Source organism: Triturus cristatus, chromosome 7 (assembly GCF_964204655.1).
Source record: "Triturus cristatus chromosome 7, aTriCri1.1, whole genome shotgun sequence".
NCBI lineage: Eukaryota > Metazoa > Chordata > Amphibia > Caudata > Salamandridae > Triturus > Triturus cristatus.
The window spans coordinates 1208182619-1208254707 of record NC_140590.1 but is presented as its reverse complement, the minus strand read 5'-3'; the positions used below and the strand labels follow the sequence as shown (position 1 = coordinate 1208254707).

At 44.4% G+C, this 72089-nt stretch overlaps 1 pseudogene; it reads left to right on the top strand.

The window, feature by feature from the left end:
- The first annotated feature begins 16159 nt into the window (after positions 1-16159).
- On the top strand, positions 16160-58211 carry LOC146811609 (vomeronasal type-2 receptor 26-like; annotated as a pseudogene).
- Positions 58212-72089: the final 13878 nt, after the last annotated feature.

Here is a 72089-nt window from a genome sequence, read left to right as displayed (position 1 = left end):
ATGGTCTGTTACCCAGAATCCCTTGCAAACGTAAAAAATTGACAAAAAAAACACATTTTCCCCACATTTCTGTGATGGAAAGTTCTGGAATCTGCGTGGATCCACAAATTTCCACCCACCCCGCGTTCCCCAAAGTCCTACGAGAAAAATGGTACCTCACTTGTGCGGGTCGGCCTAGTGCCCGCAACAGGAAACGGCGCAAAACGCAACGTGGTTTTGCAGTGAAAAATGACCCTTTTTTTGGCAAATTGACTAGCTGTAGATTTTGAACCCTAGCCCTGCCGGCACCTAGGGAAACCTAGCAAACCTATACATTTTTGAAAACTATACACGCAGGGGAATCCAGGATGGGGTGACTTGACTGCCTCCCACCATGGTCTGTTACCCAGAATCCCTTGCAAACGTAAAAAATTGACAAAAAAAACACATTTTCCCCACATTTCTGTGATGGAAAGTTCTGGAATCTGCGTGGATCCACAAATTTTCACCCACCCCGCGTTCCCCAAAGTCCTACGAGAAAATGGTACCTCACTTGTGCGGGTCGGCCTAGTGCCCGCGACAGGAAACGGTGCAAAACGCAACGTGGTTTTGCAGTGAAAAATGACCCTTTTTTTGGCAAAGTGACTAGCTGTAGATTTTGAACCCTAGCCCTGCCGGCACCTAGGGAAACCTAGCAAACCTATACATTTTTGAAAACTAGACACCCAGGGGAATCCAGGATGGGGTGACTTGACTGCCTCCCACCATGGTCTGTTACCCAGAATCCCTTGGAAACGTAAAAAATTGACAAAAAAAACACATTTTCCCCACATTTCTGTGATGGAAAGTTCTGGAATCTGCGTGGATCCACAAATTTCCACCCACCCAGCGTTCCCCAAAGTCCTACGAGAAAAATGGTACCTCACTTGTGCGGGTCGGCCTAGTGCCTGCGACAGGAAACGGCGCAAAACGCAACGTGGTTTTGCAGCGAAAAATGACCCTTTTTTTGGCAAAGTGACTAGCTGTAGATTTTGAACCCTAGCCCTGCCGGCACCTAGGGAAACCTAGCAAACCTATACATTTTTGAAAACTAGACACCCAGGGGAATCCAGGATGGGGTGACTTGACTGCCTCCCACCATGGTCTGTTACCCAGAATCCCTTGCAAACGTAAAAAATTGACAAAAAAAACACATTTTCCCCACATTTCTGTGATGGAAAGTTCTGGAATCTGCGTGGATCCACAAATTTACACCCACCCCGCGTTCCCCAAAGTCCTACGAGAAAAATGGTACCTCACTTGTGCGGTTCGGCCTAGTGCCCGCGACAGGAAACGGCGCAAAACGCAACGTGGTTTTGCAGCGAAAAATGACCCTTTTTTTGGCAAAGTGACTAGCTGTAGATTTTGAACCCTAGCCCTGCCGGCACCTAGGGAAACCTAGCAAACCTATACATTTTTGAAAACTAGACACCCAGAGGAATCCAGGATGGGGTGACTTGACTGCCTCCCACCATGGTCTGTTACCCAGAATCCCTTGCAAACGTAAAAATTTGACAAAAAAAACACATTTTCCCCACATTTCTGTGATGGAAAGTTCTGGAATCTGCGTGGATCCACAAATTTCCACCCACCCCGCGTTCCCCAAAGTCCTACGAGAAAAATGGTACCTCACTTGTGCGGGTCGGCCTAGTGCCCGCGACAAGAAACGGCGCAAAACGCAACGTGGTTTTGCAGTGAAAAATGACCCTTTTTTTGGCAAAGTGACTAGCTGTAGATTTTGAACCCTAGCCCTGCCGGCACCTAGGGAAACCTAGCAAACCTATACATTTTTGAAACATAGACACCCAGGGGAATCCAGGATGGGGTGACTTGACTGCCTCCCACCATGGTCTGTTACCCAGAATCCCATGCAAACGTAAAAAATTGACAAAAAAACACATTTTCCCCACATTTCTGTGATGGAAAGTTCTGGAATCTGCGTGGATCCACAAATTTCCACCCACCCCGCGTTCCCCGAAGTCCTACGAGAAAAATGGTACCTCACTTGTGCGGGTCGGCCTAGTGCCCGCAACAGGAAACGGCGCAAAACGCAACGTGGTTTTTCAGTGAAAAATGACCCTTTTTTTGGCAAAGTGACTAGCTGTAGATTTTGAACCCTAGCCCTGCCGGCACCTAGGGAAACCTAGCAAACCTATACATTTTTGAAAACTAGACACCCAGGGGAATCTAGGATGGGGTGACTTGACTGCCTCCCACCATGGTCTGTTACCCAGAATCCCTTGCAAACGTAAAAAATTGACAAAAAAAACACATTTTCCCCACATTTCTGTGATGGAAAGTTCTGGAATCTGCGTGGATCCACAAATTTCCACCCACCCTGCGTTCCCCAAAGTCCTACGAGAAAAATGGTACCTCACTTGTGCGGGTCGGCCTAGTGCCCGCGACAGGAAACGGCACAAAACGCAACGTGGTTTTGCAGTGAAAAATGACCCTTTTTTTGGCAAAGTGACTAGCTGTAGATTTTGAACCCTAGCCCTGCCGGCACCTAGGGAAACCTAGCAAACCTATACATTTTTGAAAACTAGACACCCAGGGGAATCCAGGATGGGGTGACTTGACTGCCTCCCACCATGGTCTGTTACCCGGAATCCCTTGCAAACGTAAATAAATGACAAAAAAAACACATTTTCCCCACATTTCTGTGATGGAAAGTTCTGGAATCTGCGTGGATCCACAAATTTCCACCCACCCCGCGTTCCCCAAAGTCCTACGAGAAAAATGGTACCTCACTTGTGCGGGTCGGCCTAGTGCCCCCGACAGGAAACGGAGCAAAACGCAACGTGGTTTTGCAGTGAAAAATGACCCTTTTTTTGGCAAAGTGACTAGCTGTAGATTTTGAACCCAAGCCCAGCCGGCACCTGGGGAAACCTAGCAAACCTATACATTTTTTAAAACTAGACACCCAGGGGAATCCAGGATGGGGTGACTTGACTGCCTCCCACCATGGTCTGTTACCCAGAATCCCTTGCAAACGTAAAACATTGACAAAAAAAACACATTTTCCCCACATTTCTGTGATGGAAAGTTCTGGAATCTGCGTGGATCCACAAATTTCCACCCACCCCGCGTTCCCCAAAGTCCTACGAGAAAAATGGTGCCTCACTTGTGCGGGTCGGCCTAGTGCCCGCGACAGGAAACGGCGCAAAACGCAACGTGGTTCTGCAGTGAAAAATGACCCTTTTTTTGGCAAAGTGACTAGCTGTAGATTTTGAACCCTAGCCCTGCCGGCACCTAGGGAAACCTACCAAACCCACACATTTCTGAAAACTAGACACCCGGCGGCTTCCAGGGAGGTATGGCTTGCGTGGATCCCCCAACGTTTCCTTACCCAGAATCCCCTGCAAACCTCAGTTTTTGCTCAAAAAATCACTGTTTTCACACATTTTGGGGTGGGAAAGTAGTGGCATCACCGGGCTCACACAAATTTACCACCACCCAGCGTTCCCCCAGGTCTCCCGGTAAAAATGGTGCCTCACTTGTGTGGGAGGCCCAAGTACCCGCGGCAGGCAAGGGCCCAAAACGTAGTGAGGCGACATCAAAATGGCCTTTCGCTAAACCACCTGGTTTTGCAAGGGGGGTCACTTTGGTTTTTGGCCCGGTGCTCGGCGGCCATCTAGGGAAACCTACCAAACCCATGCATTTCTGAAAACTAGACACCCGGCGGCTTCCAGGGAGGTATGGCTTGTGTGGATCCCCCAACGTTTCCTTACCCAGAATCGCCTGCAAACCTCAATTTTTGCTCAAAAAATCACTTTTTTCACACATTTTGGGGTGGGAAAGTAGTGGCATCACCGAGCTCACACAAATTTACCACCACCCAGCGTTCCCCCAGGTCTCCCGGTAAAAATGGTGCCTCACTTGTGTGGGAGGCCCAAGTGCCCGCGGCAGGCAAGGGCCCAAAAAGTAGTGAGGCGACATCAAAATGGCCTATCGCTAAACCACCTGGTTTTGCAAGGGGGGTCACTTTGGTTTTTGGCCCGGTGCTCGGCGGCCATCTAGGGAAACCTACCAAACCCATGAATTTCTGAAAACTAGACACCCGGCGGCTTCCAGGGAGGTATGGCTTGCGTGGATCTCCCAAAGTTTCCTTACCCAGAATCCCCTGCAAACCTCAATTTTTGCTCAAAAAATCACTTTTTTCACCCATTTTGGGGTGGGAAAGTAGTGGCATCACTGGACTCACACAAATTTACCACCACCCAGCGTTCCCCCAGGTCTCCCGGTAAAAATGGAGCCTCACTTGTGTGGGAGGCCCAAGTACCCGCGGCAGGCAAGGGCCCAAAACGTAGTGAGGCGACATCAAAATGGCCTATCGCTAAACCACCTGGTTTTGCAAGGGGGGTCACTTTGGTTTTTGGCCCGGTGCTCGGCGGCCATCTAGGGAAACCTACCAAACCCACGCATTTCTGAAAACTAGACACCCGGCGGCTTCCAGGGAGGTATGGCTTGCGTGGATCCCCCAATGTTTCCTTACCCAGAATCCCCTGCAAACCTCAATTTTTGCTCAAAAAATTACTTTTTTCACACATTTTGGGGTGGGAAAGTAGTGGCATCACCGGGCTCACACAAATTTACCACCACCCAGCGTTCCCCCAGGTCTCCCGGTAAAAATGGTGCCTCACTTGTGTGGGAGGCCCAAGTACCCGCGGCAGGCAAGGGCCCAAAACGTAGTGAGGCGACATCAAAATGGCCTATCGCTAAACCACCTGGTTTTGCAAGGGGGGTCACTTTGGTTTTTGGCCCGGTGCTCGGCGGCCATCTAGGGAAACCTACCAAACCCATGCATTTCTGAAAACTAGACACCCGGCGGCTTCCAGGGAGGTGTGGCTTGCGTGGATCCCCCAACGTTTCCTTACCCAGAATCCCCTGCAAACCTCAATTTTTGCTCAAAAAATCACTTTTTTCACACATTTTGGGGTGGGAAAGTAGTGGCATCACCGGGCTCACACAAATTTACCACCACCCAGCGTTCCCCCAGGTCTCCCGGTAAAAATGGTGCCTCACTTGTGTGGGAGGCCCAAGTACCCGCGGCAGGCAAGGGCCCAAAACGTAGTGAGGCGACATCAAAATGGCCTATCGCTAAACCACCTGGTTTTGCAAGGGGGGTCACTTTGGTTTTTGGCCCGGTGCTCGGCGGCCATCTAGGGAAACCTACCAAACCCACACATTTCTGAAAACTAGACACCCGGCGGCTTCCAGGGAGGTATGGCTTGCGTGGATCCCCCAACGTTTCCTTACCCAGAATCCCCTGCAAACCTCAGTTTTTGCTCAAAAAATCACTTTTTTCACACATTTTGGGGTGGGAAAGTAGTGGCATCACCGGGCTCACACAAATTTACCACCACCCAGCGTTCCCCCAGGTCTCCCGGTAAAAATGGTGCCTCACTTGTGTGGGAGGCCCAAGTACCCGCGGCAGGCAAGGGCCCAAAACGTAGTGAGGCGACATCAAAATGGCCTATCGCTAAACCACCTGGTTTTGCAAGGGGGTCACTTTGGTTTTTGGCCCGGTGCTCGGCGGCCATCTAGGGAAACCTACCAAACCCACGCATTTCTGAAAACTAGACACCCGGCGGCTTCCAGGGAGGTATGGCTTCCGTGGATCCCCCAATGTTTCCTTACCCAGAATCCCCTGCAAACCTCAATTTTTGCTCAAAAAATCACTTTTTTCACACATTTTGGGGTGGGAAAGTAGTGGCATCACCGGGCTCACACAAATTTACCACCACCCAGCATTCCCCCAGGTCTCCCGGTAAAAATGGTGCCTCACTTGTGTGGGAGGCCCAAGTACCCGCGGCAGGCAAGGGCCCAAAACGTAGTGAGGCGACATCAACACTGCCTATCCCAAATGTCGCCTCACTACGTTTTGGGCCCTTGCCTGCCGCGGGTACTTGGGCCTCCCACACAAGTGAGGCACCATTTTTACCGAGAGACCTGGGGGAACGCTGGGTGGTGGTAAATTTGTGTGAGCCCGGTGATGCCACTACTTTCCCACCCCAAAATGTGTGAAAAAAGTGATTTTTTGAGCAAAAACTGAGGTTTGCAGGGGATTCTGGGTAAGGAAACGTTGGGGGATCCACGCAAGCCATACCTCCCTGGAAGCCGCCGGGTGTCTAGTTTTCAGAAATGCGTGGGTTTGGTAGGTTTCCTTAGATGGCCGCCGAGCACCGGGCCAAAAACCAAAGTGACCCCCTTGCAAAACCAGGTGGTTTTGCGATAGGCCATTTTGATGTCGCCTCACTACGTTTTGGGCCCTTGCCTGCCGCGGGTACTTGGGCCTCCCACACAAGTGAGGCACCATTTTTACCGGGAGACCTGGGGGAACGCTGGGTGGTGGTAAATTTGTGTGAGCCCGGTGATGCCACTACTATCCCACCCCAAAATGTGTGAAAAAAGCAATTTTTTCAGCAAAAATTGAGGTTTGCAGGGGATTCTGGGTAAGGAAACGTTGGGGGATCCACGCAAGCCATACCTCCCTGGAAGCCGCCGGGTGTCTAGTTTTCAGAAATGCATGGGTTTGGTAGGTTTACCTAGATGGCCGCCGAGCACCGGGCCAAAAACCAAAGTGACCCCCCTTGCAAAACCAGGTGGTTTAGCGATAGGCCATTTTGATGTCGCCTCACTACGTTTTGGGCCCTTGCCTGCCGCGGGTACTTGGGCCTCCCACACAAGTGAGGCACCATTTTTACCGGGAGACCTGGGGGAACGCTGGGTGGTGGTAAATTTGTGTGAGCCCGGTGATGCCACTACTTTCCCACCCCAAAATGTGTGAAAAAAGTGATTTTTTGAGCAAAAACTGAGGTTTGCAGGGGATTCTGGGTAAGGAAACGTTGGGGGATCCACGCAAGCCATACCTCCCTGGAAGCCGCCGGGTGTCTAGTTTTCAGAAATGCATGGGTTTGGTAGGTTTCCCTAGATGGCCGCCGAGCACCGGGCCAAAAACCAAAGTGACCCCCCTTGCAAAACCAGGTGGTTTTGCGATAGGCCATTTTGATGTCGCCTCACTACGTTTTGGGCCCTTGCCTGCCGCGGGTGCTTGGGCCTCCCACACAAAGTGAGGCACCATTTTTACCGGGAGACCTGGGGGAACGCTGGGTGGTGGTAAATTTGTGTGAGCCCGGTGATGCCACTACTTTCCCACCCCAAAATGTGTGAAAAAAGTGATTTTTTGAGCAAAAACTGAGGTTTGCAGGGGATTCTGGGTAAGGAAACGTTGGGGGATCCACGCAAGCCATACCTCCCTGGAAGCCACCGGGTGTCTAGTTTTCAGAAATGCGTGGGTTTGGTAGGTTTCCCTAGATGGCCGCCGAACACCGGGCCAAAAACCAAAGTGACCCCCCTTGGAAAACCAGGTGGTTTTGCGATAGGCCATTTTGATGTCGCCTCACTACGTTTTGGGCCCTTGCCTGCCGCGGGTACTTTGGCCTCCCACACAAGTGAGGCACCATTTTTACCGGGAGACCTGGGGGAAGGCTGGGTGGTGGTAAATTTGTGTGAGCCCGGTGATGCCACTACTTTCCCACCCCAAAATGTGTGAAAAAAGTGATTTTTTTGAGCAAACACTGAGGTTTGCAGGGGATTCTGGGTAAGGAAACGTTGGGGGATCCACGCAAGCCATACCTCCCTGGAAGCCGCTGGGTGTCTAGTTTTCAGAAATGCATGGGTTTGGTAGGTTTCCCTAGATGGCCGCCGAGCACCGGGCCAAAAACCAAAGTGACCCCCCTTGCAAAACCAGGTGGTTTTGCGATAGGCCATTTTGATGTCGCCTCACTACGTTTTGGGCCCTTGCCTGCCGCGGGTACTTGGGCCTCCCACACAAGTGAGGCACCATTTTTACCGGGAGACCTGGGGGAACGCTGGGTGGTGGTAAATTTGTGTGAGCCCGGTGATGCCACTACTTTCCCACCCCAAAATGTGTGAAAAAAGTGATTTTTTGAGCAAAAATTTAGGTTTGCAGGGGATTCTGGGTAAGGAAACGTTGGGGAATCCACACAAGCCATACCTCCCTGGAAGCCGCCGGGTGTCTAGTTTTCAGAAATGTGTGGGTTTGGTAGGTTTCCGTAGATGGACGCCGAGCACCGGGCCAAAAACCAAAGTGACCCCCCTTGCAAAACCAGGTGGTTTTGCGATAGGCCATTTTGATGTCGCCTCACTACGTTTTGGGCCCTTGCCTGCCGTGGGTTCTTGGGCCTCCCACACAAGTGAGGCACCATTTTTACCGGGAGACCTGGGGGAACGCTGGGTGGTGGTAAATTTGTGTGAGCCCGGTGATGCCACTACTTTCCCACCCCAAAATATGTGAAAAAAATGATTTTTTGAGCAAAAATTGAGGTTTGCAGGGGATTCTGGGTAAGGAAACGTTGGGGGATCCACGCAAGCCATACCTCCCTGGAAGCCGCCGGGTGTCTAGTTTTCAGAAATGCATGGGTTTGGTAGGTTTCCCTAGATGGCCGCCGAGCACCGGGCCAAAAACCAACGTGACCCCCCTTGCAAAACCAGGTGGTTTAGCGATAGGCCATTTTGATGTCGCCTCACTACGTTTTGGGCCCTTGCCTGCCGCGGGTACTTGAGCCTCCCACACAAGTAAGGCACCATTTTTACCGGGAGACCTGGGGGAACGCTGGGTGGTGGTAAATTTGTGTGAGCCCGGTGATGCCACTACTTTCCCACCCCAAAATGTGTGAAAAAAGTGATTTTTTGAACAAAAACTGAGGTTTGCAGGGGATTCTGGGTAAGGAAACGTTGGGGGATCCACGCAAGCCATACCTCCCTGGAAGCCGCCGGGTGTCTAGTTTTCAGAAATGTGTGGGTTTGGTAGGTTTCCCTAGATGGCCGCCGAGCACAGGGCAAAAAACCAAAGTAACCCCCCTTGCAACCAGATTAACTATTGTTACTACAGCATGAGAATTTTGGAATAATACTGCAAAGAAAATGTGGCAGACAGTTTGAGGTTTACAGGACAATGGGGATAAAAAATATTTTTCAATTCACTAGAGAGACATCACCATGAACTCCCAAGGGTTTTCGACAATATCTACAGTTGGTGGGTTATTCTTGCATGGAAAGTGTACCTTGCCAGAGAAACTAAAGACAAAGATTCCTGCACAACCATCTATTCCTCAAACACACACACATACTGGTTGGATTTGGCACAAGGGCGAGTCATGGTTCAGTGTATTAAATTTTATTAACAAGAGATTTCACAAAAATGAAATGCACTGTCAATAATTAAATTCTCAAAAAACCAAACCAATGACTCGCAGCTCGTGAGCTGTAAAGCCACGTCAAGGCACCAACCACTTTACAGGCCATTCACACACCTTTCATACGTGATACAAACAAGACCATTCGCACCACCAGGCACAAAAGCAACACATTACAAAATTCACCAAAAAGGGACAAGGTACACCCTGCTTCAGAAAGACAAATATTACTGCACAGCCATCTAATCCGCAAGCACACACACATACTGGTTGGATTTGGCACGAGGGTGAGTGATGGTTCAGTAGATACAATTGTATTAGCAAGTGATTTCACAGAAATGAAATGCACTGGTAATAATTGAAAGGGCGAGAAACTGAACCATTGACTCACAGCTCGTGAGCTGTAAAGCCACGACAAGGCACCAACCTCTTTACAGGCCATTCACACACCTTTCATACGTGTGAGACATACAAAACCATTCACACCGCCAGCGCGGGCCCATCACATAACAAAACTCACACCAGCACACAGCGCCATTCAAGGGCCCATCACTTTCACACGCCCACAATCCAGACACAGCAACTACACAGGCTGATGGATTGCGTGGAGTGGCACTCAGCTAGCAGTGTGTGTAGTGACCAGCAGAAAGTCAATACTCACACACAGCCAGCAGAGCACCAGTCCACACACACCGCTAGCCAAACACCAGTCCACGCACACCGCTAGCCAAGCGCCAGTCCACGGACACCACCAGCCAAGCACCAGTCCACAAACACCACCAGTCCACGCACACCGCCAGCCAAGTACCAGTCCACGCACACCGCCTGCCAAGCACCATTCGACGTACACTGCCAGCCAAGCTCCAGTCCACGCACACCACCAGCCAAGCACCAGTCCGCACACACCACCAGTCCACGCACACCGCCAGCCAAGTACCAGTCCACGCACACCGCCTGCAAAGCACCATTCCACGCACACCACCAGCCACGCACCAGTCCACGCACACCGCCAGTCCATGCACACCGCCAGCCAAGCACCATTCCACGCACACCACCAACCAAGTGCCACTCCACACACACCAACAGCCAAGCGCAAGCCAACACACACCGCCATCACATTTAGGATTTTTTTTTTTTTAAACACAAACAAATTGCAAATAGATACAAATCTTCTAACAGAAAATCAGCAACTAAATACATTGCACTAACACCAACCTTGAAACAGAATCAAATTATCCAAAGAATACAGACCAGGCAGTTCACTTTACCACTCAAGAATCCTCCCAAAAAAAATTTCGGGTGTGGTACGCTCTAAAACAAGCAGAGAGACACAGTGCAGGATGAGAAGGACAGTCGGGGCAGTACATACGACTCTCCTTCCGCAAACCTTTTCGCCAACAGACTCTACATCTCCTACTGGGAAAATCTTTTGCGGGTGTGGGAGGAATGTGATCTGGAAAGTGGCGTTCTTTCAATCTAGCAACATCCTCCACCAGTCCAACTCTAGGAACACTTGCCTGTTCCACTACAACAAGGCTGCCTATTACAGACTCCTGAAACTTAGCAAAAGTCATCTTTGACTCAGGGCAAGAATCCTGGAACACAACAAAAGCATTAAACATTGCCATGTGGAAAAGATGGATAGCCAACTTCTTGTACCAAATGTAAGCCTTACGAAGAGCAGTGTAAGGTTCCAACCTCTGATCTACTCTGTCAACACCACCCATGTGCCTATTATAGTCTAAAATGCACACAGGTTTGCGCGCTTCAGCGACCTGACCCCAAACAGTCACAGGTGCAGTGCTTTCATCATGGATGGTAGTCAGCATGTAGACATCTCTCCTGTCTGTAAACTTCACAGCAAGAAGTTCCTGGCAACGCACTGCACTGTCCCCGCACAAGCTTTTGACACACAAGTTCTTTCGGGAAACCTTTACGGTTAGAGCGGATTGTGCCACAAGCAAGAGTGTCCACTTTGGCCAATTCCCTGAACAACCGCACACCAGTGTAGAAGTTGTCTACATATAAATGGTGGCCTTTGTTAAAAAATCCTCTTCCAAGTTCCCAAACAATTTTCTCAGTCACTCCAAAAGTGGACGGACAACCAGGGAGATTAAACCTAGATTCCTTACCGGTGTACACCCTGAAATTAGAGACATATCCAGTCCTACTGTCACACAGCATATACAGCTTTATTCCATAGCGTGCCCTCTTACTAGGAATGTATTGCCTAAAAACCAAGCGGCCCTTGAACAACACCAAAGACTCATCCACTGCAATTTGTTTCCCAGGAGCATAGATCTCAGGAAATCGATCAACAAAGTGATCAAGGACAGGCCTAATCTTAAAAAGACGGTCACAGTCAGGGTGATCTCGTGGCAACGCTAAACCATTATCAACAAAATGCATCATCCGAAGCAGTAGCAAATACCTGTCACGACTCATGACTGCCGGAAAAATATACGTTGCCATCAAGGGACTGCTAGACCAATATGAAGACATTGATGGCTTCCTTAGCAAGCCCGTCAAAAAAGTTAAACCCAAGAACTTCTTCATCTCTTCAACATTTGTGGGAGTCCACCAGGTAGCTCTAGAGTGTGGCTTAAGACTGGCACAGTTGTCCCTCAAAAACTGTTCGGCATACAAATTAGTCTGCTCAACAATCTCTGCAAAAAACACATCATCCATAAACAACTGAAAAAAATTGACCGGCAAAAAGTTTTCAGTATTCACTCTAGACCCTGGAACACCAGTAAACTCTAGCAATGCCGGCTGCACCATGCCAGGGGCAACCCAGAGGTCATCACTTTCAAAGGGAAGCCTAGCAGCCCCAGCCTGCAGCCCAGAAGCCTCTTGCCGCACTACACCAACGGGAAGCCTTGCAGCCCCAGCCTGCAACCCAGATGCCTCTTGCCGCACTAGCGGCACATCAGTCTCCTCCTCTAACACAGGCACTTCATCCGCACTAAGAGTATCTTCATCATCCGATGACTCCATACGGAGAGACAACTCACTGCCAGAATCGTCCCCTGCCTCCTCTCCCTCAGATGCAGAGTCAGTCTCTGAACCAATATCAGAGGAAGACTCAAACAGCAAACCAACAACCTGCTGAGCAGTCATCCTGCGGCTAGCCATTATACTTACTAAGATAGAAGACTGCACAAACCAGTCAACAACAACCAACAATGTGCAAACCAAGTAAGTAAAGAAATGTGTACCTTTATCACAGAGATCAATGTACTCAAAAACTATACAATCCAATTACAAGAGACAGCTGCACTCACCAGAAACTAACTCTGCAGTGACACAGCAAAAACCAACGATATCAAACTAGAAAGAAGAAAAAAAAAACACATTACTCACAAGACAACAAAATACACATCGAGCACCAATGCAAAAAGTTTTTGACACTCAAAAAACAAACATACTGCTATTATTACACCATTTGCAAAAAAAATTCATGCAGAGAAATCAAACACATTTACATTGTACAAAAAAGAGTCTCTTACCAAACTACACAAACAGCAGAACCGCCAGAAACACGGCAAACTGAAAAGAGCAAAAGCCTTCACCTAGAACAAAAAAGTAAAAAAAAAAAACATTACTATTGCAATTCACAAAAAAAAAACAATAAACATAACAACATTCTATGTTACTACCCAAATGGTCAATCGTTATGTTCCAGGTGGGGCAGAAAACAGCAGGAAAAAAAAGGCTACTCTGTCCCGGGGCGGGTGGGCCAAATACATATTATAAAAATTGCCCCCTGGAAGCGACACTTGCCAAAGGGGTCACTTCCATTTTTATTTACACTAATTCCCTGGTGTCCAGTGGGCTTTTCTGCCCCCCCCCCTGGGGCCAGACACGGAGTGAAAGTGGACCGATCTGCCCCCAGGGGGGGCAGAAAAGTCTGTGCAAAAATGATTCCCCAAGGGAAGCGACCCTTGCCCAAGGGGTCGCTTCCCATAACAAAATTGCGAAATTCCCTGGTGTCTAGTGGGCTTTTTTGCCCCCCCTGGGGGCAGAAACGGACCGGAAGTGGACCGATCTGCCCCTAGGGGGGGCAGAAAAGTCTGTGCACAAATTCTCCCAAATTCAGCCCCAGGGAAGCGACCCTTGCCCAAGGGGTCACTTCCCATATCAATATATCGAAATTCCCTGGTGTCTAGTGGGCTTTTCTGCCCCCCCTGGGGGCAGAAACGGACCGGAAGTGGACCGATCTGCCCCCAGGGGGGGCAGAAGAGTCTTTGCAAAAATTCTCCCCCAGGGAAGCGACTCTTGCCCAAGGGGTCGCTTCCCATATCATCATTACGACATCCCTGGTGTCTAGTGGGCTTTTCTGCCCCCCCTGGGGGCAGAAACGGACCGGAAGTGGACCGATCTGCCCCTAGGGGGGGCAGAAGAGTCTTTGCAAAAATTCACCCCCAGGGAAGCGACCCTTGCCCAAGGGGTCGCTTCCCATATCAATATATCGAAATTCCCTGGTGTCTAGTGGGCTTTTCTGCCCCCCCGGGGGCAGAAACGGACCGGAAGTGGACCGATCTGCCCCCAGGGGGGGCAGAAGAGTCTTTGCCAAATTTCTCCCCCAGGGAAGCGACCCTTGCCCAAGGGGTCGCTTCCCAATTCACCATTACGACATCCCTGGTGTCTAGTGGGCTTTTCTGCCCCCCCTGGGGGCAGAAACAGACCGAAAGTGGACCGATCTGCCCCAGGGGGGGCAGAAAAGTCTGTCAAAATATTGTCCCCCAGGGAAGCGACCCTTGCCCAAGGGGTTGCTTCCCAAATGGCCGAAAACAACATCCCTGGGGTCTAGTGGGGGCATTCCTGTCCCACGATCGCGACGCTGTGCGCGATCGTGGAACAGGAATGCCCAGCATTGAGACATCAGGGGAGAGGAAATACTCTTTCCTCTCCCCCGATGCCTCAAGGCCCTGGAATTCCGCCCCCCCCCCCCGCCACACCGCAGCAAAACACCTACCTGATCCGTTGGACGCGCTGGAAGAAATGAATTCCAGCGCGTCCAACGCTTCCTGATGACGCCAGCGCGCGCTGTGCGCGCTGACGTCACCAGGAAGCGTGGGGGGGCTCGGGGGTGGCAGCGGAAACTCTTCCGCTGCCATCCCCATCTGTGGGGGCACGATCGATGCCCCAGGGGGGGAGCGCCAGCGCTTCCCCCAGGGGCTGTGCTCATGACGGAGCGGTTCCGTCATGAGCACAGCTCAACCGATGCTCATGACGGAACCGTTCCGTCATGAGCATCGAAGGGGTTAAAGAAATTTAGGTGGACAAAGACATGCTGCAGGCTGCCACCGTGGAAGGTAATCAAGGCAATGAAGGAAAGATGTTACTGTCACTGTTAATAATCAATGTATATCTCAATGCTAACAGAGCCGACAAAGCTGGAGACAACCAGAAGAGTGATAGCTGCCCTGGAAGAGGTATTGTGTGCACATCCATCCATGGTCACAGTAATCAAAAGGGACTTTAATCTTCAAAACCTGGTGGTAATCAAGACTAACAAGGGGAGAAGCACACCAGCAGAAGGAACATTCAATATCTTCCTACAAGCCTTCAAATTTACATCTGCAGAGGCCCTGGCCAAGGAATCCCAGCCCAACGCACCTAGCACTTTTTATTTCAATAATAGAACAGCAATTGATTACACATTTGTAAGCAATAACCTCAAACCATTTATGAGAATAAAAAACAAAATGTGGCTGACCACGGTTCAGCACCTCAGTTCCTTGAATGGAAATAACAATTAAAGAGTCTATGCAACAGCTTCCGGAGATCGCCGCACTTCCACTCCACTGGAAACCAAATAAGTAAGTTCGTAAAGGGAAGGAAGGTGTACCAGAAAGAAGTCAGCGAGCTTCAAATATATCCAAAAAAGTATACTTTTGAAAGTCCGGATGAGGGATCGGTTTTGTTGGCGTCTACACTGACCAGGACTATTGGCCGCTACACTGGCCTTCGGAATTCTGAAATATTGAAAGTGTTTGTCCTTTGCGACTTAGCTTTGTTGTGGATATGGAGGATTTGGGCTAACATCTTCCAGGCTTTTATCTACCTTGACTGAATTTTGGGAAATATTGACCGACATACACAGATTAATCAGACTGAGATTAAGATATTTGAGCCCTGATGAAGATCCATTTGGAACGAAACGCATTGGCTGATGTCCTATTTTAAACTACTGCTACAATAAAGGATACTTTTTGGGATGTATTTGAAGCTCACTGGCTTGTTTCTGGTTCACCTTCCTTCCCTTTACGAACTCAAACCATTTATGTCAGACTTTTCAATGATCTGTTATGGAATAAGAGACCACACGATGCTCAAAGTGGAAATTGAGCTGAAGGTCACCCAACAAGAACAAACTGAGACCATCCGCCAGCCAAAGAGAGCAGAGGACGAGATGTTGCTGAGAAGGATCAGATGGAATGAATCCAATGCAGCCAAGCTGGGGGAGTGGAAGAACATGGAAGAAATAATGAAAAATATACACCTACAATACACAATTGGGGCAAATGGGTCATGGATCTATGCACCGCCCTCCTGGGTGAAGGCTGGAGAAACATATATACAAGGAACTGTTAAATACAATGAAAGCTTAAGGAATTCCACTCGCAAGTCAAGCTGGGCAGAAAGCAGCTACACTTCATTACGGGAGAATGTGGAAAGAACTTAACCTGGATTGCAAACCCCTAACATGTAAATTAAAACAAAAGCACATCGAGGAGGAATGGATTAAAGTCTACGAGCCATCCAAGGGCAATAAACAGAAACAATTCTGGAAATACATTGCCCATCTTAAAAACAATAAAACTGACAGGTGAAATTCTGTGACTGTGGAAGTATGGTTAACCCACAAAGCAAATATATATATAAAAAAATCTGGTGTGAAACTACAAGTTGATATGAACGGACAATGCATTGAAAGAGCAAACAATGATAATGGTCTCCCATGGAAAAAGGGTGCAAAGCACAGGGTAAGCTGTCAGTCATGAAAATCATGAAAACGATAAGAAGAGATAGGCCCTCCGGCCCCAGTGGTCTCCTGGGTGGTATGTTTCAGCAGGAGCCTGAATACTGGGCAGAAACTTTAACCATCCTGTATGCAGAATACAGGCTACAAGCAGCTGTCACGGACTCATGGCGAGACTCTTTGCAGCAGAAAATATTCAAAAAGGAGAAAACAGAGACAAAAACAAAAATGGTTTCATTGCCCTGCTGGATATAGAAGGAAAAGTGTATGCCACTTCTCTACTAATAGAACTATCCAGATGGATTGAGGAAGAAGAGGATATATTATCTTCTACCGAAGCGGGTTCTGCAAAGGCAGATCACCAATTGACAACATAGCTGCTCTATCCTGCATAGCACAGTAAGCAGACATTAAAAAAAAGTGACGGTATTTGCATGCTTTGTGCATTACTCCATCGCATTTGATGGGGTCTCCTGTGATAAGTTATGAAAGAAATGTAAAACCTGGAAGATCCCTGACGACCTCTTGAAAGCCGTCGTCTCACTATATAGCAGAACCTGGGTAAGAGTAAATTTGGTCGGGGACACGGCCTCCGAAAAACTCTACACTGACCAGGGACAAAATCAGGGTTGCGTCCTATCCCCAACGCTTTTAAACTTATATATGGCTGATTTAGGCTAGGCCCTGCAAAAAGCAAACTTAGCCACCCCGAAAATAGGGCCACAAAAGGAGCATTTATTGCAGTATACGGATGATCTGGTAATATTCCCTCATACAAAAACAGATCTATAAAAGGGGGTAGAAACCCTTAATGTTTACAATAAATGCAATGATTTAGAGGCCAACCCATATAAATCCAAAATGGTGGTTTTTGGCCACTATGCATAAAAGGCCTTACACATATGGATGTTGGGAGCCCAGATCGCAGCAACTGCAAAAAGGTACAATTACCTCGGGCATGGCTCAGCGACACAGGGAAGTGATCTATTCACCAACTTAAGATGAAGCTTAAAGGGCAAGCAACAATATATGCTCAGTGTAAACTCCATGGGAAGCTATGTCATCCAACCATGGTACCAATCAGGAGGGTCACAAAAGCCAAACAACTGGCGACAGCAGGGTACGCATATCAAGCATTCCCACGCCAAATGGATGCTGTGCTGGATTCATTTCAGTGCCAGGGCTACAAGTGTATCTTCAGGCTACTAAAATATATGCATAGCAGTCTTATTCACCTGGAGTTTGGCCTTGCACAGCAAAAATACAAATGGTTGGGTATTCAGGTGAAATATTATTATTAGGTCTTTAAAGCTCCAGCAGGATCCATGAAGGCAGTGCTCAAACCAATCTACAAAGGAAAGATCAACCCCTGGAACAGCAATATTCAAAAGGTCATGAATTGTGCAACTGAAAATTGGACATGTGATGGTATAAATTGCACTATCATATGTAAACGGGTTGCACACCTTGTGGTTAGCTGGAATTCCTCTTGTATTAAAGATCAACAATTCATTCTTTGCGTGCTTTATCACTGGTGAAGTGCCTAGCCCACACTGAACGTATTAACTAAACATCATCAATTTCGGGGTTGTCTTTTTGAAGAAGAGGTTCGGATGGCCCACTTAAACATGAGAAAATCCAGGAAATTGAATTTCCTTGCATGTGGATTTGAATGATTTACAGCGTAAGAGTGGAGGAAATATGGAGTAAAAAGGAGTAAAAATGTTAAAGAAATAAGGACACTTGCAAATGCAGCACTGCTGTGCCACTGGTTTTGGATATTAAAGATAACCCCGAAATTGATGATGTTTGGTATAAATTGCACTGCCAAAAAGAACACCGTAAACAAACAAATCCACCAGCTATCACTAGAAGCGGATATGGCCAAATACAAGGGCAATAAAGGGCAGCCAGGACTCATTGCATCCTATGAGGCCCATAATACACAGCAGTATCTGAACCAGATCCTGGGAAGGAAATCAAAGAGATCAAGTGGACCAGGTTGGTGCCCCTGTTTACAAAAGAGCTAAAGCCATGGTGGAAATCCTTATCACACATCATCAAATGCAGACTTTGCAAGAGAGAAGAGTCCCTGTTCCACCTGGTATGCTGCTTCCAATCATTGCTACAACAACGATGGAGGCTACTAAAACTGATCTTCCTGTCCAAGGGGGGTTGGACATGCACAGAAGCAGTACCAGCCCTTTTTTCCAACTCCTCTCCCCCTGATTTGGCCAAATTCAAAAAATGTATGTCACAAGTAAGAACTCCGCTGAGCCAATCCTAGTAACCCTGCAACAATTAAAATAAGGGAAGAGGAACTTGCCCCAGACAGCTGGCAGAGGCTGACAATTACGCCCTGATGTTCCAAGCAGACTGTTTTTGGACTGAATCATTTAGCATCTTACACTGCCATTGTTCCCATTTCTCAATCACACAAATGAGCAAGGACTGACAGCAACACCGCAAGGAGCGTACGAGGGACACTAAGCACTTTACTTTGCTATTTCTGCACACTTCTCCAGGGAGGGTATCTCAGGGTCCATAAATACATTTAGCAAATCTTAGTCATACTTCACAAGGACTTAGCACCTTAAAAGCCGGCAAGTTGCATAACTGTAACAACTGAGGACGCATCTTGAGTAATGCTTAACCAGGCGAGTGTGTCTGGGCGATACAACATGGTTTTAAAATCTTTTGGGCGACAAACATAGGCTTTTTAAATAGCTCTAACACACATTTTGAACACCGTCCCTTAAGAGGATAGGCACTACAAGCTAGGATCGTATGCAGCTTCATAACAATTTATAATATAATTACTTATGCACAGAAAAAGGGCAAACCGCATGGAAATGTATTGTCATTGTGCCTTTATTTAAACCTCTCATTCTTAACACTGTGAAGGTATTGAGTGCAATTGGCATAGGATAGCTATTATATGTATGTAATAGTATGTTTTTACACTCTATTTTATTTTTCTCATTGCGATTGTACTACTTGGGAAATTGTAATGATTTTAAGTAATCGCCCAATTAAAATGTTCATTTATTTCATTCATTACTTTATCAAACTGTTAATTGTTAAAAGATTATGGGGTTGTGCAATTTTATCAGAAACGGCAAATATTAAGTGCTAGTTCATAAGAGATTGCTTATTTATTTTTTTATAATTTGGCCAATACTACATACAAAATATATAAAACAGGGATATCACTTCCTTCAATGCTAGTGAGCATGATTTAATATTTAGAAGCCTAAAGGATGGAAATAAAAATTAAGATCGTTCTCTTAAAAGCCATGACAGCAACAAATGACATGTGTCAGCGACTCATTAAAAGATGGGGAGATTTAGGGCTGATATATAGAGTTTGATGGTGAGGTTTCTCCGTCACAAATATGACGGCTAGCCTGTCCTCAGTATTACAAGTACATTCTATCCAATGGCAGTTATATTATGACTGATGGGATATTCAACACATTTGTGATGAAGTAAACTGTGTCTCGAAATCTAAATCAGGCCCTTACTCATATAATCCAGGTGAGTTTATTTTATTTGGCTTGAGGTCCTAACTACAGACCATATTCTAGACCTAAATAAGCCTTCTAGGGCAATCTTTGCAATTATGCCCAAATTTAAAATGCAGGTATTTTTGTGAGTATCGCAATTTAACAGGCACCAGTACCCAGGCCCTTAATTTGCCAAGTACTGCACTGCTTTGCTGGCAAACATTCTTGCCTCATTTTGCCATAAGACAGCGGTCATGTGACGCAAGAAGATGGAAGATGTTTTAAATGGTTATTCCAGACATGGCACCCAAGTAGGTGGCTGCATAACTTTGGTGATATTCGAGAAGTTCCCCCATTGAATGCTGCTGGAGCCCCTTGCAAGACTGGACAGTCAAGCCTGGAACTGAAAACTGCCATGAGGAGTGGAAAGGCCATTTTCTTGCAATCTTTCAGATGATTAGACATCTATCAATCCCCTTTAGCTAGGCCTCAAGGTCGACAGAGATATGTGATGTACTAGACTTTCGATTAGGTCATCTACCTGGAGCAGAGGGTAGAAGTCCAACTAGGATATATTATTTAACATCTGGCCATTTTTTTTCAGAATTGGATGCTGCACGTCTCAGAAATCAAATTTACATCCGAAATCCTCTATTATGTGGTCTTTTTCCAATTTTCTCTCTCTGCCTTGTGGCTGGTAATATAGTCGCTGCCTCACACATTTTCTTTTGATGCATGTAGGTAATGACAAATCTTAGCCATTCAACATGGGTTTTCAAAATAAAAGGGAAAATATTTCTGTGCCTAAGGGCCAGTCAGTGAGGTCAATGATCGTGTCAGAGGACTTCTATTGATGTCTCGAGTGGGACATGGTGTTATATCACTTTTTGCTATCCTTATTATGTAGGTGAAAAGGAGCCCCAGAAAAAAACTGCAACGAATGCCAGTGGATCGCTCCCTGGGAGCAGGCATGTCATTTGAGGTTTTGTTTTTGTGGGGGGGGGAGTTAAAAGCACCAGGTGGGGCCGATTGGTCTAGTGTGCAGTGTTTAATTTGCAAACCAATGAGTGCCTGTGGCCAAAGCTCTGCTCCGGCACTTCTATTAACCATCAGAGTGCTGAATACTGGTGTAGCGCTTTTCACCCTTCGCGATCATCAATCGCTCACTGAGGCCGAATGGATCTTTTGACCCACTAATAGAGTGTGGTAGAACCATAATCCAAAACCCACCCACAACTAAAAATGTAAACAGTATGACGCATTAGGCCATACAAGAAAGCTCCAGTTAGGAATACATTTAGGGAGTTTTATTAAGCTTAAAGTCATAAAGACTGTTCGCAATGCCAAATTATAATTTTTTTTTTCTGCGCGCCTAGACCCGGTGTTGGGTATCAGAGCGCTTTACATAGAACCAGTTGCGTTACATGAGGACACATTAATTTTTGTTAGTCACTGGGAGATTAAGTGATTTGCCCAGAGTCATAGGATGTTCAGCGCCATTGCGGAGATTCGAACCTGGTTCCCCAGATTCAAGGTCGACCTGCCCTAGCAGTTAGGTCAACTCCTCTCCCCCATATATTCGCTAGGGGTTATCCAAACTGACAGAATACGTTCAGACAGGCTAACATTAACAAAATAAACATGCAAGGAAAATAATGTTGAGATACAGAAATCAATCGCTGCTCAGGATTAGCAATCATCAGGCAATTCAAATTCAGCACAGTCATAATTTAGGCTCGGCAGTGGAAAACCCTACAACTAACTAAATAAGGAAAATACGTATGTAGGGCGAGACACATGCAGGCAAAATATGAAAATCACATAAGGAAAAAAAATTTGGGAAAAAAGATAATCTCGGAATGTGAACTACTAACTAAGGTGAGGACAAATATACATAAAAAGGAGAAGCTAGATCAAGAATCTTCTGAAGGGGGTTAGGTAAAGAATTCTAAGTTTCAAAAGGGAATCTCAAGCGCAAAAGAAGAGAGGATAATAGCTCCCTAATGGGTGCAGCATTCAGGGACTCTTCATCTGCAAAGTGTCTGGGTCAGAAATGTAAACATTACCTTTCTAAAGTCCAACCGAGCACTGTCATATCAAAAACATAAAACATTCTGATTCCCCAAAAGTATCAGTCCATGTCACATTGACGGGGCATCATCCAATACAATTAATCACATGACACATTCTCCTCCTTTCCCAAGATTTCCACGAGAATATTTTCCATCTGTGAGAGTCATGGCAGGGGTGAAACATTAACAAAACGAATTACATTGAAGGCCAAAGCGTACATCCCCACACTTTTGAACAATGAGATCTGTCACAAGACGTTTGCTTCTCATGGGAATGAAATCTGCAAGAAGACTTGAAATAATGTTTCATCATTTTCAAGTGACAGCGAATACAGCTCTGCAGTCCTCACTTATACCAACGCAAGAGAATTATAGCAATACATTTAATTAACACATTTTAATAAAGCACAAATAATATGCAAACGTATGAATTCAGCAGTGAAATATTTTATTAATATGAGCAATACTTTTGATTACAAATGGAAAAAGTTTTGTTAGTGTATTTCATTATATAAAACAGAGAAGTGCATTTCTCACAGTTTTGAAAGCATTTTAATTCATTAATCATTAGAAATTCAATATGGTTTCAACATATTCTGTTGGTCTGGGAGCTACATAACAATTTGAAACTACGTTATTCTTGTAAACATCCATTTTAATTCAAATACCACCTAAGTAGAGCTTTGAAATACAAGCAAGTGCACATTTGAAATCCGTGTCAGTGCAGCTTCTATGTCTAGTTGTTAATACTTTGATCTTCAGTATGCATACATGTCATGTACTGAAAGCCTTTGTTACATAAGGCACGTAACTGAAATTACATGTTCACAATACCAAGGCTGCGTAGTGTTGAATTCACCTCAGGTCTCTGTAATCCACTACCAGATGCTCCCTCCCTGCTTGTGTATCTCACTCCTGCCGCACTCTGCTTTCTCCCCTTGTGCTCATTTTCTCGTCTTTCTTTCTCTTTCCCGTTTGTGTGTTTTTCTCTTTCTTATTCGCGGTCAAAAACAAGTGCCGTCCCCGCAAATGAGCGCCAGTAGGCAGGCCGGCCTTCCACTTGACCACATGAGTTTTTTGTTACTATCTCATTGAATCAGCTGGGCTAAGCGGTACAAGTAAATTAGGAAAAAAGTACAGTACTGAGCATCATCAGAACATTTACTCCATCATCAGAACATGCCAACACATGTGGGGCATGCTGAGGTCTCACTGGGGCCACTAGTCTACCATGGAGCGGTCTTATAAAGAACAGATTTCCACACTTAACGCAGAAACCACGCCAGTTCACAATCCACTATACAGCCAAGGATGTGGCTTCGTAAAATAAACTCTGAGTGGCACAAGGAGGGAAGAGAGGAGGAGGTGGTGAGACAGCGGGGAGTGGGAGATGTATTAAGGCCTCTATTGGATGCTAATAAAAAAAGCACAGTGAGCAAACCAACAAATGACAATGGCACAACTGCAGGAGGTGGCATTTTGAGATAGAAACCTATGCTAATCCTGTTTTTGTGAACCTGTCAGCAATTAATGACTTTTCAGCACAGAAGTCCCTCTTATTACATTTTTTTTTTAATCTGTCCCTAAAATGTCTAAGTAATGATGCGTTTTGGCACTAGCGAAATATGTCTGTGTCATATAAATGATATTTCTTTTCTTCAATTGTTTTCATGTCCTTGTCCTGTAGGTTCCTGTCTCCATTTGCAGTGAATCCTGTCTACCAGGTTATAGAAAATCAGCCATTGAAGGGAAGCCCAGATGTTGCTTTGAATGTATCAGATGTTCAGAAGGGAGCATTACCAACCAAACAGGTGTGTCATTTTAAGATATTTAAGATATTTGAGGAATGATGAACCCAGTTAATTGAATTATGCAAGGCATTAGTGCAAAAGGACTGATCAGATTTGGATCCACTGCCTCTCTCTTTGGCATGTGGGATCACTTGGTATCCCAATTTTGCCTCATTTGCTTGCTGCCTGAGGAAGTGCAAAAATCTGCTCTTATGCTACCTCTACTTCTTGGCTGGTGTTGGTGAAAGTCTGCTGTTCAGGGTGTCTGATGTTGATCTATTCTTTGTGAGTGAATGCTGATTCCATCGTCAGTGTAGTTCTATGGTGGTCTCCATTTTTGTTGCTGTGTGCTTGTAGTTGTGGGAGGGTTTCCTTCCTTGAGCCTAAGATACTGCTACTTGAAGAACTGCTTGCACTTCCTTTGTCCCTTCATTAGTACATTTTCTCTTCTCAGCAGACAATTGATTTGATTTGATCAGTTCCTATCACGGGCACACAAGTGGATTAGTGTTTATGGGGACAAGTTGGAGAATGAGGGGCGGTAAGAATTTAGTCTAGCCCTGCAGATTTCCAGATGTTTACATGACAGATATAGAAGAAAATTGTGTGATTTTAGGCACAGTCTGAGCTTTGCAGGGCAGTGTGGGTAAGAAACCGTCATGGGAGACATACAAGGCACACTACCCTGAACTCCACCGGGTATCTAGTTTTCAGATATATCTGAGTTAGCAGGTTTCCCTTGGTGGCTGTCCAGCCCAGGTCCAAATACTGCAGCTACCCCTATTGCCGATTTCTCCATATTGCTTTTTTGGGGATTTTTGTGTTTTGAGTGTTTGGGTCAGCCGCACACGTGGGGTACCATTTTTATCAGGGCAAGTGGGGAAATGGTTGGTAGTAGGAATTTGTGATTCCCCACAGGTTCTAGAACCTTCCTTCATAGAACTATCAGGAAAATGCATGACTTTAGGCAACATTTGAGGTGTGCATGGTTTGTGGATAAGAAAACATTGTGGGATCCATGCAAGGCACACCACCCTGGAGTAGACTGAGTGTCTAGTTTTTTTTTTCAAATGGCTTGGTTTAATTGGTTTCCCTGGATGGCAGAGCACGAACCCGAATAGTGCAACCATTTACCATGGCAAGTTGCCTGCCATGGGGATGGGGCTCTTCACCCAGGTGTGCGGAAAGACTGTTGGTTTTTTAGGGCTGGAGGATAGGTTCAACACCGAGGTGTTCCATCAACTCCCCATTTTTTTCTACAACAAATAAACACATCCCTGCTGACTAGTGGGCTTTATGTCTCCCACAGGGCAGATTTGAGGTCATCTACCTCAATCTACCTCAGGGGGAGGGATGACTGATGCTTGTTCAGGTAGGCCCCTTACCCCTTATTCTTTTGGAACCATAGTTAATGATGGTCTAGTGGACTTTTTCACCACTGTGAGGGCTGATTGGGTATGAACCCCCATCAGCTCCTGGAGGAGGGGGTGGCAGCACAATTAAGTGGGCCCAGGGCAAGAGGAGTGGGGCACAGGCCAATGACACTGCGGCCACCCTCCAAAAAAAACCAATTATACTGCGGGACAAGTTTGCTCTATATAAAACTATGAAAAAAAAGATATGCAACACGATCGTAATGTCACAATAATTGACGTTGAAGTTCCATAATAACTGCATGGTAAGTATAAAAGCATAAAACAGACGAACATCTATTTTAGATACCACTTACATTATGGCGCTGACTTGATATAATGAAATATATAAATTGTTTTATCACGTGCCAAGCCAATGAATCCTGCTGTTCCCCAATAGTTGACCTCATTTTTTTAATGTGGTGAGAGTGCCCTATATGTCACATTTACCTACATTATGCCAGGGTCAGCATTTTATCACGGGTGCTCCCATGTTCAGTGGTTGTCCCCTTATATCAAAGTATGGCATAAAATATGCCAGTAGAGGAATTCTGCAATTTATCCCATCCATATACCACAGATAAACCCTATTGCAAAAATTACCTCAGTGACAGCAAATTTGTAATGGTTGTCACCCTTCCAAATGCCACGTTTTCCACATTTATTCCAAGAAAGAACTCAATTGAGCTAACATCAGCATTCTGCCACTTGTGTCCACATGCTTTTCTCAAGTATGACAGTATTTTTCTACGGGTGTCATGTATGCCTTGAATTACCTCTAATGTGCCAGTTCCAGCATTTTACCATTGATGCCCTTCATGTCTAGAATTACTTCCAGTGTGCCAGTATTTTATCACAAGTGTCTGTCATGCTAAGAATTGTTTACCAGCACTAATATTTTGCCCTGGTATTTCTGTAAAACAACAATTACCTCCAATATGTCAGGGTCAATGAAAAAAATTGCAAGATTCACATCACATTCTTGCTCATACTCACACTCATGTTCATTCACTCACACTCATTCTCTCACTCACTCTCACTGATTCTTTCACACTCACACTCTCTCACACCCATTCTTATTCATTCTACCTCAATCGCTTTCATTCACTCTAAATCTTGCTCATTCCCACTCACTCATACGTGCACTCAGGCCAAGGATTTCTAATGCTTTGATCCAGGTTTGCATCACATTTGTAAAGCAAACCAGACACAAAGTTTTATGGTGGGATTTACTATATAGCGCAAATCAGGATTTGTGTTGTATAGTATCCCAAAGTAATGCAATTATTGGCCACAGCAACCTAGATACAATGATTACTTGCATTAGCAGTTAGTTACTTACTTATTAACTTAATTAGTTCACTTCACTCCATAGTTGCCTTACCTGAATATAGATGAAGCAATAACAGAGAAGGCATCACAACTTCACAAGAGAGGTCCCACTCCCATCCAGGTGAGCAAAACTGTAGGATTAATCGAAAGGATTATCCCTCGCAGGCAACTAAATGGAAATAAAAAACACTGAGTTAGTGGGTTATAAATTATATCAAAGCTTAACAAAGAATTGAGACCAGACTACCACATGGCACAACAAAAATTCCTGATAGTGATAAAATAACAAAACATAGAAATAGTAACTTCTGAGCAATGGGGAGCTACTATTTAATTAAAACTAAAGTTACGAAATCCTCGAGTCATGAAAATTGGACTCATAGTCTGGAGTGGACAAGGTTAGATGTTTACAGTTATGCAACACAATGCCTGAATGATGATGACGACTGATGTTCTGTGTTCTATATATAAAATATGGATCACTTTTATGTGCGGGTGGGTAAATGGAGCCAGTGTGGGCTATTGCTTAGAAGATAGAATATCCTGCAGTGAAGTGGTGTTGCTTTCATCACGACCGCCCTACCAAGTGTGTGATCCATTGATGGTGAAAATTAAACCACACCTCAATAAATCACACAGCCCAGGGGAAGAGGCTTAGTGGTTTGATGATTGGATGGGAAAGGGGATTTGGGGAAAGGTTTGACAACAACAAACACTACACAAGGATAACTTTCATTTGGGCAATGAGCAACACATCATCGTCATCAATCTGTTTTGGAAGGAAAGGAAGAAATGATTAGACACAGTACAGTTAAATGCATTGCAAACACTTCTTCTGCCCCGGAGACCCGAGTTATCAGATATCCAAATGTTCTGTCTTCTAGGTTGAAAACAATAAATTATTGCAGAGTGAACCCATCCAACCAGTTCTCTTAATATGATTAATAACAGAAAAATTACCCTGGATTACAAAATTAGGTGGTACATTTGCATTCTCCTCAGGAATGTCCATCACTCTTGGGTGCCTGTCTGGACTGGTCTGGTAGGTAAGAAAGAGTGTTGACTTCAGCTTTCGCCTTTTGTTTGAGCAGGAGATGGGAAGGCCTGCGGATTGTAAAACAGAAGCTGTATTTTAGAGTTACTAAGAAGGACAGAAGAAAGGTCAGTTTCATGAGGAGTGTACCAAGAAGACTCAAAGGCAGAGCAAAAAAACAAGCCACCAGTGCAACACACACACTCAGCAGCATTTCACAAATCGATGTACCTCTCTCCATTCCACATACCTGAGTACTGGGTGTCAGAGTCATGGGTTTCCTTTGAGGTAAATAACTTCTTGCTTTTAGCTGTTGATGAGGTAGTACTGCCCTGGGTTCTTCTATCCTATTTTTGCCTCCGAGGAACTCTGTCCTAGTCATGACCCAAGCAAGATAGGCATGTAGGGCACTGTTGTTGAGGAACAAGTAGAGAAACAGAGCTGCAGTATTTTGTATCGGTTTTTGTTTGTTAACTGGTCTGACTGTTTTGGTCTGTGAAGAACTAGAAAAAAGGAGTGGACCTTGTAAGTGAATCTGGTTAGTAAGAAAGGGTCAATCACCTCTAGGAAAAAATGATCACCCATCATTCAGACCCCAAACATTGCAAATCATCAAGTTCACAAATTACAGTTGAACACCCTCCCTCACTGTCAGCCCCCACATGAATCATCAATCATCACTCACAAGCAATCACTCAATAGTCACTCGCTAGTGCAATGATTTCCTGTTCCAATCCAAGCACATTGGTAGGTACACTATCTCCTCTACGATGCAAGCAACAGATTGGAATTGGCAGTCTTGTAAATCAAATGATCATCTGAGACAGCCCTCCTAGGTGATGAAAAAACAGAAAGGATCATAGGAGTGGACAGTAAAGGTTAACTTTCACTAAGTAACTTTGTAAAGGCCAACCACCGCCAGGAAAAAAATAATCACCCATCATTCAGGCCCCAAACATTGCACATCATCTCAAGCAAGTTCCCAAATTACAATTGAACATCTTCCCTCACTGTCTGCCACTACATGGCTCATCAATCATCCCTAATCACTCACTCACCGTTGCAATGGTGCTTACTTTTTCCAATCCAAACATGAAATGGTTAGTTAATAGGTACACAATTGCATCTGTGATGCAGGCAACACATTTGAATTTTGTCTTGGCACTCTTGTAAATCAATGATTTTCTGGGATAGTCCTGCTAAGTGATGCAAAAAAGGAATAGGCATGCGAAGGAGGCAGGCATTGTGTCCAATGTAATGAAGCAATTGTGGAGTCTTCTTCATTTCACACTGGTCCAACTGTAATCTGGCAATATATGTCACTAAACAATGGTGGGCAGCATATAAATCTGACACAGTCATAATGTTCCAATAGCTTTTTTCTGTACAAAGAAAGAATTTTAACGAGAAATAATTAAAAAGTTCTATAGTGGAACGTGCATACTGAATGGGTGAAGTAGAGTTTGTCCTCAAAGTCAGGTGGTTCACCCAGAAGTTGGCCAGCTAACACACTTGATTCTGATCAGTTACCCTCCTCCTCTTGTGCTGTTTCTGGAATGGTGTAATTGTGTAGTATGAAATGTTGGTTCCTTTTTGTCACATTCAATCTCTCAACATGAGAGGTGAGAGACTGGTCCTTCTTACTATAACAACTTCACCAGCTGCACTGAACACATACTCAGCAGAAAAGTGGCTACAGGACAAGCCAGATACTTTAATGCCAGCCTGCTGAGCTCTGGCCATTGGCGCATCTTCCAATACCACTATAACAATGGGTTTGATCCATTTAGACCTCTTTTTGGATCATCCATATACTCCTGGGACATTCTGTGGATTGTCATTGGTGCTCCCACTTGCTTGACCTCTTTGCCATTGCCTCTGTACTGGACTTAATCCCTGCCAATTGAAATCATTACAACGCAGAGGTTGGGTCTGGTCCTTCTGTTGCTATTGTTGCTGGTATTCTGGTTGATGGTGTTGTTGGATGCTGTGAAAAAATTCTGCCCTCTCTGGAAATTGAAGGCGGCACCCTAGAACTGCAGGGTGGGACTCTAGGTTACAGCCATTGTTCTACCAGGTCTCTGGCAGTCAACAATTCACCTCTGTATTTTGAAACATCCCCTTAAGAAAAAGTAATGAAAGTGGGCAGAATGTCTTTCACCATGGATCAATTAGTGTGGCACAGATGTACTCTCTGGATGAGATGATGATCTCTTGCAGCCACGCATTGAAAGCAAATAAAAAGAGTAAGCTCTCAACCGAGGCGTGCGCTTCTCTGTTTTTGTTCACACCTGTAGGGGCGAATCTTTCAGACACCTTCTTTAGCTTGTCCTGTAGCTGATACAACAAAGGGATTGCTTGAACCATTGTACTGTTCTCCTTGCTAACTTCCTGTGTGAAAACTTCAAAAGGGAGTAGCATCTGTGTCAGGCATTTGACTGATCCCCATTTCTCCACATCTACTGTCATAGCTTTCCCAACTGCATCTCATCTTCTTTGAATGGCATAGTCATTTATCTGTTTGTACTTCTCAAACAGACATTGCAACATCTTATAGGTCAAGTTCCATCATGTTGGCACCTCCTATATCAGGGTTTGAACTGGTACTCTATTAGCACGCTGAATAATCTGCCACTGCTTATGGGCTTTAAACGAATGGCTGAAATTATTGCGGATTCTTCTGCAGGTGGTCAGTATGTTGCTGATTATGTCTTTTTTGAGAAAGTCTTGCACCAACAGGTTTTTAAAAAAGATATATTTTATTCGGTTTTCAGAATAATGCATTGCATAGCCATCATTTATATGACACCTCACACAAGAAGTGTCCAAATTAGATTAATATTGCTTAATGCAAACAACATTCCCAAATACCCCCACCCCCACATATGGCACAGGTAGAGTGTAGAAGATAGAAAAAATGCAGTCTAAAAGATTGTAGTGATGTGACGGTGTCAGGGTCTTATTACATATCATATTGTTAACTTGGTAACGAGTATCGCAGGGTCCATCGCTGCCAGACCTCCAATGGTAGCAGCCGAGATTTCCAGGCATTGACAGAGAGACCTACGCAAACTCTGACAAGGCCGCCACTAAAACCGGCCTGACCCCTGCCTGGTCACGCAGATATACTAGCGCATCATCAGCGTATAATGAGAGTTTGTGTATGGTGTCTAGTACCAGGATCCCCCAGAGCTCTAATCTCTGCCGTAATGTCACCGCCTGTGGTTCCATTGATGACTCAAATAGCAGCGGGTACAGAGGGCAGCCCTGTCTCGTGCCCCAATGTAAAGTAAAGGCCACCTAAATGAAGCCACCCGTCTGGACCCTAGCTCTTGGTTCAGCATAGAGTAACTTGAGCCATGGGTCCAAATCCCATAGTGATTAAAATCTGCCAGGTATACTCCCACAAGACAGCGTCAAACATCTGCTCTATGTCAAAGAATGCAAACATGTATGGACCATCTTGTATGCCAGGGGCGTGAAGGACATGAAATAGTCTGCGTAGATTATACATGGCATTCCTCTTCAGGATGAACCCACACTGAACCTTCTGGACAAGGGTAGGCAGGCAAGGAAGTAGTTGAGAGGCCAGCAGGCTACTCAGTATCTTGATATCTACATTTAACATGGAAAGCATTCTATAGGACGTAGCTTCCTCCACTGGTTTACCTGATTTCAGCATCATCACCACGAGCGCCTCCTGCATAGTGTCTGTAAGGCATCATAATTGATTCGCCTAATGGTATACCTCCAGTAATTTATCCACCACTAGATCAGCATTCTTGTGCTAGAATTCTGCCGAGAATACGTCAGCCCCCCAGTGTTTTTGCCGTTTTCTTTAGCCTCAAAGACGCAAGGATCTCCTCTTTGGTCAGATCAGCCTCAAGTGCCTAATTTTCATCCTTTCGGAGTCAGGGGAGGTCCACCTCTGCTAAGAAGTCCCACACAGCCCCTTGAGGCGGTGTATCTTTCATCATGTACAACCGTTCAAGGTGACCCCGCAACACATCATTTACAGTCACTTGTGAGGTGACCAATTTAGCCCCTGAGTCTTTCAGGGCCAATATGAGTTTTCGAGATTCCTGCTGTTTAGCCAGCCCGGACAACATTACCCCTGTCCCATCCCCCTCAGTGTGTAGTCTTTGTCTTTAGGTTGTGCATGTATATATTTCCATTCCTCGCCAGTCTCTAGGCCTGTGATGGTAGAGTTTTTTCTCTATCTGAGAGCTTGTCTATGTTCTGTTCTAAGTCACACATCAGTTGTTGTTTCACTCCATTCATAGTGTGTAAGCACACCCCTTGAAGCACCTCCTTCATGGTATCCCAGTTGTGGGACCTAATGCCTGAACTGCCCCAGTTTTCCAGAAAGTAGTGATCAAGGGCCTCCCTGACCATAGCAGCAATTGGAGGATCTGTCAGCACCTCTGCCCGCAAACGCCAAAGTGGCACTGCAGGATGTACACATACCATTGCCAGAGATAACAACAATGGGGAGTGGTTAGAAATGTATCTCGCATAGTAAGTAATTATGTGGGTCTGTAATGCGAGTGTGAGAAGGCAGTAGTCTAGCCTGCTATATGTACCCGCTGCAGGCGTATAACAAGAGAATATTCAAAAGATTGGGTGTCTTTTACTCCACACATCTAATAGGCCAAAGCTCTGCATCAATGTTCGTAGCTGGGGGGGTCATATGAGGCTTCGTATGGGCCTTGGGGGGCTCACAATCCAACATTTCATCCATCACACAATTATAATCACCAGCAAAACATTATGTTAGTGGCAAGAAATGGGGTGGCAGCTGTTGCCACATCCATGAAGAAATGCAGGCAGTCAAAATTAGGAGCGTATATATTCACGAAACAGATCTCTCGCCCATCCAAAACTCCAGACTACGGGTCCACCATATGTCCCCCATGCCAAAATGGCACCCCTGGCTCAACCCAGACCATGACTCCCTGTGCAAAGCCAGAATATGACGTGGCATAGAGCTGCGTCTACTTAAACTGGGTACACAGTCTCCCCATAAATGCATCTCCTGTAAGAAGGTGATCAAAACATGAAGTATGCATATACTCTGTGACGTTTCTGTGGTTGGGCCAGTCCCCTGACATTTAATGTCAGGAATTTAAGTATCAACTCAGACATCCTAGGAATTAGTCAGGGTCAGCTCGGCCTCCGGGCACCACAGCAGACATTGCCCTACCACATCCCCTACCACATCCATCAACATCCACTCACTTGAGCTATCATTTGCCCCGCAAAAGTGAAATAGTTACGGAACTCCCTTATCTCTGAACTCTTCCACCTCTTGGGCAGCATTGCAAACCAGTTCCATTTTATAACAAGCGGGACATAAACCTGCAGATTATACCCCATGCCCAATACAGTCAACCAAAAAGCAAAATGAAAAAACAACTTGAATTCTATGCTAGGGATCTGTTCTCACACAGGGAATTAAAAGTAAAGCACTCGCAGCACAGTTGCAGCCCAATGACCCTTGGTCTCTACATTCTTGGCTGTCCATCCAACCCCATCCTGTCTGGAAGGATAATGAAAGAACACTTATAAAGTACAATACCCCTTTCGTGTCGCTCTAGCATAGAAATCAACATACAGATATCAAGATTGCTGCCTGTAAGCACTTAAGCAACACTGTCTGTGGCATGCATCACAAGAGTTCAGAGGCCGGGCTCCCCGCAGGACGAATACGACAGTTTAAAGTCCCCTACAGAGTTTCATCAAGTGTCGCTTCTCCTTTGTTCTCACTCTGCCCACGTCAGGAGAAAGTCATGGCAGACCTTTGTCCGTGCTGTCTGTGCCATAATCCGGGCCATTATGTCTGTTTGTGTAGGATTTCTTTGTTACTGACATAGTCTCTGAATCCTGCAGTGTACCGTTCCGAGTACACCACTATGCGTCCTGATCTGGTCTGGTCTGGGAACCAGCCTGTGTACATCTCCTGCACTGTCTCTGCTACTGTGATGAATTTCTTTTCACCATCGGTGTCAGTGACATAGTTCCGTCCAATTTCTGTGAAGGAGCACCCAGCTAGGTGTCTACCCATTCAGAAGCTTTGGATGCCATAAAAAAGGAAGTGCACCTTTCCCCGGTAGACCACCCGGGCTTTTGCTGGGAACATCAGGCTATACCACAGATCAAGTTCACGGAGACTCCTATTAACCACCAAAAAGTTTTGCCGCTGCTCCTGGACTTTTACATTGTAGTCTGGGGAAATAAATATGGGGTAGTGCTCAAAGTTCGGCAGGCCCTTCACTTGCACATGCTTCAAGATTGTGTCTCTGTCCTTATAATCAAATAGATGAGCAGTAATGGCTCTTGGTGGTGCACCCGGGCACAGTGTCCGGGTCAGGGCCTTGTGCCCCGCTCTATCGTGAAAACTTGGATGATGGTTGCAGGCTCATCATTTTACCAATCCAATCCTGATTGAACAGTTCCGCCGATTGTCCTTCGAACTTTTCAGGAAAGCCTACATATCGTAGGTAAGCCTCTGGGACTGGCCCTCTGCATCTTCAGGTAGATCTTCCAGATGGATCACTGACATAATATCGACTACCAAAATATAGACATACAAAAATATCGATGCCAAAATATAGAATGCCAAAATATCGAATCCCTATCTCCAAACAGGTAAGTACAAAAATATAGAATCCAAAATATCGTTGTTAAAAATATAGTTAGTCAAAATATCGAATTTTTTAAATGTCCTAAAAGTAATGTAAAATGAATGAAATAATACATATAATTAACTGACACATACTTAAAAATACTTAAATAACATTAAAATTAATAAATAATTAATGTAAGTAAAAAACAAATTTATACATATATTAACGTAATATTCATTAAAAATATTCAATATTTTCTGCGTAGGATAGCGGGCGGGTAAAATGTACTATTACCACTGCAGTAAGTGCAATAGTAGGGAAAGCGTTGGATAGCGGGAGGGTCAAAATTACTATTCCCACTCCAGAGAATGCAACAGTAGGGAAAGCGTTGGATAGCGGGAGGGTAAAAATTACTATTCCCACTCCAGAGAGTGCAATAATAGGGAAAGCATTGGATAGCGTAGGGGTAAAAATTACTATTCCCACTCCAGAGAGTGCAACAGTAGGGAAAGCGTTGGATAGCGGGAGGGTAAAATTTACTATTCCCACTCCAGTGAGTGCAAAAGTAGGGAAAGCGTTGTATAGCGTAGGGGTAAAAATTACTATTCCCACTCCGGTGAGTGCAACAGTAGGGAAAGCATTGGATAGCGTAGGGGTAAAAATTACTATTCCCACTCCAGAGAGTGCAACAGTAGGGAAAGCGTTGGATAGCGGGATGGTAAAATTTACTATTCCCACTCCAGTGAGTGCAACAGTAGGGAAAGCGTTGGATAGCGTAGGGGTAAAAATTACTATTCCCACGCCAAAGAGTGCAACAGTAGGGAAAGCATTGGATAGAGTAGGGCTAAAAATTACTAATCCCACTCCAGAGAGTGCAACAGTAGGGAAAGCGTTGGATAGCGTAGGGGTAAAAATTACTATTCCCACTCCAGAGAGTGCAACAGTAGGGAAAGCGTTGGATAGCGGGAGGGTCAAAATTACTATTCCCACTCCAGAGAATGCAACAGTAGGGAAAGCGTTGGATAGCGGGAGGGTAAAATTTACTATTCCCACTCCAGTGAGTGCAAAAGTAGGGAAAGCGTTGTATAGCGTAGGGGTAAAAATTACTATTCCCACTCCAGTGAGTGCAACAGTAGGGAAAGCATTGGATAGCGTAGGGGTAAAAATTACTATTCCCACTCCAGAGAGTGCAACAGTAGGGAAAGCGTTGGATAGCGGGAGGGTAAAATTTACTATTCCCACTCCAGTGAGTGCAACAGTAGAGAAAACTTCAGATGGTGTAGGGGTAAACATTACTATTCCCACTACAAAGAGTGCAACAGTAGGGAAACCGTTGGATAGAGTAGGGATAAAAATTACTATTCCCACTCCCGAGAGTGCAACAGTAGGGAAAGCGTTGGATAGCGTAGGGGCAAAAATTATTATTCCCACTCCAGTGAGTGCAATAGTAGGGAATACGTTGGATAGCGTAGGGGTAAAAATTACTATTCCCACTCCAGTGAGTGCAATAGTAGGGAAAATAATAAATTAATATTTTATTAAAAATAAATGAATTATTAATACCAAAAAAAGTATTAAAATTAATTATAAATCACACAATATTTAATAATTAATTAATTATAAATACCAATTATTTTTTCATTAATTAATTACCTATTAATAATTAATTAACAACCAATTATGTTTCTATAACAAACATTAATAAATGCAAATAATACCAATTAATAATTCATTAATAATATATTAATTATCAATATACACAAATTATTTAAATAATTAATTTTTTAGAATTATATTACTTCCCACCATATTCCCCTATAAACCCACTACCCGCTACAAATATTAAATGAATACAATTAACATAATTATCAATTAAACAATTAATACAAATTAATTACCAATTAATTCAAATTATTTACTAATTAAAAATTAATCAACAACCAATTAATTTTCAATACTAATTAATAATTAACTAATAACAATTAAATTACTTCCCACCCTATTCCCCTATAAACCCACAACCCGCTACAGAAGTAAAACGCAAAATTAAATTAAAAATAATTAATAATTCCTATAAATTATTATTTAATGTACTATAATTAAATTACTTCCTACCCTACTCCCCTATAAACCCACAACCCGCTACGGAATTATATTACACAAAAAAGAAATAACATAAAATTCATTACTTTAAAAATATTCTAACATACATTCCAATATTAATACATACTTTTAACACATATACTAACACTTAAAACACTATAAAAAAATTCGATATTTTTAACTACTATATTATGACTGTCGATATTACTTACTTCTATATTATTTAAATCGATATTTCTTACCTGATTTTCGATATTCTTCACCACTATATTTTGGCAATTCGATATTCTGTCCATTCTATATTAAAAACTCGATATTCTGTCCAGTCGGTATTTTTTTTTCGATATCTGTCTATTTACCCTTTCAGATGGGTGGTAACTTCTGTGAAGAGGACACCGTCTTGCGTAGAGTTGTTATTTCAGTTTGTAGGACTACCACATTCCCATTCGTCATGGTTACACGTTCTGCCACTCTGCGAAGATCTGCTCTAACAAATTGACGTCAATGGCAAAAGAGTCTATTTTGGTGACCAATTTTGTTTGTGTACCCTGGATGGGTGCTCACCCACCTGGGTGTCTGTGGGTTGCTGCTCAGCAGTCTCTGTCTGGGCTCCAGTGGCATTCCCCGCCTGAGTAACCATATGCGTATAGTTTTCTATTTTGTTAGACTGTGTCAGTTTGGTGGTTTTATCCTTCCCCATGGTGTGTAGGTCCAGGGGGGCTGCACCCCCGGGTCTACCCAGGGCCCACTTGTGAGTGCTTGGGATCTGCTCACGAGTACCACAGCACGAGCAGCCAGTGACAGTCCATGGATGACTGAATTTTGGGAGAATGGCGGGTGTCGTAATGGTGTAGTCAGGGCACTCTCAAAGATGTAGCACTCACATTCAGAGGGGGCTCCAGTCACAATCTCTCAACAAGGTGTGCCACTAAACGGCAGTGAGGATTTGTGCCCCCATTGTGGTTACAACCAGTTTGCTGTCAAAGTGTCTAAGGGATACACTGAGGCCCTGACCCGGGGCCAGCCCCCAAGACTCCCACTCAGCTGGCACAATGTTAAAGAGGAGACGGGGGGAGGCCCCCAGCATGATCAAATAGAGATCAGGCCTCACGCTTGCATCCAGATCTGGGCAGCGTATAGAGCCATTACAGGATTGCGTCCTGTCCTATGCAGCAGCCCCACCTGCTGGGCCTCGAGGTTCTGAAGGCGGAGACACCGCACCATGCCTCCACAGGCCCCCACTCCTAGGCAGGGCCTTGCCAATCGCTCAGAGCGCCCGCAGCTTCTCCGGGGCCAGCCGACCAGCACGTCTCACCGCAGAGATGTCATCATGTATCGAGTCCGTACCTCCGGTCTCTCCGATGAGGGAGTCCTGACTCACCGCAATGGGTCACCGAGGCATCAGGCTCCTTTACACTCCTCAGCCTCATCGCCGCACCCAGGACAGCACTCCAGTCAAGAGCTTAGAAGCAACAGCCACCGGTGCACCCGCAGGTCCTCTGGGCAGGTCAGCAACCAGCTTGCAGTTTCCTCCAATCTGGGGTCCAGGACGTCCAGACCAGGCTACAGTGCCCTATGCAATGAGAGGGCTAAGCCGACCCCATTCGACCCCAGTCCACAGTGGCAACCTCCAGGGCTGGGAATGGCGCCCCCAACATGCCGTAGTGTCAGGCGTCAGCCGGGGGGTCCAATTACTGCAGATGGGCTATGGACAGTAGGATAGTAAGTGGATTTGCGGGGTGGTCGACGGAGCCACGCTAGAGGGCATCCACCATCTTGGCTGATCAAGCCCTTGCACCACCAGGTTGATGCACTTGGCCAAACCCCGGACCCTGAAATAGTCACCGTCTGCCATGGCCTTGACTATGTTACTGCCATTGTCCGTAGCAACAAACCCAATTCTGAGATCACTGGGCCACAGCCCTTCAGACACCTTGGTGTCAAAATCCTCTATGATGTTTACAGCTGTATGTGATTTCTCCATGGCGAACATGGTCACTGTTGCACGCCACCGAACACTCTTAAAACGTTCTTCAGGGCCAAAACCTGTAGAAATCTTTTGCTTTATCCCTAAAAAAGATCCAGTGTGCAGTGATGCACATGTAATCAGTCGTTTGAGAACTGGTCCACATGTCTGTCATCAGGTAGATAGTGTGAACAATACTTTGCTGCAAAGCTTGTCCCCCCACTTGCAGCACATCGTGATGAAGCACTGGAACAGCAACTCTGGCACAATAGGTCTGACTTGGAACCGTCCATTTCGGGCAGATGGCTGCTACAAATTTTAAAAATCCCACTCCTTTCACAAAAGAAAAAGGGAGGAAGTCCAGTGCTAACAATTTTGCCAGCTTCCCATTGTACAAACGTGTTGTGGGGTATTTGCGTTCATAGAGCCCCTCCTGCCTAAACATGCCCATAATAGATTTTCTTCTTTTCGGGAGCCACTGACCCAAGCGACGTTTAAGAAGTAGGTGGTGGTAGATTCAATGTGCATTGTGGTGGGGCAGTCACTGTATGCTGTAGTGTCTCCATCTCACTCTGAGTCTTTTTGTGCCATTGTGAAGTCGCTGACATGGGTGATTCTGCTTGCGCACTGCTGGGGACAGGGCTGCTTTGTGTTAGGATGTCACCCTCTTCTTCCTTATCATCACCTCCCACCGTAAATTGGACTTGTAGCTTATGTTCCTAGGCTCTCCTCACCACCGCAACTACGTTCAGCAATTATTTAAGGTGCTCCTCCCACTTGATTGCATGGTGTTTTTTCATATATGGTCATATGGCCTCTTGTACCATAATGTGAACCAGGTTTACCTCAATATACATTTGTGTGGCAAATGCTGCATATTGCAATGTGCTCCCCCTCTCTGCTAACCATAAAAAAGTCCCAAACTGGGGAGAAGTACCTTTTTGCTGTGCCTCTGCTACTGCCTGAAGAAGAACTAGAGGTAGGTGGGTGTTTTGTCAATTTGCCTCTCTGCAGTGAATACTTCTACTGAGGTGGGGATTGGTTCAGGTCTCAGCTGTGCTTTGTAAATATGGGAGTTGGCAGTGCTACATGTGCCACATCTATCTGAGCAGGTTTGATAGCAAAGTCGAACTTCTCTGTTCCCCTTCCACAAGGACTAGCTCATCATCATCATCCTCCTCTTCATCCCCTTTCATATTTCTAAGGCTTTCAGAAACATTTATTTTCCCTTGCCTCTCATGATGTCTCCCGGACTCTGCCGGGGTCCACTCCAAGTCTTTATCACCATCATCAGAAATGGTGCTTGGAGAAGATGGTGGAGTAGTTGCCTTTCTTTCTTTGTTGGAGATCTGGAAATCAATGATTCTACAAGAGGAAGTTCTTGGTCAGCAGTAATCTATCTCCCTCTACTACTCCAACTTCAGGAAGATCTACTGTTACTGGCTGCAGCTGTTATCCAATTCGCTCTGTTTCCTGAAACGATCGGGTACTACTTTGTAAAAGGGACAAATCCAATTTAACGTCACAGCTTGTTGGCGTCGCCATGACTGCAGTGGCTGCCTCATTGACAGACATGATCTTTGAATTAGGTTGGGGTGATGCTGTTTATGCAGAAGTGCTTTTCTTCGCTTGCTCCCCGGAGGCCCATGCTGAAAGCACAAAACGTTGACCGAAAATGGTTTGGCCGACATCCCACTGGTGGAAGGCTGCTTCTTCTCACTGACCACTTTCTTTTTAGCAACTTTCTTTGGGACCATCTTAAAGCTCTCAGTTGGCAGGGGCACTAAGTTGCACAAGTGGAAGAGATTGATGGATTGACGTGTGACGTCACTATACAGGCCTTCTGTTTGGCAGTACTGCGGGTGATGTCTCTTCTCTTGTGCACCTAAAAGCAAACAAGCAAGAAAAACATTTAGTGAAACGTGACATTGTTGCAGTTTGGATTCGTACAGACAACTTTAAAGTCAAACCACAACACTATACCATAAAATGTAATTTCCCCATCAGGATAACACATACAATAGACAGATAGAGCTCTTACCATCATGCCCATAAAGGAGACACCTGTGGCACTTAGAGCTGCATGGGTAAATTAAATCATAATCTTTTAAAAAATGCAGGTAAGTTTGTGTGAAAAATGGCAGGCAATGTTGTCCAGGGGGTAATTGGATAATCATTAAAAAAATGCATGATCTGATGTCCAGGAGAAAATGGAGTTATACATAAAACAAAACTGAATGCAATTGTGTGGCTGTGCACCTCTGTTGGATGGATGGATTGCTGGATGGATAAATGGATCAATCGAGACAAAATGAAAAATAAATGTAAAATGTTTTTAAAAGTTATACAATTAAAAAAAACTAAAATTTTTAAAAATGTTAAAAAAGTAAAAATAATCCTTTTTTAAATTTAAAAATTAAATAAAAAATTACCTTTTTTTATGAAAATTTGCATTTTTGAAAAATAAATTAAAAAATGTTTTTAAACAATAACTTAAAAAATTAAAACAAAAAATCATTGAAGTACAACAAATAAAAAAGATAAAATGAAAAATGTTGATAAAAAAACTATTAATAATTGTCAATGTTTGCAGAAGAACCCTATAATGAGGCAAAGAGGTTCAAAATAAAATAATATTCCAAGAATGCATGTAATATATAAGCAGTGTTAATCAAAAACATATCCTTAGTATACATACTAGAATGATCCTCAAGAATATTATTAAACTGATATCACATCTATCCATGCAAGCCTATGGCATAGCCACACTGACTGGATGCACAAAATGGCTGCCAGCCAGTTCCACATGACCAAACAACAACACTGAGGAAGGAAGCTTGGAGAATAAAGAACACATTCAAGCCTATTGCAGAAGCACACTGGCTGGATGCACAGAATGGCTGCCCGTCAGTGCCACATGGTCAAACAACAACACTGAGAAATGAGGCATGGGGAACAAAGAACGCGTGCAAACCTATGTCAAAAGAGCACTTTCACAAAATGGCTGCCAGCCACATGACCAAACACAACAGCAAGCACAGAGGCAAGGGGAACAAAGAAAACACACTTAGGCCTATGGACACAGACTCCACAAAATGGCCCCACATGGCATTGATAACAAAGACAAATCAATGCTGGCCAACACACACACACAGGATAGACAAAGGAGGAATGGCAACACTGAAGAAAACACAACCATTAATTCAGTAAAGCCAAAAATTAAAATTAACTCAGCTATATAATTTGAACCACAGCACACATCCTCCCAAGGCATCAAATATTACCCCACATATACACTTTTTGTACACAAAAAAAGTGAAATACAAAAAAAAACCAGGCAGACTGGGGCACATAGTAAAATAAATAAATATCACAAATTTAACAAACATGGAGAAAATGTACTGAACTGTGCAAAATTGTTACTTTACAAAAAGAAAAATCAAATGTAAAAATGTAATTAGGCCCCTACTGAAAAATTGCTGGCCACCCATCACAATAACTTTGAAAAATTGAATAAAAGTACAAACATATACTGGTACATGATCTTTATCAAATAAACAACACCCTTATGCAAGAGTTTTTGAACTTGTGAAATGTCAAATACAAAGTTCCTAAATCAAATGGTATATATGCAGTAGACAAGGAGGGTGATCCTTCCAGCTCAAAATCCAAATTAAATGTGACCAGGAGATGGACATAGCATTGGGAGGAGCCTGCTGGACAGGAATACGTTTGTGCTGTCTGGGCTGAAAAGGCATGTGAGTGAAAACGAAGTCTCATTGGAGCTTGTGAGAGTGAGAACAAAGTCTTGCTCATGCTAACCAGTGGCCTGAGAGTATCATAGTGCTCGCGAGTGAGCACCAAAACAAATCTTGAGCCTGTGAACGGAAACAAAACTATGCTTCTTGCCCTGAAGGTGAAATTCAGGAACTCTGCGCTCTTTGCGAAGTGCCTGAATTTTGCAAACTCTGCAAGCAGAGCAGAGTTTGCCGTCCAGGCCTAAAATTAAGGAACCCTGAATGGAGTTTGCGTAGCCGCGTTACGCGAGGCTACGCAAAGCGGTAAAAAACCACTGCAATGCTACGTGGAGTTACACAAGCATGCAGAGTTGCTTGTTCCGCATGCTCGCGTTTGCTTGCGAGATGTTTTTGACGTTCGACAACGCTGATTGCGTGATCAGGTGGAAATATCACGCGAACTTCACCACGGGGTCACCAATGGGCGTGGCCATCTTGTTTCTTCTAGTCTTTGCATGGTTCTGGACCCCTGTTTTTCAATCCCTCGCTACTCTTTTCAATCCTTTGTTTTTTACACTGTTTTTCTGATCTTTTCTATTTATTATCTATCCCTCTCTCTCCCTAAGTGTATACTTTGCATTTTATTTCTACTTTTACCGTGTTTTTTTTACTTTTTCTACAGTTTTATATCACTTGCTGTTTTTTCTGTCCTACTTCTTCTCCTGACTTTCCTACATTTCCTTTTCCGCTCCCGCCCACCCAGAACTATGGCTAAGTCAACCTCTGGCGGCTCTAAGGGGAAAGGGAAAGCGCCTGCACCCAGGAGCTGCCTTCCTTGTGGCAGACGGCGCACGGAAGGTGAGAAATCCCGGGCCCTTTTACTGAGGCGGAGGTGGCCGCCCTTGTTTTTTGTATACAGCGCTACCTCCCCTTAATCTTGGCAGCAGGCGGCAGTCCTGGCTCTAGTTACGCTAGCCAGAAGTGTCACCACCGGTGGGCGAAGGTGTGCCGAGCAGTGTTTCAATGCTCTGGGGGCCGGCGCACCCATGACCAGCTGGCTCATCGGTGGTCAGACATCTCGGACTGGAAGCAGAACCTGCTGGACCGCTAGGTGTTGAGGTCGTGGGGCTTGGTGAGTAGCTAATTATAGTAGTATTGTGTTTTCTGTTCTGTCTTATTATGAATATTATTTTTTTCCCAAAAAGCAAGAATGCTGCTGCTTACATGCAGGTAAATTACATTTAAAAATCTTATGTGATTGTTATTCTAGACACTAGACAGGTGCTTGGCGCTACTAATCTTACTTGTTTACAACCTTGTGCTCGCTTGGGCTGAACATTATGTAAGAGAATTTAGAGAACATAAGTATGGTAATGCTAGAGATACTCCAGTCCTTTCCTTTCTCCTTCTGTCACTAAGATAGTGGTGGATTGATAGGTAGTTTAGTTACTTAATATTAGTTTGTAACTTTTTAGCGGTCTGCATGACGCGTCCTCTGTCACGTCACTCATGTGCTGCTAAGTGCTGACTCCAGTCCTTAGTAGAACCTTTTGTAGTTTGTTAGTGAGTGAGTAATATAGCAACTAAGTCATCAGCATGTCATCAGCATCAACCAACCAACAATTTGATGTATGCAAATGTATGCATGTGTCCATCTATGCCATTTTTGAGGACAATATGGAAATGCAGACTTAGTGAACAATTGTCCCGCCAAAGGGGCTTGATTCATTGATGATTTCGAATCAGATTGAAACTTAGAGGAAGCAAATATATTTTTGGCAATTCATTTCCACTGTCTTTGGAATAGGTGGGCTAGGTCAGGCGGTACTTAGGTTTAGGATTCTGGAATCAGAATGGAACACTGGATTAATAAATGATAACTAGACGGTCCGCGAATCACGCGATACTACTAGTCGATCAGATTAGATAGGTCAATGTGTTACTGCAATTGTTGTTTAGAGCCTTTTTTTAAATATTTTATTTGTTTCACACCAATCATCAATGTTTGTCCCTTTCTTTATTATATCCTACATGATCAGCACCCAGGGGCAAGAAGACGGAGTCTGAGGCGAGAGCTGGAGATGCCTCCGAGGGCCAGCACCGCTCCTCTACCGACGGCTCTGCTGCTGGTCCCAGTAAGTCCTCCTGTTGTTAATATTGATAATTAAATTTCCCTAACTTTTACTGCACCTTATTTTTTCTGAACTAATATTTCCGTTTCCTAATACTATTTTTTAACAAATCTTCTTCGATCTATCTGTTTCTAAATTCTTGTTATCCCTGCCTCTAACTGCCTCTGACTTTGTACTACTACTATTAGTCTGTCTGTAGCTTGCATTGTTGGCCACTCTTTATTTTTAAAAATCTTTAAAACTCAGATTCACCAATAGTTCTAGCCAGTGAGTCCAGTCCTTTGGGTTGTCCTCTTCTTAATCTTGAGAGGCTTTCGAAAATTGCCACCCAAAAAATGCCCAACCAGATATTTTACTACTTTTGATAGGATAGGACAAAAGACTACTGTCTACTTTACTCTAGTACCTGATTTGTACTAGTGATGTATGTGGTGTATGTATGTATTGTATTAACTATTTTCAATCTTGCTAGTGAAAAAGAATAATAGGGGGAGGCATATATGGCATCTAAAAAATGTGTAATGTTTTTTTCTAGGTGTACCGACCACCAGTGCCAAGAAGAAGACTTGTCCACTCCATAGTGCCCAGTAGTAATACCTGAAACTCCTGCAAATATTAGTGCCCGAGGAAGTGGGAGGATATCACAAATGTTATGTACTGTGCTTGCTAGTGCTCCTGTGCCACTATGTATAGAATTAATTTTGTGTTGCTGTTTTGCTAAGAGTATTGGTTACAATTCTATTTTTTCTTTCTCGATATAGCTACTCCTTCCCAACCAAAAGCCAAGAACCAAACAGGAAGAAGTTGGCAGTCATGGCCAGGTGCCGGAAACTGAAGGCCATCTGCAAGGAATATCGTCGGCTGTTGGTTCTGGCGGAGGAGGAGGCGGTAGCAGCTGCAACCTTCTCTAATGCCCCTGGCCCCAGCCAGGCCCCCTCAGTGGTATGGCGCCACAGTCTGGCAGCTGCCCCCCACAGTTCATTTAACACTGCTGCCCCCCCGTGGATGCAATTGCAAAGCATTCCAGTGCTGCGTGCTCCAACGGATGGTGCGCCTAGAGGGGCAGATAAAGGTCCTGGAGGGTAACAAGCGAGCCCGCCATTAGAGAACTCCATCGCATTGCCCCTTTCTTAATCTTTTTTTTGGTGGTGAGAATTGGGCGTTGGGAAAAGTTGGGGGTTATATTTTTTATTATGGATAGTGGACTTTGGAGCAACATTGGTTCTTGGTTGGACTTTTCATTCTTTGGACATTGGTTGGGGTTAGGGAGAGGGGTGGGTCAGGTGTTGTGGGATTTTTACAATAGTTTATTTTTGTTAGGTTAATAAATTATTTATACTTAAAGTTTACATAGGATGTAAATGCAACTGAACTTGGAATGGAAGGGTGTGGGTGTGTGAATTAATGAATTAATTTGCATGTTATTAATTATGCCTTCCCCAAACATCTTCTCTTACCTGTGATTGATGTTTATTTAAACTTAGGCAAAGCGATGTCTGCATGGTGATGATGGTTTGGTTTCCCAAGATGCCATGGTGGTGGTGGTAGTCTTAGTAGACACTGGCAGTAGGATTTGCAAAAAGAATAATGAGACAGTCAGTCGCATGAGGGAGACTCGGGAAGGAGTAGTAGAATTAAGTACAGTAAGCACACAAGAAGACTGCCAAACAAGAAACCATCATGTTAAGCAATGGTAAAGTAAAATAAAACATAATGGTGGCGGGGATAGCCTAGTACAAGTTACAAACTGTAGTTGACTCGACCTATAAAGTGGGCAAGTGTAACCTTTAGTGCAGTAAGGATGATGATTTGATGCTGGCAATTAAATATTATGATGGTTTATGTTCCTCTGTAAAAAAAAATTAACTTGCAAATACTGAGCATGGGCGGGCGAGCAGAAAGAGAAGATCCTCGCCCAGCTTTGAGTTAGTGTTGCTTTCACCACATCCGCCCCAGCAAGTGTGTGATCAATTATTGGTGTAAATTAATTTAATTTAGTCACACCTCAATAAATCACACAGCCCTGGGGAAGAGGGTTAGAGTTTGATGAATGGTTGGGAAGGGGTTTTTAAGAGGAAGGTTTGACAAAGACAAACACTACACATGGACAACACACAATCTTGGCAGACGACCACCATCATAAATCTGTTAAGGAAGAAAAAGGAAATGCATGCATGATGATGACTTGATGGTTAATGATGAGTAGTACTAGGTACAGGCCAGGCCACCAGTATATTATTAATTATTATTTATTGCCTTGCCTGTCTGCCCCCAGACATTATACGTTCTGTTGTACCGGGCTTCCTTTTAAAGCTAGCAAAGAAAAATCAAAAATAGCTGAAGGGGTCAAATATAAAAGCAAACATAATAAACAACAACACACACAGTCATAAAATGATATTGAAGAGAAAAAATGATTTGAATCAAATGAAATAAAAGAAGACAATACTATAAAAGATACTATGTTATGGTCAAATTGGGAGTTGCATCTAGGCATTCCCCTAGGTCCTTCCTTCAATGGACGCTCCGCCCGTCAATTTTGGGTGCCACTGCCTGCCTGGCGGATGTGGATTGATAAGGTAAGTGTGAGTTGCTTTTCCCAGTATAGCACAGGGTAAAGGCCAGCCTGTAAGTGTAGATGGAAAAAGAAAAGGGATATTGAAAAATCAAGGAGAAAGGTAAAGTTAGAAAATGCATAAATTATGCAGGAGTGCAACAAGGTCACTTTCAGAGGTGGCATGGCTAAATCAGGTCTACTCTGTTTCCAGTATTAATCTACAACAACAACAGGACAGAGCAGGCCCACGGCGCCCACCCAACCTCAACTTAGCTTAGATTTTTTTGAGCCAGGCAGAGCACACATATACAGCAACATAGCATTTTCCAAATTAAGTAACTGAATCAATGCAATGCTGTCAGTCATACCACTATACTCACCTCCACCACTACACAGACATGTAGGTCTGCTGTGGTTATTGTTTACCTTTTTAGGCCACTTCATGAAACGCCCCGAGTTGTTCCATCAATCAGCTCCGATCCTACTGACTGACTGTGACGAGTATAGTATGGTCATCATCATGGAGGTGTCCAACTCTGTAGTGTACCTAGTGAGTCCAGATTCTAACCATATTCAAAAACGCAATGGAGCGGCCTGCAATAGAAGTACAATTTTGTTATTAAACAACAAGAAGGGAAACATTGACTTGAGTCCCTTTCTTGTGTGTAGAAGGTTAAATACTAGTAAACTTCATGAACAACAACAACAACAGAAACACCAATCACAGAGTCAGCGTCCAATGCATGCCATCATCATTACCTGTTCTTAAGGGGCAGTCCCTCTTGGCTCGGAAAGGATGATAGCTATAGTCATGTTCTTTCTTTGGAGGGACTAGACGATGCAGGCACACATTTTTTGTACTACTATTCTCCATCCATTGTCTGGCTTGAGGTAAATGGATTTAGGGCGAGTCAGGATGGAGCAGGACTCGGAGGAGTGGACTTAATTCTTTACTGACTGCACACAGTTGCAACTCCAATCCGGCAATAAAAGAGTTAGACGGTGGTGATGGCTTTGTTGTGATTCAAACCAGAAAGACAGAGACACACACAAATATAAGGAAGAAACTAAAGAAGGTAACAAGTTGAAAGCCTAGTTTTTAGGGTAGTAAAGCTTGTCCTCAAACTCTGGTGGTTCACCCAGAAGTAGGTCATCTAACACACTACTAGTACTTCTATGACTTAAGTCGTTGTGATCATCTTTCTGCTGTGCTACTTCAGGTGTGGTGGAATCCGGTGGTATGAAGTGCTGATTCATTTTGATCATGGTTAACCGCTCCACATTTTCGGGCAAGAGACTGTTCCTTTTTGCTGTTACAGGGGCACCAGCAGCACTGAAAACAGGTTCAGAAGAGACACTTGCGACACGGCAAGCCAGATAGTTTATCGCCAGCCTGCTGAGCACTGGCCATTTGCCCCTTTTGCCATACCAGTGCAGCAATGGGTTTTAATCAATGTAGACCTCTGTTGGGTCATCCAGATAGGCCTGGACCATTTGCTTAATGCTCTGGGGTGCTCCGCTTTGCTCGGCCTCTTTTGCCTTAGCACTGGACCGACCAAGCCCTTGCCATACATACCATTCCTGTGCCGATTTTACTGGGGCTGATGATCCTGTTCTTGCTGTTGTTGATGTTGTTCTTGGTGTTGTTGGCGGTTTTGACAATTGTGAGCCAAACGCACTGCTCTCAGACTCTGAAGTTGAACTTGACGCCCTCTGCCCAGCAGTACTTGTTGTGGGCTGGAGTTGCGGGCCTCTAATTCCCAGCCATTCTTTTTCTAGGTGACTTGCTTCCGCAGCTTTTCAAGTTTTGTACTTGGCAACATCCACCTCTGAAAAAGGAATCAATGTGTTAGTGGTCAGTACTGCTTTGTACCGTGGATCCAGAATTGTGGCAGAAATTTAATGGTTGGATGACACAATGCCTCTTTGCACCCTTGTATTTTCATATAAGCAAAGGTTTAAGCTCTACACCAACTCATATGCTTCTTTTTTTATCCTCCACACCTGCGTACATTGCAGACACCCCCTTATAGTGTGAACAGCACTCTGCTGCAACGCTTGTCCAAGCAATTCCAGCACGTCGTGATGTAGTGCTGGAACAGCAACTCTGGCAAAATAGGACCGGCTGGGAACCTTCCATTTTGGGCAGATGGTTGTCACAAATTCTAGAAAACCTACCCCTTCCACAAAAGAAAAAGGGAGAAGGTCCAGCGCTAATATTTTAGCCAGATTCGCATTGTACTGCCCCTCTGACCTAAACATGCTGACATTGGTAGCCTGGATTTTTTTGTTTTCTGGTGCCACTGATGCGGGTGACATCTTATTGATGTTAGGCTCAACACACATTTTGTTGCCGTACTCTCTTGCCAGGGACCCCTTAGTGTCTCAGCCTTACTCTTGTACCACTGCGATGTTGCTGATGCAGATCTGGATGGTACCACTGTACTGCTGGGGACAGGGATACATTGTGTGCCAGAGAAAATGTCTCCCTCTTGTTCACCTTCCACCATGATCAGATCTTCTACTTCTTCATCCCACTAACAACAATGGGTGCCATTTTTTGTCCGCTAAAGTGTGCCTCCCACTGGATCGAGTGGTGCTTTTTCAGATGCGTTGTTTGGCCTCTGGTACCATAGTTTGTGCCAAGCTTACCCCATCTAACACCTTGTCCACAAATGGAGCATATCGCAATGTTCATCTCCTTCCTGCTAACCAAAAAGAAGTCCCAAACTGGGGAGCTGACCTTCTGGAGCTGCTGGTCCTACTTTCAATGCCAGATGAACTGGTAGGTGGGCGTGGAGTTTGATTCTTTGCAGTACCTACTTCTACTGCAGTGATTGTGCTGGATGTAGGTCACTGCTGGGCCTTTGCAAATGCAAATATGGAAGCTGGAGTTGGTGTTATCTGTGTTGGTGGTATCCTTGCCACATCCCTCACAGCAATTTGAGATGGGGTAATGTCGGTCTCCACTGGGGCGGGACTAACGTTCATGATGACTGGCTCGTCATCATCATCTTCCTCTTCTACTTCTACCTCCATAACTGTAATTCTTTCTGCAACCTTCCTTTTCCCTAGCCTTGTCTTGTGGCATGTCTCACTCTCAAACTGAGGTGGCTTCCAAGTGGCGTCTAGATCATCAGAAGGGGGGCTTGTAGAAGAAGGAAGTTGATGGACTAACCCTCCTTTTCCTTGCTGGGGATCGGGAAGGCAATGGATCTTCTGAAAGAGTGACTTGCTCTTCTTATTCCTCTGCAGGAAGCTTGATCTCCCGAACTGCCCCTACTTTGAGAGGAACAACTACTATTGGGGTTGGTTGCGGCTGTTGTTGCCCACTTATCTGAGTTTCCTGCATTGATTAGGTACTACTTTGCGATAAGTCATTTTCAACGTCACTGCTCGTCGTCGTGTGACCTGTGATTAGACTGGCTGCCTCTGCGACAGACAAGGGCTCGGGCCAAGGTTGGTGGGGTGGGTCCACTAATGCGGGGGTGCTGCTCCCAGCTTGCTCCCTGGACACCGCTGCTGCAGGTGCAATTTTTGGTTTCCCAAAAAAGGTCTTGGGTGAAATACCGGTCATGGTAAGTGGCAGTGCCTTCTTTTCACAGTCAACTTTCATAATATTGGACCTGCTACCTTCCTTTGGAGCCATCTTGAAGATGTCAGCAGCACACAGTGGCACAAGTTGAAGAGATGTCTGTGGTCACACATCATGTGATGTCGTGCGCAGCAGGACTTCTGTCTGGCAGTACAATGGGTGATGTCGTCTTTTCCCCTTTTGTGCACGTTAAAGCAAAGAAGCAAGAAGAACATCAGTGAAACGTGACATTCATTGTTGTGGTTAGCACAAACAAACAAATATGATATATAACTTAGTGTGTGGTCACACTTGTTAGTGTTATTAATATTATTAAATGTATTACCTCAGTTATCAAAAAAACATAACAATACAGTGTAGTCATTTGTGAAGGATAGGAAAGAAGAAGAACAACAACAACAAAAATACAAACGGGCCCGGTTTGGCATTGTGCATCACGTGGAATTCAGCATTCAGGGAGCTGCAGCTGACAATGGATAGAAGCAATAAGCCAAGAGGAACAAAGGAGATGCAGGCCTAATGCAGAAGCACACTGGCTGCCCCTTCACAAAATGACCGCCAGCCACATGGCCAGGCCACAACAACAAGAAAGGGAAGACAGACAATGCAGGCCTATGGCAAAGCGCACTGGCTGCTTTCACAAAATAGCCGCCAGCCTAATGGCCAGGCTACCACAACAAGAAGCAATAAGCCAAGAGGAACAAAGGAAAGAAGACATGCAGGTATATGGCAAAAGCAAGCACACTAACTACCACCACCACAAAATTTCCACCAGCCACATGGTCACTCACAACAACAACAATCAGGAAGCCTGGAAAACAATGAACTCAAGCAGGCCTATATGGACACAGACTTTACAAAATGGCCCCTGGCCACATGGGGAGGCTGAATGACGTGTTCGCGATCGCAAACTCTCACGGGACCATGCGGCCACCAAGCAAATCTTGTGACATTTGCGAATGGATGGGAAAACTTATCGGCAATCGCATGCACCCATTAAGTTGCTTCTGCATTCGCGAAAACTCATTTTAGGCATGCAAACGCAAAACAACTCTGCTCTGTTGCGGAGTGCGGAGTTTCCTGCAACTCAGCATTCTACGTGGAGCGCGGAGTTGCCAAAAAATCTGCAAACTTCACGAGCAGAGCGGAGTTTTATGCCCAGAGTTAATAATATGGAGGGTGTGTGCACATGTGATATAAGCTGCATGACTGTGTAATTGTTTTTGTGCGGTCATAGGATGGTTTTTGTGTGAGTGCGTGATGGTGAGTGTTTGATGGTCAGTCTAGGGATGCATGACGCTGTGTGCAACTCTTTGTTCATGTGTGCCTATTGTCTGATGGTGGCAGACTGGTCATTTGATGAAGGGTGTGGGCATATATTGTTGACTATGAAGGTCTATAAGCTAGTGAATTGTGACTTTCTGATGCTTAGCTTGTGGGTGTATAACTATGGCTCTGAGGCCATATAATGGTGGAGAGTGATAGTCTGAAGATGGGTGCCTAATGGTGGGTGTGCAGGCATTTAAAGGAGAGTGTTTTGGCATATTTATGATTTTGTCATGTATATGGTAGAAGCAGTGTGGCTGTCTTTTGATGGTGACCAAATATGTATTTTTGCCACTGTTTGAATTTTACGTATGATGGTAGTCATCCATGCATATGATGGTGGGTATCTTGGCACACCAAGTTAGTTGTGGCAGAAGTGCTTTAATAAAATACCTTATTTCTCAATACCTCTCTATCTTTTCTTTTAATTCTTTTTTCCATAGTTTTTCATACTTACTTTTCTTTACTGGGCACATTTGAGTTTGTGCTTATTTATCCATGAGTAGTGATTTTTCTTCACTTCTTTTTTGGTTCTGTGGCATGATATAATGTTCAGTGGATTGGAATATGAAGTTGCTTGAGTGAATACCTGGTGATGGGTGTGCTTGCACAGGATGGTGGGTGATTTAAGGGGAGAGCAGGTAGTGGAAGTAGAGGGCATGGGAGTAGAAGGACTTGGAACGATAAGAAAATCTATTTCAATCTCTTCATTAACAAATCAGATCTTATTAAAAATTCAACCTCACACGTTTTGTGCTTCCAAAATCAACCAACAAGATACGCAAACGTTTTAACACTTCAAAGCCCACCAAACACCTTTATCAAAACAATATATTCCAGAAATTACTGTATAGATTGCTACTCAAGAACAATTTCTTAGCGCAAAATGCATTCTTGTGCCTATTTTAGAAGCAATGGGGCTTTTTTGCTTAACGAAATGTCATTAAATGCTGGGAGTACAATCACCCTTCTCAATTATGTGTAATCTTGCTGAGTTTCCAAGTAATTCTGCATGATTCTGCTACACTGAATTATGTGAGTTACGCCCACCCCTAGTATATATGCCACTGTTTAGATTTTTTTCCATTATTATTTTTCAGATTTTATTTGTATTATATTTTGTGCATTCTAAGGGGCTTATTGTGATGTCGGTCGGAGTTGCCTCCAACCTACACCATCTCGAACTCGGGACCGACCTACCTCAGGTCGGGGGTTCAGACTGCCTGATTATGATGTGACCGAAGACTGTTTGGTCGCATACTCACTTTTCTCTATGAGAGCTTGTGTCACGGCTGTAAACTGGCTATAAAACAGGCTCCTATAGAGAAATGTGTGTGTGTGTAAAACCCTGCACCCTGTGGCAGGGACCCCATGGTGCCCACCACACAGTGCAGGGTTTTACAGGGGGGTACCCTGGGTACTACCTCAACCACCAACTGTAGGCCGCAGGATGAAGGGGCCCTGCTAGGGGCACCCAAGCCGCTTTATGACATCTGTCCATGTTGGAAAGGCCTGCACGGAAAGGCTGTGGGATATTGTAATCCCGACAGTGGAAACGCTGTCCATAGGGGTTTACAGTGTGGTTCCGACTGGCTGGAAGACTCCGTGAGCCAGTCAGAACTGAGTCGGAATGACCGGCCGGTTTATGTTCCGATTGCCAACATCGTAATCAGGTGGTCGGACCACAAACCAACCGTGCGGGTCGGAATGCCTCCGACCGCGATCGGAAAGCTTCTGACTAGCGGACAGAGGTTTTCCGACCCACATCGTAATTGGACCCTTAGTGTTGTGACTGAAGTCATGGATCCTGCCTAGGTCCATCTTAAGGCATCAGAAGCTCAAACTAGTGTTATGTCCGCAACTACTGTTGCTCCTTCTGCTGGAACCTCCTCTACCATCTGGAATTTGCGATCCTTGTGACAGTCTAACCTCAACAGCAGTAAACAAGGTGGAAGCTGATAGTAGGTTTGACAAAGAGGAACCTGGTCCCATCATGAGTCTTGAGGCTGTGGCAAACACCTACCAGATTCCTTATAGTAGGCCTATTGTATGTTTCTATCTTAGCCACATGGGTCTTGGGAATATACATTTGCTAAGTGTAGTCTCTGCAAGGCTATTTTGAGACATAGCAAGCCAAGGCTGTATTCTTACACACAACAAACCCGGCTAATCACCTCATACAAATCCACTTCTACATCATCAATATGATGTGCATTCGCCTGACACAGGTAAAAGAAGATCAGAACTGGAGTTACAGTCTTACACACTTGTGATATAGGTAAATGGTGGCATGCACTAAGACACCCACCATTTTTCCGATTAGTCGTGTGTAGGTCAGGTTTTTAAGCTCACTTTGATAATACCGTTGGGATTTGTTGTTTTGGTCTGTCTTGGTTTTATTGTTTTGCTTTTTAGGTGACCCCCTTCTCATTCACTCCTCACTACCAACTGCTTGCTTTACTTTATCACATCCAACTTTTCTGTAATCCATACTTTTCAGTTTGTGTTTTATACTCGTAACTGTGTTTTTCTGTTCCTGTATCATTTCCTTTCATTGTTTTACTTCTTTTTTGTGTGTGTGACTGCATATTAGTGAGTGCACATATGTGTTGCATGTTGCTTGTGCAGACGTCTGATGATGGTTGAGTTTCTGGGCCAACAAGTTGGCTGTGGGAGAAGTACTTTAATTTAAAAAAACGTCTTTTTCTATACGTTTTCTAAATTTTCTTTAGCTTCTATTTCACCCGTACTCTTTCACATACTTCTTTCTCTGTCATACACTTTTGAGTTTGTCTTTATTTATCCTTGAGCAGTTATTTTCTTCACGTATATTTTGGTTCTGTGGCAAGATAGGATGCACAGTGTATTGGCATGTGAAGTTGATTGAATGAACGCCTGGTGGTAAGTGTGTTTGTGCATGATGGTAGATGTTTTGATGGGAGAACAGGTAGGTGAGACAGGAGAAGGCCTGAAAAGAAAAAGGAGTGGGAAGGACGAGAAAAAAAGTCTCGCTAAAAATTCAGACTCGCCAAATTCAGACTCGCCAATTTCATGTTGGCAAAACTAACTAAAAATACACAAAGGTTTTAATACTTTGAAGCCCACCAACCACCTTTATCAAACACACATGTCTCAGAAATTATGGACATATTGACACCCAATAATAAAGTCTTGCTTTTATCCTATGTTCGGTGTTATTCAATTCGGCACCTTTTTGCTGCAAAAAAGGCAGCATTTTGTATGCTGGGTAAAATGTTGTAATATCAAAACACGATGGATAAACTGAGTGAGTGCCACATTGCATGCAGATTCTCCAAACGATGCCAACATTTTTAGTAAACCAAAGGAATTCCTGTGAATTTCTAATAACCTTAATGCTATAACTACTTGAGCTTTATATGCGCATGGTCTTCCACATTACACCCACATTCACCACATGTCGCCCTGAGCCCTCACCCACTCAGCTCAGAGGTTGCTGTGGTGGGCCGTAGGCCCAGCACAGTTGGATTGGTGGGACATAGGCCACGCCCTGAATCTAAAGCCCACTATGCGAAGGAAAAAGAAGTGTGCAGCAGGATCCATGCTTCAGTACCTCATAAGGGGCCCTGCTGCAGAAAGGCCCTGTGGTTGGTGATTGCTGTTCATGTCTGAAGGACATTTGTAGTTGGGACAAAGACTGGTGCAGGGCCTCGTCCCAGAGCCTGCTGCAGATGCCCGATGGCTGAGGACACAGGACCCCATGATGGGATCATGGCGTAGGTCTGGGCAGAGGTCAGGCCCACTCCACACAGCAAAAGGCCATGCACAGAGTGCCTGGTGGTATTTGGGCTGGCAATGACCTGTGCCCACTGTGCATGTCAGGAGGTTGTGTGCATTGGGACAAGTGGTGCAAGGGTAACACAGATCCTGCTGCGCATATAGAAGGCTGTGGGCAGTGGGCACTGTGACGCAGGCGTGAAGAAGAGCATGGCTGCGGGTCAGACAGACCCTGCACACGGAGCCCAAAGTACTTAGGTGAAGGATATACCAAATGAGAGACATGGAAAGGGGACTGTTGCAGGGACTGGCTGTACATGGATGAAGGCTCTGAATGCTATATCAGACCAGCATGGGTGCTGGATGCAGCATAGCATAAACATCTTTAATAATTAATTGAAAAAACTTTGGTAACGGTGCATTTTAGTTACCTTTGCTCAGAAGGAATTATTATATGTATAAAAAAAACACTGAAATTCACTAATATAAACTTAATGTAATTGGTCAGATTCACAAAAGTAACTTATGCTTTTTAGTAAATTTACTATTTTTCGATAGTCACAAACTGCACTTTTGTAGTAAGTCCAGCACTACACATGACCACCCAGTGGTACTAAAAGACCCTCCCATAGAAAATAATGAAGGTAGGGTCTTAAAATAAACCTAGTACAAAATAATGTTAAATTAAATTAAATCTTGCAAATAGTTAAATATATAAATAAATATTAAATGAGTATTAAAAAATTTAAAAATAGCACATATTGATTATTTAATTGTAACATTTTAATTACTTATTTTGCATTAAAAATCAAATAGGTTATTACATATTTTATATGCCCATAATGAAAATATACTATTTTAAAATATTTTTAATATTAATGTATATTTGTTTAATAATGTAATTTAATGTAACATTATTTCTTATGAGGTTTGATTTCAAATCCCAACCTCCATTACTTTCTAAAGGAGAGTGTTTCAGTACCATTGGTTGTCCATGCGTGGTCCTTGACTTCCTATAAAAGTGTAAGTTACTACAAAAGAGCAGTTTTTGAATACCGAAAAAGTACCAAATGTACTCAAAAGTTTAAATCAGGACTACTGTTTCCCAACAAAATATAAAAAGCCCTGAAATTTGCCAGTTAGGTTATGCTTTGCAAACCACAACTTTCCCCAAAATGCATTGCTCGTGGCCTTATATATGACATAATTAGTGACATTCCAAATGACATTGGCAATGACATCTGAAAAGTAAGTTTTATGACATTCCTTATTACATCACAACATATATGAAATAAATGTTTGATATGAAAACACATATTTCAATTGAAATATAGAAAATGTTTAAGGAGTATAGGCCAGTATTTCACTTACTGTTTGGTTGCTGTTTGAAAAAAACCTTTCAGGAGATAACTGCCAGAAAATAAATATGGAAAACTAGGGTTCTGGTGAAAATTACATTCTACTTGGACTTCAACATTGTGGTCTATCATGAATAGAATGAGTGAACCTGCATAGGGCAACATGGATATATTTTCTTTTATCCAAACAAATTCCTAGATTTGTCAATTTCATTGACTTGCTTGGCAGATCCATCATGGCTCCCCAACTGTCCCGATATTCTTATATTTTCTGACATAGTTTTACCCTTAGAACTTTGCATTTTTGCAAAAAAAAGGGTGAAAGAGATTTTTACAAAACCAAACATTATCAACAATTTATACTATACCGCTTCACCACATTCAAGTTAGTGAAAATACATTCACCTTCAGCTGTAACAGAAAATAGCAGAGTGTTCAGGACTTTTGGAATCTTCCCTCCCACCACTTTTTAACCCCCTTTGAAGTATTCACAAATTTCTTCAGAATCCAGTCAATATTGATAAAGTGAACTTTAGAAAGGTTTTGGACAATTTTGCCAAAGTAAATAAAGAATTCAAAAACACCGATCCTTAGGGGAATATGATGTAATTATAACTGCACAGTCAATAACTGCCAAAAAAGTAACTGCATACTATGTCTTGAATATTGTGTTTATGTTTTTGATAATCATTAGGACATCCATAACACTACATTGTTTTTCATGTATTGATGATCATCTGACCGAAGTTTCTAATGTCTTTCCTAGATTCTGAAGACTGCATGAAGTGTTCTGATGATCACTGGTCCAATGACTTTAGAGACAGATGTATGCCAAAATATATTAGCTTCCTATCCTATGAAGAAGCCCTTGGTTTAATATTAGTATTGCTGTCTATTTTCTTCTTCCTAAATGCCTTCTGTGTCTTTGGAATCTTTGTTTGGTATCGGGACACTCCAGTGGTGAAAGCTAACAATCGTGGCATCAGTTACCTACTGCTTATCTCGCTCATGTTGTGCTTCCTCTGTGCCACGAATTTCATTGGCCGCCCTATGGAAGTAACCTGCATGTTCCGGCAAATAATCTTCGGAGTCATCTTCTCCCTATGTGTTTCTTGTGTGCTTGCTAAAACCATCACTGTGGTGATTGTCTTTAAGGCCACCAAGCCCAAAAGCAAACTCAAGAAGTTCTTAGGCCCAAAGATTGCCTACACTTTTGTTCTGGCCTGCACATTAATTCCAGTGACTATTGGTGTGGCGTGGGTGACAGTGTCCCCTCCTTTTCCAGAACTTAGCACTAACCCTGCCATGCAAGAGATAATTATGGAATGCAATGAGGGATCCATTGGATGGTTCTACAGCATGTTGGCCTTCATGGGACTCTTAGCTAGTGCGAGTTTCTTGATCTCATTCCTAGCCAGAAAACTACCTGACAGCTTCAACTAGACTAGGTTCATCACATTTAGCATGCTAGTGTTTGTCAGTGTCTGGTTGTCATTCATTCCAGCGTATCTCAGCACAAAAGGAAAGTACATGATTGCTGTTGAGATTTTTGCCATTTTGTCATCTAGTGCTGGACATCTCTTTTGTATATTTGCCCCCAAAGTATTCATAATATTTTGGAGACCTGAAAGAAACAAGAAAGAGTATTTAATTTCAAAATCAAAAAGTTTCAAACTTACATAAAAATGCTAACAATTGTACATGTGTGGTTCTTTGAGTTTAAATAATTTGGTTCATCAACTGCAAATATGTGTCTGTATTTATCACATAGGTAATACGTTATTCTTTTGCACACATACCATATCTTACCATACATCATTGTACAATATCATATCATATCACAAGAACCACTCGGAAATGAAAACCCCAAGAGGTCAGAAGAGGATGCAATAGTAGCCAATGCCCTACTAACAGGCCCACCACAGCCTACCATGGGAGAGAGGGGAAGGGAGGGAGAGAGAGAGAGAGAAAGAGAAAGTGAGAGAGTGTGTGTGTGTGGTGTATATGTGTATGTGTGTGTGAGTGCGAGAATATATATATATATTACCTACTGGAGGCCACCAGTAGGTAGTTATAGTTAGGACCTAGTTACCATAGGAAAATCGTAACATTCTTTTCCAAATAACTGTGGCGCCGGATGACGAATTTTCGTGAAATTTTCAAAACTGGTGGGCACTCCGGTCAGCTCCTATCCTGAAAGTTTCGGGGTGATTCGTCAAGCAAGAGCTGAGAAAAAAGGGGGGGTCCCAAAACGTGTTTTCTCCATGTTATTTCCCATAGGAAATTTTGGAACAGGCTACAGCCCAAACTGCTGAACGGAATTACACCAAATTTTGGAAAAAGGTAGCCCTTGGTTCAGAAATAGACCTTTTTTATAAATGGTGTAAATCCGTTCAGTAGTTCCTGAGTAATTAAAAAAATCAATTTCCCATAGGAAACTTTAGACACGGTTATAGCAAAAACTGCGGAACGGAATTACACCAAATGTGGCAAAAAGGTACTGCTTGGCTCAGAAAGTGACCTTTTAAAAAATGGTGTCAATCCGTTCAGTAGTTTTTGAGAAATTAAGAAATAAAGATAGTGATATCTATGGCCGCAGAGGATCCGCGCACCTCCTGATCACGAGCTTCATGCTAATTGGCTGTCAACACTCCAAACCAGGAAGTGTTGGTAGCCATCTTGTTCCTCGGTTGAACCGAGGCACAAGAAAATAGAAAAAGAAATGCAAAAAACAAGAAAAGGGGGCAGGGTAGAAACACCCTTACCCCCTAGGCCTGCTCAGGGGGTCCCACAAGGACCCCCAGGGCCACAAAAATATTTTTTTTTAAAAACAAATCGGCGAGATTCGCGCACCCAGCGCGAATTTCGTCTGAAATTTTTTAAAAAACAAAGCGCGGACTTCCGCGCTTCGTTAATATTTAGCCCCGGGTGGGCCAGGTCCTGGGGGCAGAGAAAAAAAAGTGTGGGGGGGCCCAATCCCCCCCACACTGCCCTGGTGACCTCCACCTTCCCAGGGCTTGATTAATGATTTGCAGGGGGCACACAGCCTCCCTGCAGCCCTGGGGACCACCATCCCCGGGGCAAATTTTTAAATGTGTTGGGGCCCTAAGGCCCCCCCAAGCCCCGGGGCCCGCCACCCCGGGACTTTCATTAATTGATTGCAGGGGGCACACAGCCCCCCGCAGCCCTGGGGACCGCCACATCCGGGGCTTTTAAAAAAAAAAAACCTGTGTGGGGGGCTCGAGCCCCCCCACACGCCCTTGGGACCGCCACCTCCCCAGGGCACTAATTAGTCAAATTAGGGGGTCCGTTACGGACCCCTGAGCCCCGGGGACCACCACCCCCGGGGCTTTGCATTAAGTGGGAGGGGGGCAGCGCGTCCCCCCTCCTGGAGACAGTGATGGCCCTGGGGACCGCCACCCCCCAGGGCCGGCTCCTGCAGTGTCCTGGGGTGCCCACCCCGGGATACTGCTGTTTGCAATGACAGGGCGGGAGCTCCCGCCCTGTCATTGCAAACTGCTTTGCTTTATTGAAGCGAGAGCAGGAAAACCTGCTCTCGCTTCAATTAAGCAAAGCAGATTGCTTTTCCACATGCCCATGTGGAAAAGCAATGCCGGCTCCCGCAGGACGCGGGGAGCCGGCAGTGACCATGGGGGCATTGGGGCTCCCCCACGGTCCCCAACGAGGTGGCCAGGCCCCAGGGGATGGGGTCCCCGGGCCCAGAAGTGGCATGGGAGGGGGGCCACGCGGCCCCCTCCCCAATAATAATTTTGGGGGGAAAAAACACGCAAAGGCTGACCCCGGGGGGATGGGGTCCCCGGGGCCATAAATGGCCTGAGGAGGGGGCCACGCAATGCAAACACGCCCTGTGGCATGTTTTAAGTTGAAGAATTAATTCCTCTTCAATCCTGAGGGTGCCTGGGGGCCAACTAGCCCACCAGGTACCTCCAGTAAGCACCACAGAGCTGCGTTGCAGGGAGGTGTAAAAAGGGGCGTGGCCTCTGAACACCTCTCTGCAAAGCAGCTCCCTGGTGCATAGTGGAGGTACCTGGTGGGATAGTTGGCCCCCAGGGACCCTCAGGATGGAAGAGGAATTAATTCCCCAACTTAAAACGCGCCACAAGGCGTGTTTGCACACATGTCACCTCAGGCCCCGCCCCTTCCTTCACCACTGTGCAAACGCACCCCCTGGTGAGTTGTAAGTTGGGGAATTAATTCCCCTTAAATACTGAGGGTCCCTGGGGGCCAACTAGCCCACCTGGTACCTCCAGTATGCGCCAGGGGGCTGCATTGCAGAGAGGTGTTCAGAGGCCTCGCCCCTTTTACACCTCTCTGCAATGCAGCTCTGTGGTGCTTACTGGAGGTACCTGGTGAGCTAGTTGGACCCCAGGGACCCTCAAGATTCAAGGGGACTTTATCCCCAACTTAAAACGCGCCACGGGGTGTGTTTGCGCAGTGGTGAAGGGAGGGGCGGGGCCTGAGGTGACATGTGTGCAAACACGCCCTGTGACGCATTTTAAGTTGGGGAATTAATTTCCCAACGTAAAATGTGGCACAGGGCACATTTGCACACTTGTGACATCAGGCCACGCCCCCTCCCAGCACCACTGCGCAAACGCACCCCCTGGTAAATTGTAAATTGGGGGATTAAGTCCCCTTAAGTCCTGAGGCTCCCTGGGGGCCAACTAGCCCACCACTTAGCTCCAGTAAACACCACTGCGCTGCGTTGCAGAGAGGTGGCCCAGGCCATGCCCCTTTTTTACACCACTCTGCAACGCAGCTCTGTGGCGCTTACTGGAGGTAAGTGGTGGGCTAGGAGGGGGCGTGGCCCTGTGCCACATTTTACGTTGGGAAATTAAGTCCCCTTGAATCCTGAGGGTCCCTGGGGGCCAACTAACCCACCAGGTATGTCCAGTAAGTGCCACAGAGTTGCATTGCAGAGAGGTGTAAAATGGGGCTTTGCCTAGGACCATCTCTCTGCAACGCAGCTCTGTGGTGCTTACTGGAGGTACATGGTGGGCTAGTTGGACCCAGGGACTCTCTGGATTCAAGGGGACTTAATCCCCCAACTTAAAATGTGCCACAGGGCGCCTCTGCACAGTGGTAAATGGAGGGGGCGGGGCCAGAGGTGATGTGTACAAACACGCCCTGTGGTGCGTTTTAAGTTGGGGAATTAAGTCCCCTTTAATCCTGAGAGCCCCTGGGGGCCAACAAGGCCACCAGGTACCTCCAGTAAGTGCCACAGGCCTGTGTTGCAGAGATGTGGTCCAGGCCATGTCCCTTTTTACACCTTTGTGCAGCGCAGCTCTGTGGCGTTTACTGGAGGGACCTAGTGGGCTAGTTGGAGCCCAGGGACCCACAGGATTCAAGGGGATTTAATTTCCCAACTTACAATGGCCACAGGGCGTGTTTGCACCCATGTTACCTTAGGACCCCCCTCCCTTCACCACTGTGCAAAAGCGCCCCCTGGCGCATTTTCAGAGGTAGTTTTAATCCCCCTGCACTATTATGTACTAGGGACTTACAGAGGAGGTCATGCTAATCACAGGGGTACCCCAATGCATAGCGTTCCCTAGTGCATGTTGGTGTTTTCACTGTATTCTAAGTGTCTTTTAGCATAGCACTGGCTCTAGGCCTGGTTAGTCAGAGTCAGTTACCACCAGTATCCGTCTGAAAAAGTTGTGGGTACAGGATGATTTTGCAACAAGGTCTCTTTCTGCTCCTCTGTTGGTTCTTTCTGGACATGTTTAGCTTCTCCTGCACTTTTCTTCGTCTTTGTGGACTTCTGTTGCCTCTTTCTGCATTTCTTTTGCTTCTTTCTGTGTGTTTTTTCTTCTTTCTTCAGATGTCCAACCTCTGTAGGCATAGTTAGAAACTAACATTTAAAAAACCTTAGAAATTCACTTAAAAAACCATAGGTTTCAGGCACGTTATAGTTAGAAATTAGCATTTAAAAAACCTTAGAAATTCACTGAAAAAAACATAGGTTTTAGGGAAAGTAATAGTTAGATGGACATTTCACTCGTACAAAACCATAGAAAATCCCCCGTTATAGTTAGTTCAGCTAACTATAACTCGCGCCCCCGCAATGCACTGCTGATGACGTCACATATTACATCACTCATGACATGGACATTGACATCACTGATGACATCACTGATGACATCTTAAATGACATCACTGACGACATCACTGATTACATTAACCAGTGACTGTGTGTTTCTGTAAAGTTTAAATATGTTTAATATATATAGGGAAAGGCGTATTGAAGAATGAGTGGGTGTATAAGTTTCTGAATGGGTGATTTAGTAGGTGTGTGACTGAGTCTATAAATGAGTGATTAAACGTATCTTACTGAATGCATGGGTTGGTGAGTAAACTGTATGAATGTCTGTATCCATCTGTCTGTTGGTGTGTAAGCGGCTGCATGGGTTTGTCATTAGCTACATTAGTGTCTATATGAGTTATTGATTGGTTGTCTGAGTGTTTGTGTGGGTGGGGTGTGTGTGACTCTATGCATAGATGTGTGAGTGGGTGATTCACTGGGTGCATGGTTTCAAGAGTGCACCTGTAATGGGCTGCATGGGTGGGTAGGAGTGTGTATGGGTGTGTTAGTGAGTGAATGTATATCTCAGTGGTACATGTGCGAGTAACTACATATGTAAAAGGCAGTATATATGTGTGTTAGAGTATTTAAATGACTATAAGTGAGAGTGTGTGATTGTGAGAGTGGCTGTATGGATGAGTGTGTGCTTGTAGCAGTGATTGTATAAGAGATTAAGAATGTGCTAGTATTTGTATGTGTAAGTGAGCTGGTGTTTGTATAACTATATTGGTGAGTAAATGGGTTTGTGATTATTTATTTGCATGACTGACTAGATGTGTGAGTACCTCTATGGATGAGTGGCGATGTGTGAGTACCTATATAGGTGTATGAGTGTATATGATAATCCTGTACTAAGTGACCATAAGTATGAGTGACTGTACGGATGAGTGAGTGGATGTGTGTGTAGACCCAAGAATCAGTGAGTGGGTATGTAGTTATTGGTGTTGGAGTGTCAATGGTTTTGAGAATGGCCGTCAGTAATTTTAAGTGGGTGTATCAAAGGTTATATTAGGGTGTGAGAAGATCCATCAATTTATCACATGGATGATGTCATCAGTGATGTCATTTGAGATGTCATCAGTGATGTCATCAGTGATGTCACTGACCATATCATGAGTGATGTAATATGTGACGTTGTAGTATCCTGGTCTGGTATGGTTTCAGATGTGCCAGTAGAATGTTGATAGTATGATGATAGATGGAATGTTGGGAGTGAGAATGGACAGTTGGAGATGGGCTGAGCACCTGGATGGTTGCTCCTGGTGGGGCTACATTGGGGTTATTCACCTGTTATCTACTGGATTACTTCTGCTGTATTTATCATCTTGTAATCAACCTCAATAAAACTACATGAAACTACATCCTGGATCCTGGCTTGATTACTACAATTTTATGGTGACGATTTAAAAGAACCTGCTTCTGCTACCTCTGTAACCTTCTTCTTCAAGTCCAGAGTCCCTACTATCAAGCTCAAGCAACTACAAGCAACTCAAGTAACCACATCTGCGACTGTTCAACTAACTGGCACATCATAGCCCCACCAGTGACCCCTACAACGGTCGCCCTCTACGCTACAGTGCCAGTTCCTGGTTCTACTCCAGCTCAAGTCTCTGGTTGCTGTCAAGGGGGGGTAAGCCTCTGCTGTGCCCTCAAGAGAGGGTAAGCCAAACGTCTATATCAAGCGCTGTGCCCTTTTGTTGTGCCCTGAAGACTGGGTAAGCCTGTGCTGTGCCCTCAGGAGAGGGTAAGCTTGACAATTTACTTCGTCCTGTTCTGTGCCCTCAGAGGATAAGCCTACCTACGTCTACAGCTTTCTGAATTACATCATAAACATTTTTTTGGGGGGTTTCCGCAACAAGTGCGAAGGTAATCTAAGGACATCTTGGAATTAATATTTATTTGGATCTGTGACATGTTATTAGCGCTGCATTTGCGTTATCTCCGCATTAACCAGCGTCTTCATTTGGATTTGGCATCAGTGAATGACAAACTGCAGTGTATGGCATTTTGAGTAAACTCGCACCCTTCGTGAACACTGGGGTTTCTGTAAGCCTGGAGGTATTCCAAATTACATGTGCTGGGCTATATTGTGCTGAATTGGAGGTGCGACGTTTCTCTGACTGGTTGCGGCTGGTTTTCAGTGTCATCTTAAGGTCCCCTGCCTGCTGCTGAAGAATGGCGTGATATTTTTGACTTGGTAAGGTATTATTTAAGGCATGTTGGTTTTCAATGCCTGTAAAACTTGGCAGTTGCGCACTATTTTAAATTTAAAATTGTATGCTCGCGCACCTTACCTCATCTATGGTGTCGCGCTCTTCAGCTCACGAGCCTCTTGTGACGTTTTCCGAGCTTCCCATCGACGTTTGGTGGCAAAGGCGTGCCGCAAACCACCCTGCACGACGTGGGATAGCGTGAGGCTATCTTGGACTTGGAGGATTCAACCATACAAGCTGTTTGTTTGGGAATGTGAAATATTCCTCTTCGGTAATTCTTGCCAACCACGTTTGTCAGTTGGGGTGTGCTAATAAAGTCAATTCAAGCGTTATTTTGTCAGCGGAGGGAGCAACAATTACAACATGCTCTGTTCAACATTATTTCTGCTCGTGGAGTCCGTGGCGTTTTCCGAGGTGAGGATGGAAGTTGAGCTGACAGAGTATTTATGTTTTTTCAGCGTTTCATGATACTTCAGCAAGAAGGTAATGAGCAAAACTTGCTTTGAAGATTTTACGGTACCAAGTGACATTCAATCTACAACAGTGACTTGTTTTTTTGTGTGGTGGCATTTCTGTACTCGAGTGCAGCGTTGTGATGTTAAACAGTGTGAAATCTTGTAGTTGGCATTTGATCTTTCACTGTTCTGTGTTACGCTGCCATCTAGTGACATTTTGTCACATTGTTAATTTGAGGCTTCATGGGCAATATTTTACCTTAGAGTTTTTGTGTGCAATCTGGAAGCTCAAATTGAGTTCTGTTCAATGTTCTTTATTGGTACAATGTATGTCACTGCTTATTAATCGCTTAATTGCGTGAGGAGTCAATCTTTAGAACCAGTAGGTTTTTAAATTTGCACACAGTGCACAATCGTACACTATCTAAGTACCTCTCCGCGTGGTGTGTTTTGGGGTTTTGTCCCATTTTTACGTGCACATCGGTTGATCTCTAATTGAGGTATGTCGCACGGACGTGTTTCCCGTGTTTAATGAACAAATTCTTGACCTCTCCGGAGGTGTGTTTTGGAGTTTTTACCCATTATCTAGTGCATAATGTTTTTTTGTACCTCCAGTCGAGGTGCGTCTGTAGGTGGACATCACTTTATGTGTCTATTGCCTTCATGGCAGTGCACATTTACCTTTCTTAGTTTTCTAAGGTTGGTCAGTTTTTTTTTTAGTTCAAAGGTGCACATGTTCTTAAGTGCACATGTTCTTACCTCCACACGAGGTTGCCTATGCACATGTAAATGTCTTTGCCCTCAGTGGGTGTGTGGTTAAGTCGCCACAGTGCATGGGACACGTTACTCTGGGCGTTTCTATTGTTCTAGTTTTAGTTTTTACGCTCTAGCCCAGTTGTATTCGATTTATTGTTATTTCTTTTTCTTGCTGTCGTCAGGGAAGAGTGAGCATTATGTTTCCGCTTTGTCTCTGTCGTCTTGTGTTCTCCTGATGTGAGCTGTGTTCTTGTATTTCTACCTGGCCAGTGGTTATGCAGGGGACAGTCATTAATGGTTGTTTTCTTCTTTTATTCTTTGGAAGGGAAGATGTGTGTTTTACGTTTTCCTTTCTCATGTTCTTTCTTTATATCTTATCTCTATCTCCTTTTGTGTGTTTTGTTCGGTTGATTTCCTTGGAAGGGAAGATGGGTTCTGTTTGTGTTACTTTCTCTCTTCTTCTTTCAGTATATTCTTCTTCTGTTTTCCCGTGCTTTCGGGTCTTCTCGTTTCTGTGTCTAGATTCTGTTCTTTCTCTCTCTTGTCATTCAAGATTTTAGCGTTCCTTTTTGTTTTTGTTGGAACAAAGGGGGATATGTAGTATCCTGGTCTGGTATGGTTTCAGATGTGCCAGTGGAATGTTGATAGTATGATGATAGATGGAATGTTGGGAGTGAGAATGGACAGTTGGAGATGGGCTGAGCACCTGGATGGTTGCTCCTGGTGGGGCTACATTGGGGTTATTCACCTGTTATCTACTGGATTACTTCTGCTGTATTTATCATCTTGTAATCAACCTCAATAAAACTACATGAAACTACATCCTGGATCCTGGCTTGATTACTACAGACGTCAACAGCAGTGCATTGCAGGGGCACGAGTTATAGTTAGCTGAACTAACTATAACGGGGGAATTTCTATGGTTTTGTACGAGTGAAATGTCCAACTAACTATATCTTTCCTTAAAACCTATGTTTTTTTCAGTGAATTTCTAAGGTTTTTTAAATGCTAATGTCTAACTATAACGTGTCTGAAACCTATGGTTTTTTAAGTGAATATATATATATATAACTCGGAAAGCCTTTACGTTCGCCCGCGATAGGGATGATTACTTGTTTGGTAGAGTTTTCACCTTTTCACAGAAATTTGACAATGTAAAAAAACTGGTTCAAACGGAACAGACCAAAGTTTCATCAATATCCGGTACTATTGGTGATAATTCTGCCCAGGGAGACTCGGATTCGTTAACTAGTTATGATTCAGAAGAAGGCACCAGCTGGGCATCTACGCATACCAACACAGAGGAGTCTGTTAAACATCCATTGGGGGGAAAATTAAATTTTTTAACTATGGACAGGCGAGCCACTCTGCGCCCCAGGAACAAACAAAACACTGTGCCATCAGCGCCAGCAAATCCCGGCGGGAGAGGCGGAAGCGGAGGCGCAGCAACAGGCAACAGGGGCAGAGGTTGGTGGAAACGCAATCGCTAATACAACAGGATAACACCAACATCAATCTGACCAATATGACTCTAACAACAGCGGAACAACAACTATTGACCCTGGGTTTGTCCTATTGTCCTGAATCAAATTTCTCGTACAAACACTCTCGTGTGGATATTTATAAGTTTATCCGCAAGATCAAACTTCAAAAGCATTTCCAACTTAACAAACCATCCGCCACTAATTGTAGTAATATTTCCAGTTCATCCAGTTTGACAGTGGCTGACATTCCAACTTTAGGGGTTGTACAATCTCTTGCTAATGATACCAATACAGAACCAGTCAGTAACTTGGATGAATCTTTTGATTTGGGGGTTAACACGGGCATGGCGGCTGCTAGTCCTTTCTGCCCCCAATCTGCATTTTATCCATTAATGCCCAAGGACAGTGTGGACATTTTCAGTGACATGGTCATCAATGAATTGAAGAAATTACATACATCAGTCCTCAATGGACATACTAAGTGTACTTACCAAGCAAAAAAATATTGGGCTCTGATTAATAAATTGAAAAGCAAACATGATGTTGTTGTGATGAGTGCTGATAAGTGAGGTAACATTGTTTTATGGCCAAGGGTGGATTATTTGAGGGAGGCAGACCGTCATTTAACAGATACCAACTGTTATGCTAAAGCCAATAAATTGGATTTAAATCAGGTGAAGGAAACTGTATAAAAAAGTCTGCTATCATGGAAACGACAGGGGTTGATTACTAAAAAGGAATATCTATTTCTAAAAAATGATTTCCCCACAACCCCCATTATGTACTTTATTCCTAAGGTGCGTAAGGGGATATCCCCTGTCCTTGCGAGACCAATAATTTCTGCAAGAAATAATATACTAGAGGCCATATCTAGATATGTAGACTACTTCCTTCAACCACATATGATGAATCTACCTTCCTTCTTACGAGATACTGGTGATTTTCTGATGAAAATCAACCAAATAGAATGGCGTGATGATTGATGTTTGATGACCTTAGACATCACATCACTTTACACATGTATCCACCATTCTCAAGGTATAACAGCTGTAAAATATAGCCCGCAATGCACTGCTGATGACGTCACATATTACATCACTCATGACATGGTCAGTGACATCACTCATGACATCACTGATGGCATCTCAAATGACATCACTGATGACATCACTGATTACATCATCAAGTGAATGTGTGTTTTTCTGAAAATTACATATATTTTATATATGTATATCTCAAGGTCCATGGAAGAATAAATGGGTATATAAGTGTCTAAATAGATGATTTGTTTTTGAAAAATTGATTGTATAACTGACTGATTAAGTGTATCTTAGTGAATACATGGCTTAGTGAGTAATGTTTAAATATGTTAATATCTGTATCAGTCTCTCACTTTGTGTATAAGTGGCTGCATGGGTTGATGAGTAGCTACATGAGTGTCTATATAGGATATTAGTTGGTTTTTTGAGTATCAGTATGAGTGTCTGAGTGTCTGTTTGGTTTGGTGGGGGGTATTACGTATTGCATATGTGCATGAATGAGTGACTCACTGTTTGTATGTGTTGAAGACAGCATGTGTGCAGGACTGTATGGGTGGATGAGTGTGTGCATGGGTGTGCTAGTGAGTGAATGACTGTCTCAATAGTGTCTTTATGAGTAACAACATATGTTTTAAACTAGTATATGTGACTATTGGTGTATATAAGTGAGTATATGTGAGAGTGAGAGATTGGAAGAGTTCCTGTATGAATAAGTATGTGTTTCTATAAGTGATTGTTTAAAAGACTAAGTATGTGTAAGTTTCTGTAGAAGTAAGTGTGGTGGTGTGTGTATATCTGTATATGCAAGTAAATGGATGTTTGATTCTTTATTAGCATGAGTGACTCTGTGTGTGAGTAACTCTATGGATGAGTGGCGTTGTGTAACAGGATGTATATGTGTATGAGTACATATGATGAGTGAGTACATGTATGAGTGACTGTATAGGACAGTTGGTGAATGAGTGGATGTGTATGTGGATCTTAGAATTACTGAATAGGTTGTTGTAACTGGTATTGGTATGTCCATTGTTTTGAATATTTGAGTTTCTATTTTTGAATGTGTGTATCAAAGGTTATATTAGGGGGAGAGGAGGTCTGCCACTCTATCACAAGGATGATGTCATCAGTGATGTCATCAGTGATGTCATTTGAGATGTCATCAGTGATGTCATGAGTGATGTCACTGACCATGTCATGAGTGATGTAATATGTGACGTCATCAGCAGTACATTGCGGGCGTGCAAGTTATAGTTAGCTGAACTAACTATAACGGGAGAATTTCAATGGTTTGGTAAGAGTGAAAAGTGCAGCTAACTATAACGCCCCTGAAACCTATGGTTTTTTCAGTGAATTTTTAAGGTTTTTTAAATGCTAATTCCTAACTATAACATGCATGAAACCTTTGTTTTTTTCAGTGAATTTCAAAGGTTTTTTAAATGCTAATTTCTAACTATGCCTACAGAGATAGGACATGTGAAGAAAGAAGAAAAAATGCACAGAAAGAAAAAAAGGAAATGCAGAAAGAAGCAACAGAAGTCCTCAAAGATGAAGAAAAGTGCAGGAAGAAGGAAGCAGGAAGAAGGATAACGTGCAGAAAGAACAAACAGAAGAGTAGAAAGAAGCCTTGTTGCAAAATCATCCTGTATCCTCAACTTTTTCAGATGGATACTGGTGGTAACTGTGTCTGACTAACCGGTCCTAGAGCCAGTGCTATGTTAAAAGACACTCATACAGTGGGGTCCCCCTGTGATTAGCATGACCTCCTCTGTAAGCCCCTAGTATATAATAGGGCTCGGGATTAAAACTACCTCTTAAAACGTGCCACAGGGCGTGTTTGCACACGTTAACTCAGGCCCCGTCCCATCCCTTCACCACTGTGTAAACACTCCCTGTGGCCGTTTTTAGTTGGGAGATTAAGTTCATTTGAATCCTGAGGGTCCCTAGGGCCCAACTAGCCCACTAGGTACCTCCAGTAAGCGCCACAGAGCTGCGTTGCAGTGAGGTGTAAAAGGTGGCACAGCCTGGTCCACCTCTCTGCAACGCAGCTCAGTGGCGCTTACTGGAAGGGTTGAAGGGGAATTATTTCCCCAACTTAAAACGCGCCATAGGGCGTGTTTGCACACGTCACCTCAGGCCCCGTACCCTCCCTTCCCCACTGTGTAAATACGCCCTGTGGCCGTTTTTTAAGTTGGGAGATTAAGTCCCCTTGAATCCTGAGGATCCCTAGGGGCAAAATAGCCCACTAGGTACGTCCAGTAAGCGCCATTGTAGAGAGGTGTAAAAAGGGGCTGGCCTGCACCACCTCTCTGCAACGCAGAGCAGTGGCGCTTACTGGAAGCACCTGGTAGGCTAGTTGGCCCCCAGGGTCCCTCAGGATTGAAAGGGAAATATTTCCCCAACTTAAAATGCGCCACAGGGCGTGTTTGCACACGTCACCTCAGGCCCCGTCCCCTACTTTCACCACTGTGTAAACGCGCCCTGTGGCCATTCTAAGTTGAGAGATTAAGTCCCCTTGAATCCTAAGGGTCCCTAGGGTCAAACTAGCCCACTAGGTACCTCCAGTAAGCGCCACAGAGCTGCATTGCATAGAGGTGTAAAAAGGGGCGTGGCCTCAGAACACCTGTCTGCAACGCAACTCCCTGGCGCATACTGGAGATACCTGTTGGGCTAGTTGGGCCTCAGGGACCCTCAGTATTGAAGGGGAATTAATTCCCCAACTTACAACTGGCCAGGGGGCGTGTTCGCAGAGTGCTGCAAGGAGGGGGCGTGGCCTCCGGCGCGATGCCGGTCTTTTATTTATTTTATTTTTTTAAGAAGGAGGGCTGTGTGGCCCCCCTTCTTTTTCTAATGTATTGGCCCTGGGGACCCCATCCCCCAGGGCCTGCACCCTAATTTTAAAAAATAAATGTGGAAGGGGTCCGCGTGACTCCCCTCCCAAGGCCTTAATCGGCCCCGGGGACCCCAACCCCTGGGTCATGGCCTTTTTAAAAAAAATTCTTTAGGAGGTGGGCTGCGTTGCCCCCCTCCTCAGGCCACTTATGGCCCCGGGGACCCCATCCCCCGGGGCCGGCCTTTGTTTTTTATTATTTAAAAAAATATATATATTTATAGAAACACCTAGGATATGCTGGACAAACCGTATGTACCTCTCACCATCACGATTTGTGTGATATTCATTAAAAGGCGACTATGCATACAATGAATCCACGTGGAATGTATTTACACCGCTAGTGAAGCTCTGACATGTCTGACGCCCTACCATGCCCAATCCCGGCGCCCACGCCGGTGGGTACTCTCCAAGTAGACACCCTTGTCATTTATTTATACAAACATGGGTAGCTTTTGACGGACACATTTAATACGATCGCACACCAAGCCATTCAAAGGGGATTCGACAACAATTTGACCAAACTATGCAAGAAACCCCCTCACGGTTAATTAAACACACATCCACCGCCGAATGTGTAATGCTTTTTATTTTACTCTCTGGAAAGGGGACGAACATCA